This window comes from Fundulus heteroclitus, chromosome 3 (genome assembly GCF_011125445.2).
Source record: "Fundulus heteroclitus isolate FHET01 chromosome 3, MU-UCD_Fhet_4.1, whole genome shotgun sequence".
NCBI classification, from domain to species: Eukaryota; Metazoa; Chordata; class Actinopteri; order Cyprinodontiformes; family Fundulidae; genus Fundulus; species Fundulus heteroclitus.
In genome coordinates this window covers 30612222-30684310 of record NC_046363.1, presented here as the reverse complement: position 1 = coordinate 30684310, position 72089 = coordinate 30612222, and the positions used below count along the sequence as shown (strand labels likewise).

General features: G+C 38.9%; 3 protein-coding genes across 3 annotated transcripts; 2 read left to right on the top strand and 1 right to left on the bottom strand.

Moving 5' to 3' along the window:
• Positions 1 to 4150: 4150 nt before the first annotated feature.
• Positions 4151 to 9327, bottom strand: LOC118557581. The gene is made up of 5 exons (XM_036127801.1): positions 8940 to 9327; positions 8352 to 8591; positions 8013 to 8154; positions 6221 to 6817; positions 4151 to 4267 (listed from the first exon to the last, which is right to left on the bottom strand). The coding sequence occupies exons 1-5, from the start codon at positions 9230 to 9232 to the stop codon at positions 4151 to 4153; spliced, it is 1389 nt and encodes a 462-aa protein (XP_035983694.1). The 5' UTR covers positions 9233 to 9327.
• LOC118562643 lies at positions 5513 to 8231 on the top strand. The gene is made up of 3 exons (XM_036135211.1): positions 5513 to 5767; positions 5958 to 6025; positions 6901 to 8231. The coding sequence occupies exon 3, from the start codon at positions 6918 to 6920 to the stop codon at positions 7962 to 7964; it is 1047 nt and encodes a 348-aa protein (XP_035991104.1). The 5' UTR covers positions 5513 to 5767; positions 5958 to 6025; positions 6901 to 6917; the 3' UTR covers positions 7965 to 8231.
• A 12189-nt stretch (positions 9328 to 21516) lies between the features above and the next one.
• Positions 21517 to 61804, top strand: LOC105923742 (carcinoembryonic antigen-related cell adhesion molecule 5). Its single transcript, XM_036127799.1, has 11 exons — positions 21517 to 21622; positions 38973 to 39110; positions 39220 to 39330; positions 41087 to 41371; positions 41674 to 41940; positions 43917 to 44195; positions 44520 to 44786; positions 45226 to 45328; positions 45592 to 45629; positions 61014 to 61280; positions 61492 to 61804. The coding sequence occupies exons 1-11, from the start codon at positions 21517 to 21519 to the stop codon at positions 61524 to 61526; spliced, it is 1896 nt and encodes a 631-aa protein (XP_035983692.1). The 3' UTR covers positions 61527 to 61804.
• Positions 61805 to 72089: the final 10285 nt, after the last annotated feature.

The following is a 72089-nucleotide window of genomic DNA, read 5'->3' as shown; positions in this document are numbered from 1 at the left end:
AATAGTATATTTTGTTTGTGTCCATCCTGAGTCGTGTCTGTCTAAAAAAATAAATAATTACCATACAGTAACAATAAAATATTCTTGATTCTTGATATATTTAACCATGCAGTAACTTGTTTTAGTCCTATATAATGCAGAAAAGTATTATTAATTATTGAATTATAAGAGCAACCACATAATTTATGCATGAATAGGAAGTGAGAGTAAATAGGTTTGTCTTCTTCTCACTCGTTTTCAAGGTAGGTAATTTGACGTATTGTTTGTGTTTCAATATAGGGAGTAATTCATAAGTATGATGTATATGACTTCTTCATCTATACTGTCTGTATATTTTTGTATAGATTTCTATTTACATATTTCCTTGTCTTAGTTCATTTTACAAGGTTTGGGATACAATGTGCAAAGTACTGTATGTACAATATTTGTTTTTTTATACTTGTACAGCTCTCAAAAATCAAATCAAAATATAGAGAAAGCAAGTAATCAGTGTTAAAATTATATAATTCAGAGTTTCAATCTTATGCTTGCAATTGTTACAACATAGAACACATTACATACCATAAATGCAATAAAGATATTCAGTGTGCAGTGATTTGTATAGGTTTACACACCCTAACAAAATTCCAGGTGTTCTGTTGTAAAACATTATGTACAAGATATATAATTCAAAAGACTGTTTTTCACTTATATATCCATTACAATTCAACTAAAATAAATACTCTTTCAATAAATGAATAATGTGAAAAAATAAAAAGCTGCAAGAAACTGAGTGTTCAGTGGTCCTTTTTGCACCTGTCTTGCACCTGTTTTATTCAGTACATGAAAGGAACAGAATGAAAAATACCACTTTTGATTTAAAAGGAATTGTAGGTAAGATATTTACTGTAAAATCAACCTAAATTATTCTCATGTCTCACCCGGGATGGAAGTAACATTCCCTGTAAACAATCGGTCCTCTCCATCGACAACGTCTTAGTCAGGTTTTTCTCATTACAAACCTGGAGGTACGATCCGGAACTACTTCTGTTCATAGTGTAGCCTATATACATCATAAACGTAGACACCTCGTTGGGCGGGTTCTGCATATGCTGCGGATGCGTCAGAGCGTCCGCCATGTTAAATGTGGCAAATCTGTAGTTACTCAGTCACTTAAACAGTATCAGAGGGACTTTAATCACAGAATATACTTTATCTTCGTAATATTTTTATTTTTGTAATATTACAAGTTTATTTTCGTATCCATTTGGCTTCATTCTCTTGACTTTATTCTAGTAAAGAATAACAATAATTATAAAAATCTAACCTGGCCCTATTACTCCAGGACTAAGATAGTTCTGCAAACTGTGACTATTCTGGAAATGTTCCCCCTTAATTGTCATAATATGATGTTTTTCCCATAATATTACCACTTTTGTCTTCTTTTTTCCCCTCAGATTAGTAATCTCTTTAATCCTCCCCCCAAAAAGTCTGTTGCTAATCTGTGTCTATACCGGATCTTAAAAGGTTCACACGGTTTTATGAAATAATAAAGACCATAATTTTAAGATTTAACCAGTTGACAAATACACACACATATACATATATATATATATATACATATATATATATATATATATATATATATATATATATATATATATATATATATATATATATATATATATATATAAACACACATATTTATTTGAATAATTCAAAATCTATATATGCACAGCGATAAAAAGCCAATTTATCTAGCAATCTCTATCAGTTAATCTCTAGATATTTTTTTATACAAGTATATGTAAGCTCCATCTATATCGAGTTGCCTACAACTCCCTTCAGACATTCATCAATCACAAGTAGATATGGCGCTTCTCCACCACTGTTGGTCATCAGGGACCCTGTTGTTGGTGAGCACATGCTTCCTATTAAAATTATAAATCTCACCTTCATACATTTCTCGTCCTGTGGCCGGCTAGTCCCACAAACTGTACATCATCACCTTCGACCTGTAAAGCTTGGTCACCCCCTGTACAAGTTTAGCCGGTGTATGCCTCTGATTAACCTACCAGTTTCTATGTGCCCAGCTACAATTCAACTAAAATAAAAATACTAAATGAACAATGTGAAAAAATACAAAGCTGCAAGAAACTGGTTGCACAATTGTGCAACTGAGTGTCCAGTGGTCCTTTTTGCACCTGTTTTATTCAGTACATGAAAGGAACAGAATGGAAAATACTGGTTTTAAATTAAAATTAGCTATAACTAGGATATTTACTGTAAAATCAACCTAAATCATTCTCATGTCTCACCTGGGATGGAAGTAACATTCCCTGTAAACAATCGGTCCTCTCCATCGACAATGTCTTAGTCAGGTTTTTCTTATTTCAAACCTGGAGGTACGGTCTAAAATTACTTCTGGTCTACTCCAATACTGAGTGCTAAGAAATGCTGTAATCAGTTTTTTTGGAACCTGATTTAGACATATCTAAAATAAATTCTTCTTACAGTTAGGGAAGGTGCCATCTAAGAATGATTGAATTAAACTTTAGATCTAATAAAAAAAGACCTGAGTACTTTTAAAACTTTAATTTTGATAATGTTCTGTTCTTCACAGGTTTATCTGAAGGAGCTGGTTTGTTGGAAGATGGTCCTCTGAATGCATCTGTTGGAGGGACAGTGATGTTCAGGACAAATAGGCCTCCAACAGAAGAACCCTTTTTGATGATGGTTTGGAATTTCAATGATAGGAGATCAATTATAACCTCTCTGCCCACGCAAAACGATACTGGACCAGAATATGTAGGCAGGATCACCCTCTTCAGATCTACTGGATCTCTAGAGCTAAGGAACCTGGCACTCAGTGACAGTGGGGATTACGGAGTTACCATTTTACCAGTTGGAGAAAACACACAAGTAGGATCCACCAGACTAGACATATATGGTGAGCAGATGTTAAAATCTAACCAAAAGTATTTCCTTTTAATACTCACAGTCGTACATAAGGTATGTTTTGTGGACATGTTTTATTTGTAGAACAAAAGTAGCATGTCTTATATGAATTCATCATATTCTTATTCTGAAGTAAATTTGTGGTAAACATGGAATATTTGTAGATGTTATGTAACTCTTTGTATACATTTAGTTTTTTTGTAGTTTACATTAAGGATTTCTTTATTATTCAGTGACCTCTGATCCTTTTACATTCGCATCATTTAGAAAAATACAACATTTGGAGTTTCATTTGTGGCAGATAATTCTGCACTATGTTTGCTTTTCACTTATTAATAATGTAAGGTTAGCAGGGCCATCTAGATGTTCTCTTCCAGCCCATATGAAAACATCAAGATTGGTAGAGGTGAAGGTATAGAGAGTAATTATTAAGGTTTAAAATAGTTTACAATTAACAGGATATGTTGAACAATGGCTGGTTAAGTGCTGCTGTTTGCACAAATCACAATTTTATGAGGTGAACCGTTGGAAAAGACAAATTTTTCTTTCTCCAAGTAAGACTGCTTGCACTAAAGACAGAAATTCAGCATATTTTAGCTCATAGCAGGATACTTTTTTAAAAGTACATCTCTGGGTCAGTTCATTGAATAACAAGTATCAGAATATGAATATATATATATATATATATATATATATATATATATATATATATATATATATATATATATATATATATATATACTCCTGATCAAAATCTTAAGACCAGTCAAAAATTTGCAAGAATTAGCATTTTGCAACACTGAATCTTAAGAAGGTTCTAAGTACAGCTTCACAATGTTAAAAGGACAAATCAGTGCAAGAGACAAGAACATTTGAGCAGGGAATTGTCTGAAAACTGCATTTACACTCAAACATGATTTTTTCAGCTGATCAAAAGTTTAAGACCATAGTCTTTAAAAGCCAAAAGCTGTGCAAACATCTGGATTCCATGTCATTTTCTGTGAAGTCTTTACACTGTCAAGACCTCCTGATGGCAAAAGCAAAAAAGCTCACTGACTTTGAACGTGGTAGGATTGTTGAGCTGCATAAGCAAGGCCTCTCACAACGTGCCATCGCTGCTGAGGTTGGACGCAGTAAGACAGTCATTTTGCATTTTTTAAATGATCCTGAGGGTTATGGAACAAAAAAGTCAAGTGGTAGACCCCAAAAAATTTCACCAGCTCTGAGCCGCAGGATCCGATTGGCTGTCCGTCAAGACACGGGACGATCCTCTACCCAAATTAAGGCCATTACTGGTGCTGACTGCAGCCCAATAACCATCAGACGACATCTGCGAGAGAAGGGCTTCAGAAACAAAAAACGTCTTCAAAGGCCACGTCTTCTTCAACGCCACAGAATTGCCCGTTTGGACTTTGCAAGGATGCACCAAACATGGGACATTGAAAGGTGGAAGAAAGTTGTCTTCTCTGATGAGAAAAAATGTAACCTTGATGGTCCTGATGGCTTCCAACGTTACTGGCATGACAGGGAGATCCCACCTGAGATGTTTTCTACACGGCACAGTGGTGGGGGCACCATCATGATTTGGGGTGCGTTTTCCTTCAATGGAACAATGGAGCTTCAGGTTGTGCAGGGGCGTCAAACAGCAGCTGGCTATGTGGAGATGTTGCAGCGGGCATCCCTCATGACTGAGGGCCCTCGTCTGTGTGGTAATGATTGGGTTTTTCAACAGGACAATGCTGCAGTTCACAATGCCCACCTGACAAAGGAGTTCTTCCAAGAGAATAACATCACTCTTTTGGACCATCCTGCATGTTCCCCGGATCTAAACCCAATTGAGAACATTTGGGGATGGATGGCAAGGGAAGTTTACAAAAATGGACATCAGTTCCAGACAATGGATGCCCTTCGAGAAGCCATCTTCAACACTTGGAGCAACGTTCCCACTAGCCTCCTGGAAACACTGGCATCGAGCATGCCTAAACGATTGTTTGAAGTCATCAACAAGAATGGTGGAGCTACTCATTACTGAGTCCTTTTTTTTGACATTTTGATTTCTGTTTTGGGGGGGTTTCGGGTTTTTTTGAGCTATGGTCTTAAACTTTTGATCAGCTGAAAAAATCATGTTTGAGTATAAATGCAGTTTTCAGACAATTCCCTGCTCAAATGTTCTTGTCTCTTGCACTGATTTGTCCTTTTAACATTGTGAAGCTCTACTTAGAACCTTCATGGACCTTACCAGAGGGGCCGCTTTTCATTGGCTGATGCCCATTCTACGTCATAGAGTGGCTACAACGTTCGAAGAAGTCTCACAAACACAAGCTAATGTAGTGCTATACTACCGCTGTGCTAGCATACCGGCATAAAGTTTTCGAGTTAATAATCGAAAAATAATAAAAAAATAATGGTTCTCCATTGCCAGTGGGGTATCTGTACTGGTGATGTCAGATACCCTAATCGTATTTGTGGTGGGAAAATTCACCGATTTCCAAAATCAGGTGCAGAATGCCGGGCTTGGATCAAAGCTTGTGCGCGACCACACGAGCAGCTCAACCTTCGTAGGATCAATAAGAACAAGGGAGTGTGTGCTGGTGTAAGTATTATAAATTTGCTTTAATACTTAAAGCAAAGCAATAATACTTATTGCTTATTATTTATTTATTTATTAGCATTTTGTCGGCGGGGATGGGCCAACAGCGTCCCATCCTTATCCGACACCAGCAGACGGAGCGCGAGTGCATAAAGCTAGGCGCGCACGAAAAAGAGCATCGGAAAGTGCAAGTAGGCAGGACAGCAAAGACAAGAGACCATCGATTAGAGCAGAGAGCTTGTTAGTACACACAATTATATACACATCCATAACACAGTGCTGATTAAAAGTTATTTTATTATTTATCATGTGTCACAATTCACATTTTCCACAAACATGAACATCAAACAGAAACAGAATCACTTTTGTTGTTTCAATTGTTTACAGGGATACCATCTAGTTCACAGTGAATGTTCTGAATTATTTACAGGGATACCTACGATGCTGCAGAAAACAATGATGCAGACAAAGGGATAGAGGTGCAAACAGATGAACATTGTAAGTGAGGATAACCAGTTCCTACAGGTTTTGTAAATAAGGCACAGCATGATCTTGATAGAAAGCAGCTAAAACTTCTAACATGGATGACATAAATACTTTGTCTGGCCACACTCTTTCTACATGTAGATCCTTGTGGGTGAAAACAATAAAATCACAAAAATCACATCCTGTGATCATAAGTTGACCTTGAACCTGAGCATAGTACATGTGTGTCTTCTTCAGCTGAGCAGAGCCACTGGGTTGCATTTCTAGGCAAAAATTGGGTAGCATGCAGGCATCCAGAATGGTGGAATTTCGAGCGGTATACGGACACTTTATTTCTATTAGACCCGATCGGCCACCGTCACATACTTTGCCGTCGGGTGAAGCACCTATGAAGGGAAAGTGATTACTGACCACAAAGCCACACTCATGCAAGTGCCGGTCCTGATGAGTCTGTAAATATTTTGATTTTGCTAAGGGCTCGTTTCTTCGCCCGTAATCCAGTGAAGGGGCTGAAACAGAGTTAGCGTCAAAAATTGACTCTAAAAACTTGTGTGTGACCTTTGCTTTCCTGACCATAACTCGATGGAAATTTGAGGCTGTAAGCCTTTTTTTTCTTGCCTCAAACCACTCAGCACATTTACTCTGTTCTCTGGTTCGAGCTTCCAGTTCCACAGGATCTTCACAAATATTAAGGTCTTTCAACGCTTTATATCTTTCTGGAAGATCCACTGGTGGGTTATTTGTGACACAGGTGTTGCCACACTGTTGCATGACCGCTGTCGCATCTGCCTTCAAGTTCCTTGTCTGAAACAAAAGAGCAGTATCATCACATTATATACATTTGTCTATATATACATATTTAGTCCTTTTTTATTTTTTGTTTTCAGGGATTTCGCCGCTGGATATGCTTGCAGTGACTGCAGAGTTGGAAATGGCAAAAACTGAAATCAGTCGCTTACAAGCAAAAGTGGAAAATTTAGAAACAGAGCTACAGAAAGAACAGAAACGAAAACTGTTTGGTATTGATGCTGTTGTTGAATCTGAGAAGAACAGCAAAAAAAATCTGTGTGTATATTATACAGGACTTACACTAGTCCGTTTCATGTCACTATTTACATTTCTCTTGCCAAAGAGGGAGACTTTGACTTATGATGAAAACAGAAATGACATTAGAGAAATGTCAGCAGAAAATGGACTTTTCCTGACTATGTGCAGACTAAGACAAAACTTTGGTCTGTTCGATCTAGCAACACGGTTCGGCATTTCACAACAGTCAGCTGGTATAGTATTTAACACTTGGATTGACATTATTTATCTTAAGCTGTGCACTGTTTCTATCTGGCCACACAGACAAACTATAATAGACAACATGCCAAAAGACTTCAAAGCTAATTTCCCTACAACATTAATTATTATTGATGGAACAGAATTAAAAACAGAATCCCCCTGGGCCCATGGTGTGCAATGCCAACTATATAGCGATTATAAGTCTACCACAACATTCAAGGCACTCATAGGTTGTGACTCTCGGGGGTCTTTCATGTTCACATCAGAATTATTCACAGGATCAATATCAGACAAGGCCATTACAAAAGCAAGTGGTTTTTATGAAACCATACAACAACTGAAGGACATTGGTTACATTCAGAATGGTGACGGTGTCATGGCAGACAAAGGGTTTACAATCAAGGATGAGATAAATGCCCTTGGTCTGTCCTTAAACATACCACCTTTTGCCTCAGCAGACAAACAGTTGTCTCAGGCAGATCTTGCACTAACTGACAAAATAGCAAGACACAGAGTGCATGTTGAACGACTCATTTCTCGCATTAAAGATTTCAAAATAGTTGGTTGTACAATTCCTGCTATATTATTTCCTAAGTTAAACAGAATATGGGCTGTGTGTTGCTACTTGACACTTTTCCAGGGCTTTGTTTTGAAGAAAATGTAAGAACAGTAATACTAGTCTTGTTTTAGTACACATTTCATTAATTTTTACCTGATAGGAAACAGCTGACCCAATTTGCACTTCTCCCAGGGGTGTAGAGACAGTTGGTGCTGAAGGCGTCAGCATATATGTCAATGGAGTACCATGTAATAATTTCAGTGCAGCTATCTCCTCGGGTTCAACCTTTGTCACTCTGTAAATATAATGAAAATGAATTTTGAGAGTTGTCAAATTTGCAATATTAATTAAAATAAAGAACAGTTTTATGTGTTGGTTTTGTTTGCATTCATGCAGTTGTAGTTACACTCAGAATCATAAAACAACACCAGGGTACATATATTTATTTTGTTAAATTTTGTTTCAAATCTAAATCAGTAAAAAAGTACATACATTTTGTTCAAGTCCACACTGCATTCCTTCGGTCTGCGCTTGCGGTGAGTCACGTTTCGTGCTAGAGTGAGGTGGTTGATGGGCACGGGTTCAATCCTCAAACCCCGAGCTGATTGTGCTCCCCAAGCTTGTGGCATACTGGTGCAGCTCAATCGGTCAGGGATTGAGGAAAAACTTTGCAGTTTGAAATACTGCAAGGTCTTGAGGAGGCCTATAATATGTGAACAATGACCCCCAAGTCTGAAAAAAAGAAAATCAACAATAAACGCATGCATCATGAACAGCTTTTAGCTAATTGTAACATAACGGCAGTACTGATACAACTTTACAGCTTCAAGACCGTGAAGCATGTCTGCTACACAGTCTTACGTTAGCTAAACAGATCAATCTCAATCGTGTACTGTATCTGACATACACTAAATATTTTATTTTAGCAGAAGAGGCTTTGGACGAAACTGTTCCTCGTGTTAGCCACTCTAGCACCAAGTACAGCGTATCAAGCTAGCCACACAAACATTTGCCAACAAACCACAGGAATTATCCGCTGATTTCAAAAGTAACAGACAAAACGATGAATGCACAACTTACCCAGCCTTGCAAGAACAATAGGCATCAGTTATCTTGTCCACATCTATATTAATGCTGAGGGAGTGAGGGTCTGCCGTTTTCCTCATCGACCGATAGCATTTTGCGGTGACCTGCACAACTTTGGAGGCTTCGCGTGGCTCAAATACCCTTAACTCGTCCAAAAATGATGACATGAACTTGTTAACTCCTCTGTCCATTGTTGTCGATGATATTTTCTCAAAATCAGGCAGAAATGACGCACTAATCGAGTCAGGAATACTCCGCAAAGAATCCGTCCAAGTGGAAACCGCCATGTTTACATAGAAACTACCGTAGAATGAATGCGCCGCGAGGCTTTGTTTGTGAGACTTCAGAATTTTAGGTCAGTTGTGGGCGGAGCTTGGTAAGGTCCATAAGATCCAATAGTGCAAAATGCAAATTCTTGCAATTTTTTGACTGGTCTTAAGATTTTGATCAGGAGTGTATATATATATATATATATATATATATATATATATATATATATATATATATATATATGAATATATATTGCTAAATCAAGACTGTCCTCAAGTTCTCCACCTTTGTAAGCAGGCTTTGCACTGGGAAAAAAATAAAAGAGAGAATGCAAAATACTTGTCAGGTCATAGTTAAAACAAAGAAGAGTATTTAAAGAGTCTTTAGATATGGACCCAGTCATTTAGTCATGGAAATAAAAGCCAAAATTTAGTATAAAACAACATCAGACATGTTGTTACAACTTAAATTGAAATGATCAGACTGAGCATACAATCACGTAGGAAACCTTGCATGCATGTTTATTTTTTGTGAATAATTATTGTAATAAACCCACATGGAAATACTATTAGGAAGGCTAAATCTAATTATTCACACCAAGAAAACTGTGATCATGAAAATGTAAAACTGATGAGTTGTTCTTAAGCTGTGTTCATAATCTGTCAAAATACAATTGATACTGCTATGTTTTGTTTTCTTGTTCCTTTAATTTTTTTCAATTTTATTATCTTTCAGTTTGTCAAATACATTAAGGTAGACAAAGAGTCATGGTGCAAAAACAATATTCCACAACAATAGATCAACCAGGGTTTAAAAAGCCAACAAAAAGTTGTGTTAATAAATTACTCTAGTTTCTGACCTATATGTAACACTACATCTATTTCACTTTTTTTTATTGTATTACTCTGCAGTTTTTGATTCACAATCTGAAAGTGCTACACAATATATTAAAAAGTTCAAAGGTTACTAAAAGTAGTAGTGTTTGTATTGCTGTGTTTTTGAGATCTGCTTATCTGAGATCATGGTGCGGTTTTTCAACCAATTTGGTGGGTCTGCAAGCGCTAAACCTGCTGTTTGTTTCTGCAGTGCTGTGTCTCCGCTGGTGTTATCAGCTGCAGTTGGAGTCCTGTGCAGGGCTTGGCTTCTGCTGGTTTCTGACCAGCCTTCTCGTTCTACATCCATTTCTGAAAAGAAGCTCTGTTTATACGTTTCTTATTTTATAAGTGCATGCCTAAGGACAACTGCAATATATAAATAGCTTGCACTTGTAAAGTGCTTTATCAAGTCCATCAACCCCAAAGCACTTTACGAAGCTCTTTATAAGCCTCCTGCAGACAGTGCCAGACTACTGAAAGCCTTTGGTTAGTAGATGACCAGCGTTTCTTTCACACCTGATTACCAAGTCTCTCAATTTTTCTGTCTTGCCAATCCTTTGTCGGACTCTTACCAAAGCTTCTGTTTCTTGGACAATGGTCTGGATTGTAACACAAAAACTAGGCTTACCATGCCTGAGGATCTGTCAGAGCTGTCTCAGCTCTGACAGACCCAAGCCAGACCCAAGCCAGACCCAAGCCAGTCTCCTGGATTCAAACCAAGCCTCAGCCATCCTGCCTGTCACCTTTGCAGGGAGGAGCCAGGCCTCAGCATTTCTTTTCAAAGTTTTTAAAAATTTAGCTCCATCTTATGACAAGAATAATGTCTGTGCAGCAAAAGAAAACAAATATATAAATTGTAGCAGTTGAAGTTGCCACTGCAAAAGGGTGGATAGAATGTTAAATTAATGAAGCGTCATATGTATTATTTCAAATATTTTCACAAATTTGTGTAACAAGCCAAAATATTTCCTATGTGGTTTATCCCAACTATTAGGCAAATAAGTTATGTTATTAAATTGAATAATATGCTTTCTTTACTATTTAAGGAAAAGTCAGAACATTATCCTTAACTCCCATCAGGCCCATCTCATTCTACAATTTTTATTTCGCTTTTAAGACTTTATAAGCTTGATAAGCTTGCTAGATAAACTTTCTAGTAGTGGCATTGTGATGGCAAGCCACACAGGGTAAGATCACACCCCACAACAGTTTGCTTTCTCTTTAATTCACTTTATAGTTCTTACTTTAAATATTCCTTAATTATATTTCTTTGTTTGTTCCTTTATTACCTTACAATGTTTATATGGAGTGCACACATATTAACACTGCAAGGTCAATTCAGTTTATGTTAAATTAACACTCTTTTTCTTTGTTTGAGTTTCATGGGTGTTTGGTGTTTGGCTTCCCCTTCTGAATGGACAAAAGGCATGGCTAAGGGCCGGATCACTGGAGTGCAGCTGATGGCCTCATTGGACTGAACCAAATGCCTCATGCCAAGTGGGGGAATCTTAGGGGGTGTTTTAGGTTTATTTCATTGTTTGAGTTAGTAGTTGTGATATTTTATTATTGGCCTAATCCTGCTTCGCTACTAAAGGCCCATTTTTACCCCGGTTTAAGATTTGACAATAAAATGAGGAATCATTGATCAGAGGTAGAACGGTTCAAATACATATTTAATTCTTAGAAATTAAATATGGAGACAGAGTACATACCATTATAAGATGTTGTTCTCACCGGTGGATAAGTCTGTCTGTCTGAAGTAAGTTTTACCAAGACATTCCTTTTATCAACTTTAAAACTCCTCCTGCAAGCTCAGAGGGGGGATGACTGACCCCCTCTCCTGCTGACCACCCCCTCGGGGCAATAAAACTCCATGTTTATCTTACGCTGGAGCAGGAAGCACAGACCCAACTCTGCTTTCCTCAGTAACCCCAACTAAGATATATTTTTAATTCTCAACAACCCCTCTGTTTTGATCCCTCAAAGATCAAACCAATAACTAGGCTAAACTAAGTCTATGTCTTGAAACCCTTAAACAAAATGTAAATAGTAAGATGTAATATTGTAACCCACTGTCCCCTCTGTTGGCGACTTATGAAATCAAATGAAGTTCAAATGTTCCCCTTAAATGTAAAATAACCCAAGTATAAGCTAAAAAGCTACTAAACCTATCTGAATCTCTAACCTACTAGAATTAAGAAAAGTAAGCACCTTTATCCGAGAGGTGCAAAGCTAAGAAAAATGTGCAACTACCAGAAACTATTATATGATCTAAATATGACTTTAAGAGTCCTAACCTAGATTAACAAAATGTCTTCTTAGAAATAAAGATAACCCATGAAAGCACTACACTCAGATCAAACCACAGAATAAAAAACAGATTTTCATGCAATGCAAAACCAAGATTCTAACGATACTAATATTGAACACCTTATGAATATGGAACTTATAAGACATATGCAGTGGTTACAAAACTCTCATTTTCTTTTTTCTTTGTTACACAATGCATTCAATTGTTGTAATGATGTCTTGCGTCTCGAAGATGTCTTCTTCTCGCCTTCAAAGAAGATGGTTTAAAGAGTCAGTGTTCCAACCGCGGTCTCCACAGAACTGTATGTTAATCTTTATTAAAAATAAAAAACGAAAAAAAAATAAAATTCCAGCTGCCCCTCCGTGGGTGGCTCTGCGAGATAAGTTGTTCCGGTGATGTCTCCCTGGAACCCTCTGGTGGCTGGTACACATGGCTCCTGGAGTCTGATGGGCCCCTGACCTCTGGCCCACCACATCAGTCTGTGACTCCTTCGAGGTTGGGGTTGGTGCACTCCCTTCACGTTTCTCCTAATTATATGTCTCCTGAAACTTACACGACAACCGCTTAGATATCAAATGTTGTGTGCTACCTGTAATTCCGGAGGTTGACTTCTGGTCCCGAAAAGCTCCTTTCAGTCATATGGAATCATATCCTGTAATGAAATTAACTGAACACTCCCACAAGAAAACACACTTCACATCTTTTTCACCCCATTTCCAATTTCGTCTGTGCACAGAACTTTAACCAATTGTGTTTAGAATTCTCCCCATTAATCCTTACCACCTTCCCTTTGTTCCTTCTCCATCCTATGAGAAACCTATTATAGAAATGCAATAGTTAATGAGACACTTTATCGCAATTCCTCTTTCCTGACGCTGGGCCTCTGATTGTCCTGCAAGAGAATGCCTGCACAAAAACTTTATACCTCCGGTGGGAATCGCCATGTCTGTGGAATCCAAAATTAGTTAATTTAATTTGAAATCAAAGTACATTTTCCTGTAAGAATGTCAGAATGTTCTCTGGATTAAAGATTAAAGATTACCATTTAGCACACCACTCCACACAAAACCTTTCAGCAGTCACCACACCTCACTTCTGTACCATTTCCTCCATACTCAGATGTGTATGCTGCGAAAAAGTTCCCATTTTTAATCTGAGAGGAAAAGCAAACCCTCATTTTGTTTTATCCAGTTGTTACAAATCCTGATCCAGTTTACTGCAACAGATATACGTGGCTTTGAATCCTTAACAAACTACCTGACACACCAATGATTTTAAAGTAAACTAAATATGCATATAAGTTACCCTCTGTTTATCTCTGTTTTATCCATTTTTTGTAGTTTATGTAGTTTTTCTGTTTAATTTAACATTCACTTTATTGTCCTGCTTAAACTGTTTAAGCCTTTTTCCAAGAACCCCCTCATAGAATCTATCTGTAGCCGATACGTGGTGTCTGACACTCCGCTAATTAAATGTAATGTATGGTTCCGGTCTGTTTTGGGAGTCACTTAACAAACATTCCAGAGAGCCATGGGTAAGGTCTTTTGTGGGGGGTTTCTTTTTGTTTAAACAACCGTTATCTGATTTACAACGCAGTTACATACCTCCGTGGTGTCCTGCACAAGAATCCTTCCTCCGAATTACTTGTGCCAAGGGTTGATATAAAGTTTAAGATCTATATAACTTTACAATATAGTGTTATCATATAAATGTTTATGTCATATCCCTCTGCTTGGAACAAAATTAATTTTGTTACAAAACATTAACAAAGAATAGTATTAGTCACCACAGGGAATCAATTAACTGCAAATAATTATCTGAATTGAAGTATGAAAAACACTGCCTTATATCCTGGATTCAGATCAAAACTTAATGCAATTTCATAATCCCACAGATCTACAAGAAGTCCTCCAAAAAGATCAGTGTACCCATTGAAATAATGATTATTCTAATGTGCTCACAGCAAGTTGATGGTATGAGAATGCTGACTGTTCCAAGGTACTTACATACTGATAAAATATTGGGTTTTACCTGAATAAAACACCTGGTAACAGCAAAGTCTGGCAAAAATCTGATAAGTTGTAGCATGCAACAGTTATATTGTACAATAGAAAAATCTCAATACTTATGAGTTATCAAGAGATAGCCTAACAGATCCGTTTAACCTAAAAAGTGTATCTCTGCAATGAATAGGAAACAAGACGTCTCACCCAAATCACCCCTTTGCCTGCTAGTGAGAGGCCCCCTGCGTCATAGAAGCTGATAAGAACTTCCAGTCTGTAAATTTATGGCATGCAGCTGTGAGCTTGCAGCATCACAGAACCCTAAATGTGAAAAATATTCCCACCCCAGTGGATTTTCTGCTAATAATTGTGATGGTAAAATACACCTTCTGCTGTCAATTATGAGCAATACGGTCCTGGACATAATAGAATTAAAACTCATGTTTAAAAGGAACATATCAGTTATATAGTAAAAAATTTAAGAGACAGTAGTATATTTTTCAAAACCGCAAACCTGTAATGTTCGTATCTGCCCAATCGGCTGCCTTAAGAAGTTATTACCTGCACCTTTGCCTAGAAGCTCAACAAAAAGTTGGAGACACAGAAAAAATATTAGAAATCACATTCCATTAAATTTGGTCAAAAGTATATTGCTAGAAATAACAGTCTGAATTACCTTAACAAAAAGTCTGTTATCAGGCTGTGGTCCTTGAGATGGACTGGACTGACATGTACAGCAGATCAGGCAGAAAAGAGATTGGAGTTTAGACTACGCACTCACAGCTTCCATGTATGGACCTCCACATTTCGTCCCCCACGTGTTGCAGTGATTCGCTGTCGATGCACCTCAGTGACAAAGTTCTGGTCCACGACTCAGAAACTGGATGAGACATACGACTCCAGTGTATGCAGACAGTCATTTTTCCTTGACAGCTTAGGATCTGTGCTGTTCATAGGCGTTGGCCACTGTTCCAGGGTGAGGAAACCTTGTTCATGGGAGCGTTATCCCCTAGATGGGGCACTGACCTTCTTGAAGGTGAGGTGGTATTGGGACTTCTTGCCAGGATTTAGTGATGTGAAACAGTCCTTGGCCCAGTGTCCAGCATAAGCAACTGTCCCAGATGTGATGGGTGCCCCACGACACACATATCGGCTGTAAATGCTCAGTTTCATTCTTCCAACCCCAAATCGGCACCGATCTGCGTCTCATGTCAGACATGTCCATACTCCAGAACGAACAGACCTGTAACAAAATTAAGATAGAAAAAGAAAAACAGGGGGGAGGGAGCTCCCCCACCTTAAATTAAAATAGAGACAGTTCTCGATGGAATCAGCTGCTTACTCTCACTCTTTCCTATATTGTTTTCCAATAACTGTAATTTTACCAACTTTTAGTAATTAACAAACTCAAGCATTGTGTATCACCCTTCCTTTGAGTCACAGGCAAATGGTGTATCAAATATTGTCTGAGAGAACGTATCAAGATTGAAATTCATCGGCTGAGATATTGAAGAGGGCACGTTGTTTTTGTTGTTGTAACACTATTACTCTAAATAATTCCCCTAAATTGGACTGATTCATTTAGGATCCACACCTGTGTGTTAGATCCATCCTACTGATTTTTTTCAGAAGATATCAAGAGTCCCAGTCAAACTCAGGAACCTTCTGCTAAAGTGTATAAAGAAAATGCTGTATAACTCCATCTATCAAGGAAAAAAAAAATATAAAAAACACCAAAGGTACATTTTAAAACAGCTCTAAAATCAGTTATGCGCCTGTGTTTAGTAAATTTTGAAGTCAAATTCTGCCGGCCACAAACAATCACCAGCAACTGATGTTGAAAAGTTTATTCACCAGAATTTGCACATTACCAAATGAACAAAGAAAAAAGATTCCTCGGGCTCTAAATTACTGTGTAACAAGGGCATCTGCATTTTGTGGGACTATGAAAATGTGATTACATATAATGAATAATTTGGGGACCGTCCTGTGATGATCCCGTAATATTGTCTATTTCTGCTAGGTTTTGGCGCTCTGCAATATCAGTATCTATAATAAAATGATACACGCCATTAACATTTGTCACAGATTCCTCAATTTTAGCTGCTTCATTTGAGGATAACTTCAAAACTGACTCATGACTAAATGCAGTGTTAACAAAATCTGTCAAATTAACCGCAATATCCGTTTGCACACACTATTAAGGTACAGTTTAACCTTAACTTCTAACTCTGTGTAGTTCTGCTTACTTGTGTTTTTTTCCCAGGCCTGCAAGCGAGCAAAAGTTTATAGGGTGGCTATTTTCTGCTCCCTATTAATCAGCCAGATTTAAGTCTGATGAATTATATTTATTTATTTATCTATTATAACTAGGGCTATCAAACAATGAAAACCATTTAATCACTATTTAATCGCAAATTATATTTCATGTCTGAAAGTATATATATTCATTAGGCATTTTAAAACGCTATTTTGCAATAGATAATGCTAGTTAAAATTACACTCTATGAGAAGGCATTTTCCCTTTTGTGTGTTTTCCCAATTTATAATGCCTCAAACAGATATTCAATGTTCAGCCAAATTTTCAACAACTTTTCCAAACTTCTAACCACTTTCTAACTTTTAGGCTACAGTTCAAAATAAAAAGTTTTCTCCAGAACTCACCAAAATGCAGCTGTTCATGCTCTCCAATGCAACTCACCCATACAGCTTGCAGCCAATACCTCAAACGCTTTACTGCATTGAAATTCTCCTGCACTTCAACAAACATTATTAATGCATCAACCCTTTTTCCAATGATTTCCAAATTCCCCTTTAGTTTTTATTTTCACCCATATTTTTACTTATCACTTTTACTTAACAAAATTAAACTGCTCCCCAGTCATTGCTCTAATCTTGAGGCCCATGCACGCGGAGAAATTCACACCCTCATGAAGACACACACACACACATACACACCCCCACTCTCCGCTGAGTTGCAGGGTACAACCAATCTCTCCTTCTCTCAAAACCATGGATCCCATATTACCGAGACATTCAAAACATCAGACAAGACATAACAAATATAACATTTAAGACAGACAGCCTTGCGCGCGCAGAGGGTCTCCTTTTAATACCCTTCCACTCGACGAAACGTTTCCTTATGTTAAAATCTCCTCGTCTGATCGTCGTGTTCTCGAAAAACCCCGTTTTTCGAAAACTAGAAAACAAACTTCTATTGCTTCCCTGGGGCCCCTTTTTTAATCTCTTATCTTTCTATAACAGCTCACTCTTAAGGTCTTGCTGCTCTTAGCCTCAACTTTTAGATGGTTTTGTATTCTCGGCCGTCCTATCGCTACGTTTCTGTGGAGAGTCCCCTTTCTCCGAGGTAACGTTCCACCCCAGTCTTAAAATTCACCAGACTCGTCAGTCATGGGGGGGGGAGCGACCAACTTCCTGAGACTATTTTTATTCTTTAGATTTTTAACCTTTTTATTGTCTTTTTATTTTATTTTCCGACAGCCTCACCACTTGGCTTCTTGGCTTTTATCTCTTTTATCGTTTCTACCTTATTTTACGGTTTTCCGACGTGGACATACAGATAACTCTCATTCTCTCATTTCTCGGTTTCAACATAAATTCTATTTAAACCTATTTGTACTGTTCAGCCTCTGATATTTTGAGAAGAAAGCGTCTCATTTACAGCAACACTTGATTTAGCCTACATCTAATCTTTAGCCAATAGGAGAATCAAAATCTCCTTACTTTTTTTCGGGTCGACCCTGTTTTGCTGTAAGTGATTACTTCTTCGTGCCCAAATTCAAAATGTTCCTCCATTTTAATGTCAAAATCCGGGTCACGGCTGACCAAATTGTGATATTTTATTATTGGCCTAATCCTGCTTCGCTACTAAAGGCCCATTTTTACCCCGGTCTAAGATTTGACAATAAAATGAGGAATCATTGATCAGAGGTAGAACGGTTCAAATACATATTTAATTCTTAGAAATTAAATATGGAGACAGAGTACATACCATTATAAGATGTTGTTCTCACCGGTGGATAAGTCTGTCTGTCTGAAGTAAGTTTTACCAAGACATTCCTTTTATCAACTTTAAAACTCCTCCTGCAAGCTCAGAGGGGGGATGACTGACCCCCTCTCCTGCTGACCACCCCCTCGGGGCAATAAAACTCCATGTTTATCTTACGCTGGAGCAGGAAGCACAGACCCAACTCTGCTTTCCTCAGTAACCCCAACTAAGATATATTTTTAATTCTCAACATAGTTATGTGGCAGACATTTTGTTTCCCCCTATTGTGTGTGTTAATGGTTTAGCTAAACCAGTATTTAAGGGCCTTGTGTGTCATTTCATTAGGTCAGTTTGGTTTGTGTCTGTCTGAGTTCAGTATCTTTAGTTAACCTCTTTTATTGGAATGCCGGTTAGATTTCTAACTATTTTAAACATTTTTGGTTTTTTTTGGGTAAATAAAACCCCCTTTTTGAATCCAACACCTGTGTCCTCCACCATGTACTGCTTGGTCCCTCGAAAGGCATATCATTTGTAAATGTCAAGGAGAGTTCTTGATGTTGGACCCAAGTGTAGACAGAGGCTGATTAGTGAGTTGAGAAGTTTGATAGAAAACGTACACTGCATGAAGCAAAAAGCTGACATGGACAGGCTTCTAATCGCAAACAGTTGAAGACGTGACAGGGTTGGTAAGAAAACAGCTGTATACAGCACAGCTATAGCATGGCAACAGTGTTCACCCATGAGGAGTGAATGAAACTGACCAGTATATGCAGTATATGTCATATACAGGGGAAAGCAAAGATGCTAATTGACTTTCAACGGGGATTCCCAAAGTGTGGTGCGTGCGCGAGCTGAAAACTGTAATGGCGGGTCTGACGGTGTTTTTCCTCCACACCATAAAGACGTGTAAATAAAGATTTTACTTGTAAAGAATAAAATCAAAAACTGGAAATTTAATCAATAGACAAAATTATTGTAATGATCCGTATTAGATTTTATTGCTAAGTGCTTTTGCACACTTACTCTTCCTTTAAGTAGGTTGTTTTGGGTCATAGCGGAAGAAATGTGTGGCTTCCGGGGGGAGGAGTGGTTGTTCGGGGGACTGGCAGGGTGAAAGCTGTCCCGTTCTGTTCGTCCTAAAATAAAGTGTTAGTAGTAGTTTGGTGTCATAACGGAACGATACAGTATTCACACGAAAATGTATTTAGGAGAAATCTTCTACGCTACTTCATGACCTTCAGCCATTTTAATGCTCGATGGTCAGTCTCAAGAGTAAACTCTCAGCCCATAAGATCCATACGGGGTATTTTATTACCATTTAATGGCCAAGCACTCTAATTCCACCACCGAATATCTGGTCTCCCATGGAAACAACTTCCGACTGATGTAGGCAACTGGCTTCCTCTCCATTCCTTCTCCCTGCAGAAATACCCCAGCAATTCCCCTGGCAGATGCATCCGTCTGAACCGTGAAGGGTAAACTAAAGTTTGGACTCTGAAGCACTGGCTCTTGACACAGTCCTGTCAAATCCTGAAAAGCCCCTCCCCACACAATTTTTGTTGTTGATGTTCCAGTGAGGTCAGAAAGGGGGGCTGCTCTAGCAGAAAAGTTCCTAATAAACCTCCGATACCACCCTACCAGACCCAAAAAAGATTGGACCTTTTTCCTAATTTTTGGCCTCTCTGCTGCTTTGATTGCCTCTACCTTATCCTTCACTTGTTTTATGACCCCTCAAACAAGGATATGGCCTAAATACTGGAGCTCCCTCCTGGCCAATGAACATTTCTTAGGATGTATGGTCAGATCAGCCTTATTTATGGTCTGCAGCACCTGTCTCAAATTAATTAGGTGTTCTTGCCATGAGTTGCTATAAATAACAATGTTGTCAAGGTAAGCTGCAGTGAATGATTCCATACCTAAGAGCACCTTATTCATCAGTCTTTGAAACGTGGCCGGAGCCCCATGGAGTCCAAACAGCATCTTTGTGAACTGCCACAATCCCTGAGGAGTCCTGAAAGCAGTGAGTGGCTTGGCAGTATCGGTTAGGGGTACCTGCCAGTATCCTTTACAAAGATCCAACGTGCTTATATATTTAGCCTGACCAACACATTCAATAAGGTCATCCAACCTTGGTAACAGGTAGGCATCAAAGTCTGATTGAGCATTCACTTTCCTAAAATCAATGCAAAAGCGGATGCTCCCATCTTTCTTAATTACCAAAACCACAGGGTTGCTCCATTCACTGCTGGTTGGCTCTATCACACCAAGCTTTAACATGACCTCAATTTCTTCTTTTAGCACCGGCGACATCTTCTCTGGAATGCAATACATGCGCTGTTGAATGGGGGTACTGTTCTTTAGATGAATATCGTGCTCCACTAAATCTGTTGCTCTCGGCTGCTCTTTGAAAAGGTCCGGCGGAATAATGGCCTCCAACTCCTGTTGCTTGGTGAAAGAAAGATGAGCGAGATTAAGTGAAACAGTAGAGTCTTTGACAGTCACCAGAGAGTATAGTATATAATGTTCTGTCACTTTTTAATTGACGGGTGATTAATGACCCTAATCATTTCCGGTCTCCCTTGATTTCCGGTCCCCCCTTTGATTTCCGGTCCCCTCCCCCACTCCAGGAAGCCGTACCCCTCCCCCATTTCCGGTCCCCTCCCCCACTCCAGGAAGCCGTACCCCTCCCCCATTTCCGGCCCCCTCCCCCACTCTAGGAATTTGAAACTGACACAGATTCAACAAATAGGATCTTCTCACCAACATGACAATCAAAAACGGGGTTTACCGGTCGATGGTTTCTTCTGCGCAACTCCGAGACAGGCTCAAGATAAAACAACTCCGGTTATTTTTCTGCTTGACGCATGGCGTGACAAGATGATAGCAGACCGGATGTCAACGCTGTTCTGCAACTGTTGCAACTGGAGAGATGTTTTGAGGATCAAGAAAGTGGTAGCTTTTTAGACCCGCCCTCCTCACAACAGCCAATACCTCCCCCCTTCAACGTTAACCACACCCCTTCTCAGTATAAGAAAAAACAACCAGGCAGACCGATCGGGACCTCCATGCAACTTCACTGACCAGACTTCTAACATCTGAAACCATGAGGAACTACGCGGGCCGCGGTTTGACGGTCTATGGGCTGGATAGCGAACCTACTCCACCACCGTCTCCTTCAACCGCTCAGCCGCTAAACCGCAAGACTCTACGTAAGCTTTGCTGAATACGAATCCTACGTGAAAAAAACTCCATCCCGCATCTCTATACGGTGAAATAGAGGATCCTTAATCTTTAATCCTGATATAAAGATTAATTCAGTTTGGCGGGACAACATAAAGCGTCTTAATAGTGCAGCCGCTCACTCTCTTACTGATCACGACCCCAAGTTTCACGAGATCTGTTAAGGAGGGGAGGAGTTGTGTCAAACACATGTGTGGCACTGCAGGAAGGGGGACAATATCGATCTTTGCTGACTTGCAGTCAGCAAATTCGTGCAGGGCATTATCTTATCATTTCATACATCTAACAGCAAAACCGTCGCTTTCAACAAGCATGACATCCTTTCATTGTTAGTTAATAAACAAAAACACCGAGCCTCTCTGTTATCTTAATCAACAGACTGACTGGTCAGCGTAGACATCATACTTCCTGGTTAACTAGGGAGCCAAACAGGAAACCTCCCCCTTATCTCAATAAACCACTGACCACCGCAGCTCAGTAAAAATCAAAACGGTCAGTAAAAGTCATTACGCTGGTGGAAGTCACGCCTTTCTTATCCTACAACTCTCTTAGTTAAAATGTAGTTGTTGTTTTTGTTTTTTACCAACTCTGAAGGCAGCCATCTCTCTACAGATTGTACTAATATTTGTCCTGTCACCTGTACATGTCCTAACTATGGCTCTTATAAATTAAAGATTGTTCAGACAATTAATCGTGTAATCGTTAAAAATGTACAAATTCTGCTGATTCTTAACATAGTTACTTAAGCTAATTCTATGAGTAATAGAAATGAAAAAAAAGCTAAATCAGTGAATATTTCACTCTGAATAACAAGGCTAAATCTTCAACTAAAAAAGTTCTAGGATCAAAATGTTAAAAGTTCAGCCCTTTCTGGTGGACTTGCAAATGCAGTGCAAATGCATCTGTAGTGAAAATAGTCACAAAAAAGTATCAAGTTACACCTGTACATTACATTCTGGAGTTTTTCTTTTTTAGAATAGAATAGATTTTATTCTATTTATAGAAAACAGATCTTTCTAGTGTACTGCAGGGACAATGTTAAACTAGGGTTTTTTTAGTCGACAAATGATAATATAATGATAATGACACATTTATCAAATAAGGTACACATCTAGTTTAAATTAGGGTATGATAAATACTACCTTTTTCATATCATTCTGACACAGTTTTAACACAATAGAAATAGCTGTACTGTTCCAAAGTGGGGAGATTCAGGTGACAGCTGACTTTAGACAATACTGATTAAAATGGAACAAAGCTCAATTTAAAGTTAAGTTAGTACAGCAAAGGAAAAAGAAAACAAACTGCAATTATTAATACATAAGGCCTAGTCAGATAACAATTGAAAAATAAAAACAAGTTCATTTGCAGAATAATGTAATATTTTAAACATATTTTGTTACACAAATTAACAAAAACTGCAAAGACTTTCTCCACAGAACAGAACCAAAACCAAACTTTGCTCTCAATATATTGCTCTGATAAGACTCTGCAGGTTTTTCACTGGAACCTGCTCATTCTGCTCCACTTTATCGTCTCCATCTTTAAACTAAAAAACTAGATGCTTTGATTTCGCCTCTCCCCCCATGGTTCATTTTATAGAACTCAGGGTTTCCCCAGAACTTGGGCTAATCTTTGCAGTAGGTGTTTTGGTGGGTTGAGGGGTGTTTGCGGTTAACTGTGCCGGCGGGGATTCATGGAGAAGGACTCACTGGGTTTGTTTTTAATAGTGAAACATCTATGCGATAGGTAGGAAGAAAACCAGTTTGTTGCAGCTCCAGAAATACCAACAAGTTGTTAATGCCAATGACCAAAAACATTCTGGTCTACAATAACGAATGCCACATTTTAACATTTTTTTCTATGTAATTGATTACTGTAAGCAATGTTTCTGAGACAAATCTTTGAAACTGTAGTAACTACTGCACTATATCGAACATCTTTTTATCCTAAAGCTGGTTAAAATTGACTGTTATTGAACTGTGTTGCTAATAAAAGCCTCAACTCCATTAATTGTGCAAAGTAATGATTTCTATCTCTGCTTTAGTAAATGATGGATAATCATAATCTGGTATTTTAAATGTTACTTTTGGCAGTTTTACCAATCATGACAATCATGAAAAAGCAGAGTATTGGATAGTAGAATATTTCAAAACCGTCTTCATATCGTAATTAATAACATAAAAAAACTACAAATACTTTTTACGAGGATTGAAACATGAAATACAAGAAAAATAGGAGGGAATAGAGTTGAAATAGGCTTTATTCTGCCTCACAGAGAAATTCAAGTACCACAACTGCAAAGTCAAATGTAAATGTAAAGATTTACATTCGGCAAACTTGCAGAATAAAAGAAACAAAATATAGTTTTCATTATGAATTTAATAATTAGTGAGTATGTCAAATATCCACCATGTATCACCCCTCTCTTGAATCTGCTATGATTCTGAGAACTATGTTTTCCAGAGATTCTTACTCCTGGTAGGATCTCCCATGGCAAGTTGGCCTCAGTCCACCACCAGGTTTGATTGAGTATATAGTTCTTTTTCTGAATTGTTAGTTTTACGTGAAACCTACCAGGATGCACACCTTCCAAAAAATAACAATAAATCTACTTTTACTGAACTTAACTGAAACAAGTCAGGTGCAGTGCCTAAGATGTTCTGTGTTCTTTTGCGGCCTCCTGGATGAGCTGTTTGTGTACTTTTGGAAATAATATTGTCCTGGTCACTGGGTGTCTGAAGAGAAAGGATAAAATGGCACGATACCCTCATCAGACAGATAGATGCCGATGATAAATGTCAAATTCTGCTTTTGAATTTATTTAGATCCAGGCATAATATGTAGCCTTCTGAGAAATTGTAGCCTGAATCTATTTACCTGAATTCTTTGGGCTACAGGTCTGACATTAAATAGACCTTGGCGTGAGTAATAAAATTAGCCTCAGCTTACAAAAATTGTGAATAATAACATCTATTCATTCAATTACTTTTTCATAATAGGCTGGTTTGGATAGCTTTATACCCCTTAATAAATACAATAATTTAAAAAGCTTCTGGATACATTCAGCTCATTTGTCAGATCTTATACATTTGTTTCAGTTTTTGAAAAAAAAAAAAAATAGCCGAAACAGAAAAGCAGAAACAGGAAATAATCCTCTCACATAAAGGTGAGCTTTTAATTTCTTAGTTAAGACCGTCTTGAATGTCTGGGTAATATTGGTAACCTTACAAGCATATTTCCCCCTTTTTCCTCATTACCTAATATGTTATCCACTGTCATTAGATTTCTTGTGAACACATCTTTTTCTGTATATTTATTACCTTGCATTCTACCTTTATTCCGCTCTCAGCAAATTTTTCATGGGATTTAAAATGTGTACCTTTTCTTGTCTTTTTACAAGAAAAAACTGCCTTTGTGCCAAATAAGGAACGAGACGTTGTGTTTGAGTGATAGCGATAGATAAAAAGGTCTGACCAGTAACCAACGTGTGGATGGGGTGTGAAAACTTTCCAGTGCACCGTCAGGTTCTGACTTGATGTCAGAACTTTTGCTCTCTGGTTTTCTAACACACCTCAGTTAATTAAACATCAATTAAAGCTCACACAGATAAACAAACACTGCGCTCCAGTAGCATAGATTTTTTCTATGTAACTGATTACTGTAAGCAATGTTTCTGTGACAAAAAAGTTCTTTGAGTAATTTAATTGTAGATTTGATAATGTATTGATTATATTTTATGTAAAATTTCACGTAAAGTAAAAGCTATATAAAAAAGATGTGTAAAATAGTTTTTTGTCACTGTTGTAAAATCTCACTATACCAGATTCATTATGTGACTCAATTCTGATCTCAGTTTCAAATGAACAATCCTTTAGAATTTTAGCACATAGTCTCATGCAACTAGGTCCTCCAAATGCAAACAGTTAACACTATAAAATAAATAACTTGAGTGACAATCGTAAATGTTGCTCGTAAACAAAGCAGCATGTTTTTAACCATTGAAATTAGACACCTGATAAACTTCATACTATCCATCCTCTTTACCAAAGACAGATTCAAAAACTAGCAATAAACTATTTTTCTACAAGAGAACCCCCAAAGGAGTAATAACTGGTGGGTTTTTATAGCATATTTGCCATAAAGTGACACACACATATCTTAGGGCGTCAAATATAGTTACTATCCACACTCGTATTGTATTTTGGGTTCTTAATGCTAATTATGGACTTATTTTTCAGAGTGGACAGATAATACAATATCTGGAAAGTAAAAAAATAAATAAAAATAAAATAAGAAAGCACTACTACATAAATACAATTTTACTAACACTATCAATATGGCATAAGCAGAGATACAAAAGCATCACAGAAACACTGATCCACAAATAGTTTCTACGTTAAAGACGGTAATGGCGTCACAGCTAAACAGAATGCCAGGGTAGATGTACCTACTATGAAGAGAAAAAACAAAACAGAGAGAACGTAAAGTTGAAATAACAACAAATAACGTAAAAATAAAAAGGACCCAAAAGGGTGTAAGTGTTGATTTTGCAAAATAGGAGTAGAAGAGTTAATTAGTCAATTAAAACTGTTTACATATTTTTAAATAGTTGTTACGGTTTGGTTTCACCTATACAGGGACAACATATCCTGGTATTTTCCAGTCAGAAGTTTACATACACTGATCGTGGAGATGAATTTTGGAAGAAAAAAAATTAAGACAAGCAATTTGGTGAAAAGCTGTGAATTCATTGTGGGGGTTTGCCGCTCTAGACAGGGTCAAAACTTATACAGGCTAAACCTCTCCGCATGTTCAACTACATTTTTTAACCAATGGTGCTGGTTCTAGGTGTGTTTGGAAACTAAATGAAAAATATCACTGAAGAAAGTTTAGCATCTATCCACCACAAAACTCCCCCCTTAGTTCAGGGTTCACCTCATGTAGCTTTAGAGGATTTGTAGCACTGGTTTGGCTGTTAGAGAGTCTGTTGTTCTGCGGTTGCCACTGATTTCCAAACAAAATCCAACAATTTTGTGCTTGTCAGCAATTTTGTCAAATAAAAGAGAAAGTTTAGACAATTACTGGCATTATTCAACAAGAAAAAAGCCACTTCCAAACCGACTGATTTAACCTAAGTCTAGATCGGTCTGTTAGTACAAACAGACCGTGGTTTGTGTGAAGAAAAAAAAAATAAAAATCGGCAGTGCAAATGTTGGCTCTACTGATTACACGCCAACAGGTATTGCTGACAGCAACCTCTGCATTTTTACTGTGCTGCAGGCCGGCCTGTACCCTGCATGGATTTCTGTTGCTGCTTGCAGCCGGCTGATGATCAGCAGACTTTATATCCACCAAATAATGGATCAATGTTTATAACCGTAAAACCAAAAGCTACTGACTGGATATTTCTGCCATCACAATTAAAAATCATGTTCTTCTTACTTTGGTTACCTAACTTTTACTTGTCTGGTACAACGCTATACTGTTCTGCTGTTTTTAATGATGAAAATCAATATTTTGGTAAAAATCCCCGCCGGCACAGTTAACCGCAAACACCCCTCAACCCACCAAAACACCTACTGCAAAGATTAGCCCAAGTTCTGGGGAAACCCTGAGTTCTATAAAATGAACCATGGGGGGAGAGGCGAAATCAAAGCATCTAGTTTTTTAGTTTAAAGATGGAGACGATAAAGTGGAGCAGAATGAGCAGGTTCCAGTGAAAAACCTGCAGAGTCTTATCAGAGCAATATATTGAGAGCAAAGTTTGGTTTTGGTTCTGTTCTGTGGAGAAAGTCTTTGCAGTTTTTGTTAATTTGTGTAACAAAATATGTTTAAAATATTACATTATTCTGCAAATGAACTTGTTTTTATTTTTCAATTGTTATCTGACTAGGCCTTATGTATTAATAATTGCAGTTTGTTTTCTTTTTCCTTTGCTGTACTAACTTAACTTTAAATTGAGCTTTGTTCCATTTTAATCAGTATTGTCTAAAGTCAGCTGTCACCTGAATCTCCCCACTTTGGAACAGTACAGCTATTTCTATTGTGTTAAAACTGTGTCAGAATGATATGAAAAAGGTAGTATTTATCATACCTTAATTTAAACTAGATGTGTACCTTATTTGATAAATGTGTCATTATCATTATATTATCATTTGTCGACTAAAAAAACCCTAGTTTAACATTGTCCCTGCAGTACACTAGAAAGATCTGTTTTCTATAAATAGAATAAAATCTATTCTATTCTAAAAAAGAAAAACTCCAGAATGTAATGTACAGGTGTAACTTGATACTTTTTTGTGACTATTTTCACTACAGATGCATTTGCACTGCATTTGCAAGTCCACCAGAAAGGGCTGAACTTTTAACATTTTGATCCTAGAACTTTTTAGTTGAAGATTTAGCCTTGTTATTCAGAGTGAAATATTCACCGATTTAGCTTTTTTTCATTTCTATTACTCATAGAATTAGCTTAAGTAACTATGTTAAGAATCAGCAGAATTTGTACATTTTTAACGATTACACGATTAATTGTCTGAACAATCTTTAATTTATAAGAGCCATAGTTAGGACATGTACAGGTGACAGGACAAATATTAGTACAATCTGTAGAGAGATGGCTGCCTTCAGAGTTGGTAAAAAACAAAAACAACAACTACATTTTAACTAAGAGAGTTGTAGGATAAGAAAGGCGTGACTTCCACCAGCGTAATGACTTTTACTGACCGTTTTGATTTTTACTGAGCTGCGGTGGTCAGTGGTTTATTGAGATAAGGGGGAGGTTTCCTGTTTGGCTCCCTAGTTAACCAGGAAGTATGATGTCTACGCTGACCAGTCAGTCTGTTGATTAAGATAACAGAGAGGCTCGGTGTTTTTGTTTATTAACTAACAATGAAAGGATGTCATGCTTGTTGAAAGCGACGGTTTTGCTGTTAGATGTATGAAATGATAAGATAATGCCCTGCACGAATTTGCTGACTGCAAGTCAGCAAAGATCGATATTGTCCCCCTTCCTGCAGTGCCACACATGTGTTTGACACAACTCCTCCCCTCCTTAACAGATCTCGTGAAACTTGGGGTCGTGATCAGTAAGAGAGTGAGCGGCTGCACTATTAAGACGCTTTATGTTGTCCCGCCAAACTGAATTAATCTTTATATCAGGATTAAAGATTAAGGATCCTCTATTTCACCGTATAGAGATGCGGGATGGAGTTTTTTTCACGTAGGATTCGTATTCAGCAAAGCTTACGTAGAGTCTTGCGGTTTAGCGGCTGAGCGGTTGAAGGAGACGGTGGTGGAGTAGGTTCGCTATCCAGCCCATAGACCGTCAAACCGCGGCCCGCGTAGTTCCTCATGGTTTCAGATGTTAGAAGTCTGGTCAGTGAAGTTGCATGGAGGTCCCGATCGGTCTGCCTGGTTGTTTTTTCTTATACTGAGAAGGGGTGTGGTTAACGTTGAAGGGGGGAGGTATTGGCTGTTGTGAGGAGGGCGGGTCTAAAAAGCTACCACTTTCTTGATCCTCAAAACATCTCTCCAGTTGCAACAGTTGCAGAACAGCGTTGACATCCGGTCTGCTATCATCTTGTCACGCCATGCGTCAAGCAGAAAAATAACCGGAGTTGTTTTATCTTGAGCCTGTCTCGGAGTTGCGCGGAAGAAACCATCGACCGGTAAACCCCGTTTTTGATTGTCATGTTGGTGAGAAGATCCTATTTGTTGAATCTGTGTCAGTTTCAAATTCCTAGAGTGGGGGAGGGGGCCGGAAATGGGGGAGGGGTACGGCTTCCTGGAGTGGGGGAGGGGACCGGAAATGGGGGAGGGGTACGGCTTCCTGGAGTGGGGGAGGGGACCGGAAATCAAAGGGGGGACCGGAAATCAAGGGAGACCGGAAATGATTAGGGTCATTAATCACCCGTCAATTAAAAAGTGACAGAACATTATATACTATACTCTCTGTCAGCAACTCAACCTCATCATCTTCATCTTCCACTGCCCGAACAAAATACTGCTGACTAAGGGGTGGATCCCGTGATTTCCACTCCTTGAGCAGATTAATATGAAAAGTTTGTTTAGAGTTCCTTCTCTCAGGCATCTCAATCACAGAAGTAGTAGCACTTAGCTTCTTCATTACAGTATATGGCCCCTGCCATTTTGCCAGGGGTTTATTGTCAGTTCTTGCAAGTAATAAAAGAACCTTCTGACCTGGCTTGATCTGCACCTGGCGCTCTTGTCATACCAGGTCTGTTGCTGTTGCTGAACCTCCTCCAGGTGCCTCTTCACTAGGTTGGTTGTCTCCTCCATATTCTCTCTCATTTTTAAGACATAGCTAATGACGAACATCCAGAGGGTCCCTTAGCTGTCTGCCATAAAGAAGTTCAAATGGCGAAAAGCCTGTGGATGCCTGGGGAACTTCACGATACACAAACAAAAGATAAGGCAACCACTTATCCCAATCATCAATGACAGGCAATGACTGTAGTGGATATTTTGGAACATTCCTACCACCTGACAGCTGGCAGACTGAACATGATTAGCAGTAATCATTCACTTCTTTATAAAGACCTGGCCAATAGAACCTAGCAAAAATCCTATCATAAGTCTTTTTAAAACCCAAATGTCCCACCCAGGTAACGTCATGTGCCAATTTTAACACCTGTCCCCTTAAACCTTGAAGCTCAACGAGTTTCTCAGAACCTGTTTTCCCACACTGAAAATACAGAAACCCATCTCTAAGGATGTAACCCCGTCCTTCAGAATGTTTACAGATTTCTTTGTCAGAGACTGGAATCGCTTGGTAAAAAAAGAGTCACCAGGGATTCATCAGCTTGTTGTAGCTTTTTGAAATCAACATTTACACCCAAAATATCCCCATCAAGATCCCAATGATTTTTGTCTCACTCTACCTGGAATTTTATGAAGACTTCTTTGATGTTTGCTTTTCCTCATTTTGACTGAACTCTCTTCTGCAGCAATATTAGACTTGAAGAAGGGCAGTTCTTGGAGGGAATTTTTTTCACCCTCCATGTCAGAATCTATTTGCTGGTCTGTCTCTGCAGCATCAGCCATAAACTCATAACCATCTCCAGGTAGTTCTTTTGCCCGTCTTTGTGATCTGGTTACAACACACACTGGTTTACAAGACTGGATAAGATCTAGTAAAACCGGAATATCCTGACCTAAGATCACTGTGTGAACAATACCCTCTACTACGCCCACACTTAAAAGATACGTTTGGTCCGCCACCTCCAAATAGACTGCAGCAGTAGGGTAAGTTTTATGATCACCATGAACACAGGAAATATTAAGGCGTGGCCCTTCTAGATAGTACTCATCTCCCAAAATAGATGGATGAATTCAGGTCTGTTCGCTTCCTGTATCTAGGCGGGCAGTGACTAACTTCCCCTTAACCCTAACCTTCATGACCTGTTTTTTACCCTGAAATTGATCTTCTGCAACCACTGGCCTCGGCACAGTGCAAAAATATGCTGACTTGATGTTCCAGTGAGGTCAGAAAAGAGGGCTGCTCCAGCAGAAAAGTTCCTAATAAACCTTCGATACCACCCTACCAGACCCAAAAAAGATCGGACCTGTTTCCTAGTTTTTGGCCTCTCTGCTGCTTTGATTGCCTCTACCTTATCCTTCACTGGTTTTATGACCCTTCCACCAAGGATATAGCCTAAATACTGGAGCTCCCTCCTGGCCAATGAACATTTCTTAGGATGTATGGTCAGACCAGCCTTCTTTATGGTCTGCAGCACCTGTTCAACAAATCAAAGCTAAACAATACTCCAAATCCTAAACAAAACCCAGAACATCTCCCCTCCATCTCAATCAAAATGGATTTTCCCTCCTGAGGCTGATTGACAACACCAGGTCCTTATTAGCACTGCTCATGGGCGCGCTTCCATGGCAACACCTGACCAGGTGAACTCAAAGAAAAAAAGGGTGGTGAGAACAAAAAAGCAAGTTCATAAAGTTACATCAAATAAAGATAAACTTAAACCTTTCCCCAAATACTCAATTGCTTTAAAAACAGCAAATGCCTGTTTACAACATCTGTTAGTGGGGTAAATCCCTCACATCTACATTTTAAGATGAAATATCCACATTGTGCTATATATGTGCACATGGTTTGTAGTCTCTATCTTTCTGGCAAATATGCTGAGTTGGCTGATATCAGGGAAACTGTCATGCAGGTGAGACAAAGTTAAAATTAGCGATGCAGGAGGAGAGAGAGTGATGAATTGCAACGGATCAAAAAGAAGAAAACGAGCGAGAATCAGAAAATGTCTCTTTCTCTCTCACTTCACGTTGTTTACGTCAGCAGAGCGGAAATTTTAATTCGAAAGTTTTTCAAAAGTTTTTATTTATGAGATTAAATTGAGGGACTGTCTCTCTATCGATCGCGCAGCGCCTACAAACAGCGCTGCTCATGGGGCCGTGATTGTACCGGTGACAATCTCTGACTCGCACACACCGGTGTTATGGGGGGAGGGGTAGACGCAACTTTTGGCTATGCTCACGCACAGAGCTGTATTACTTTTTATTGTGATTCAGACAGGTGCAGTTAATTTTACATATGCGGTTTACGCGCATATTCAGACAGAAACAGGAAAACCAGAGGGGGTGCGGAGAGTTGAGGAGTGTTGGTATATTGTCGTATTTACCTGCTGGATGTAACCGCTGTGAAACAATCAGAAAATAACTTTTTATTTCTCTGATTAATAACATCTTTATAGAGCGCTCTGTTATCCACCTGCTTCAGAGATGTTTCAGGTTGTGGAAGTGTGACTGATCTTTCTCTGGCTTTATTGCAATTTAATTCAAATTATGTTGTAATTTTATTTACATAACGTTTGTCATGACGTTTGAGCTGCAATTGCAACTGTATATCCATCCATCCATCCATCCATTTTCCAAACCGCTTAATCCCTCATGGGGTCGCGGGGGTTGCTGGTGCCTATCTCCAGCGTTCACTGGGCGAGAGGCGGGGTACACCCTGGACAGGTCGCCAGTCTGTCGCAGGGCAACACAGAGAGACAAACAGGACAAACAACCATTGCAACTGTATATATATATATATATATATATATATATATATATATATATATATATATATACAAACATACTTTTTTATTTTTTTTTAAGACTGGGGGTGCGTCAACCCAGTTGGGACACGGAGGGGGTGCGCGGCTGAATATTTTTTGGGAACCCCTGACTTACACGATTAGACTGAATGACTGAATGACACTGATAAAGGTGCCAGAGTGGAAACAAAAAATGAAAGAGGGGAACAGAAATAATTACAGTAATCTAACACATAAAAACAAAACATGATAGGAGCTACACAGAAATAACTCCAAGTATATGGAAAATAGAATGATGTGGAAACTAAAAGGTAATCTAAACAGGAAAACCCTTAACAATAACAAACATAAAATTGAATTATGACACAACCTGTAGAACATTACAACAGAAATACAGAAAAACATAAACCCAAAATGAAAAACATAACCAAGCAACTCAATAATATGAGTGTAAATTACAATTACAATTGTTCATATCTGAGAACTTGTTTTCCATTGCATTAATTTGAGTGCTGTTCATGATCAGAAATTGGCTCAATTGCCCTTTTAGTAGAGTGAGACTCAATGTGGTAATTAGAAAATGCTGTCACTTAAGAAGCATGGTAGTCTTGCATATCTTTTAGACACTTAAAGAAATCTCTAAAACCAAAGGTTTTAGAAATGGTATTTTGTATCCATGGAACTTTGTAAACAGTCAAATGATTGGTTAATGATTTACAAAGGGTAGTGGATGAACCTTATACCATTCAGAGATGCAAAGTTACTTCCTTATTTTACCCTTAAATCCTGAAGCAAGCATTTATTAGCAAATCAAAAAGCACTGGACAAGGACAGAAAGCTTTCCTCTTTTTTTCCTTATACCTTTTATATGAGAATACAAGAATAGATGGACGCCTTCATTATAAGCTACATAATCTTTGGAGTTATTTCAGGTGAGCTATGACTACTAAAAAATAATGAAAATTCTGTAATTCATCTTAGATTATTGGATAGAAGGAGGGGGGGGGTTATAGATAGATAGATAGATAGATAGATAGATAGATAGATAGATAGATAGATAGATAGATAGATAGATAGATAGATAGATAGATAGATAGATAGATAGATAGATAGATAGATAGATAGATAGATAAACTTTATTCCGGACTCATATATATACTTACATGATCAAGCACTGAAAAATACAATACAAATGAATATATATATATATATATATATATATATATATATATATATATATATATATATATATATATATATATATATATATATATATATATATATATATATATATATAGTATATGGAGGTTTAAGAAAACTGACAGTCATTGCCTGTCAGGGATGAATGTATCATCAAAGCTGTGAGTGATTCATTTATGCAACAACACGGTAAATCATACAGTTTTAAAAGGACTGTCTTTCATAACTCGGTACAGACACTAAAGATTATTTGCATGCTTGGGTCTCTCAGGAAGTGTGTTTGCCAGTCTAGCCAACTGATTGATTTCATATTTAGACTTAAGAATAAATAAATAAATATGTCTTTCTGCTGTGTATACCTGTATATATCTTTTGTGTGCATCCTGAGCCGTGTCTGTCTTGAAAAAATATCACCACACCACCTTGATTCTTGATATATAGTATAATCATGCAATAATGTAGTTGCTGTTAGTCCTGTATAATGCGAGGAGGATTATTAATTATTAAGTTAGAAGAGCAACCGTATCATTTATTTATGACTAGGGAGTGAGAGTAAATAAGTTTGTCTTTTTCTCACTCTTTTTCAAGCTAATTTGATGTATTGTTCATGTTCCTTTTTGCACCTGCATCTTATGTCCTTTTTGCACCTGTTTTATTTAGTACGTTGAAGGAACGGAATGAGAAATACCGGTTTTGATTTAAAAGCTTAAATGAGCTATAAGTAAGATATTTACTTTAAAATTAACCTAAATCATTCTCATTCCCCAACCCGGGATGGAAGTAACATTCCCTGTAAACAATCGGTTCTCTCCATCAACAATGTCTTAGTCAAGTTTTTTTTCTTTTCAAACCTAGAGTTACAGTCTGGAACTACTTCTGTTCATAATGTGGCCTGTGTTCACTTCCTGGTTCCTCAGCCAATCATATGACATTTCCCAGAGTTCCCAAAACAGAGCGCAGCATTTGGTATTTTGTTTTGGTAAAAGAGCAGCACCCTGTAAACATGGAAGCCAGACAGAGAATACAACATCATATACCTATCCTGTGGAAGTAAAAATTCAGTTGAGTTTCACAGCAACAATGCACCATGGAATAGATGGCTGGTCTCCATCAAAGGCATTGTGTATGTCTTGTTTGGATTTTAACTACTAAGATATAGCTCCTTTAAGTCCAAAAACTTATTTACTGCCGGGCCACATTAGCAATACCCATCCATGAGAAAGATGTGAACTAATCAATGCCATTAATGTGGACAGGTATAGGGAGATGTGTGCAGTCAGCTACGCTGAAACCAAGTACTAAGAAATGCTGTGATCAGCTTTTTTGGAATCTGATTGGGACATCTCTAAAATAAATCTTTCTTATAATTAGGGAAGGTGCCATCTAAGAATGATTGCATAAGATACTTTTAACTTAAGAGCTAATAAAATGACCTGAGTACTTTAAAACTTTAATTTTGAAAATGTTCTGTTCTCCACAGGTTTATCTGAAGGATATGATTTGTTGGAAGATGGTCCTCTGAATGCATCTGTTGGAGGGACCGTGATGTTCAGAACAAATAGGCCTCCAACAGAAGAACCATTTATGATGGTGATTTGGAATTTTAATAATAATGAGAGATCAATTATAAGCTCTCTGCCTACTCAAAACACTACTGGACCAGAGTATGAAGGCAGGATCACCCTCTTCACATCTACTGGATCTCTAGAGCTAAGGAACCTGGCACTCAGTGACAGTGGGGTGTACGGAGTTAGCATTTTACCAGTTGGAGAAAACACACAAATAGGATACACCAGTCTGGACATATATGGTGAGCAGATGGTAAAATCTAACCAAAAGTATTTCCTTTTATCACTCACAATTTTACATATGGTATGTTTTGTGGACATGTTGTATTTTTAGAACAGAAGTAGCATAACGTTTATGCATTCTTTAAATTCTTATTCTGATGTAAATTTGTACTAAAATTGTAATATTTGTAGATTTTATGTAAGTCTTTGTATACATTTAGTTTTTTGTAGTTTACATCGAGGGTTTCTTTATTATTCAGTGACCTCTGATCCTTTGACATTCATATCATTTAAAAAACAAATAATTTAGTTGGCATTTGTGGCAGGTACTTCTACACCATGTCATAATTTAGGTTTTTGTTTATTTTGCCTTTGTACGGAGCAAGTCTGGTGACATAGACAGAAAAAAAAAGGTTTACAAGTTGTTGAAACACGTAATCACACGTATTAGTAATCTAATACGTGGAACGAGATAGATAAGTCGTGGCCACAAGTTATTTGTGAGGGAGCTCCTTTATGGTGGTGTAGCATACATCCAAGAAACAATGGGAACATAGACTTGATTTCATTTTATTTAAACCTTGGAATGAACTATAATGACATCCTGTGATTACTTGCAATTAAACACCAAGTGGTAATAAGCAGAGCTCTCAACTTTCCCGCATTGACCGCACGACACATGCATTTCACTGACTCCACACGCTCACACGCAACACATGGCATTTCTCACGCATAAAAATAACAAAGCCCATATGGGTTGCGGATGATCCATTCACAGCTCTGTCCATCCAGAGCTCAGAATAAACTCCGCCTTCTACGGAGCTGTTTCCAATCTTTCACAGCTTGTGGCCATTAGTAATCATTCCTGCTGCAGTTCATGTTAATAGAGGAGCAGGAAGAATGATCAGAGTTATAAATAATTTTGGTCTTAACCAGTGGGGAAAGTACGCCGGTACGGTCCGGTACTGTGTATGCAGGAGGCAAGGGAGGAGAGCGGCTGCCAGATAAATCCTTCATTCAGAAACAGTCTTGGCTGCACGCTGGATCAGAAAACCGTTCTGCTAACCAGATGCAGTTTAAAAAGCCACTTAGTCTGTTTATAAGTTTCGTTCCTATAAACAGGCGTGCTGCCTTGCGCTTGAATTCAGGTTTGCAAAATTACATTACATGTAATTTAGGTGTGCACCTTTAAGGGTCATTTTAAGGAACTTGTAACATGGGGGGCTTCAGCTCAGATCCGTCATTCCTCCTGTTCCCTCTAAAGGAGCCTGTTGTGCTCTTTATTTATGCATTTTATCCACTGTTTATTCCTCGTGCACAGCGCACTAATCGTGCCAGTCTGACAGTGTTTTTTCCCCACACCAAAGACGTTTAAATAAACATTTCCTTTGTAAAAATTAAAATAAAAAACTGTAAATTTAAATAAAAATATATTAACATGAAAATGTATTTATTTAGAAGAAATCTTATTCTGTACTTCATTTTAAGATGAAATATAGAAGAAAATTTCTCTCTCTCCTGAGTTTACGTCGTTTACACCAGCAGAGGGAAAATTTTATATGGGCTGAAAGTTTTATTTACAAGATTAAATTCAGTGACTTGGTCTCTCTAGAGATCACGTAGCGTCTACAAACGGCGATGCCCATGGTGCTGTGAATCTGAACCCGTGCCAAACACTGATGCGCATGTCACGCCCACACCGCTGCAGCTGGGGGGAAAATTGGTGGTAGACGCGGTTTCTTGACTATGGTCACTCACAGAGCTGTAGTACTTTTCATTGCGATTCAGTCAGGTGCAGTTCATTTAAAAGATGCAGTTTTAGTGTGTATTCAGACCCAAACAGGGAAACCAGCAACCGGTGGTGGGACTGCAGGGAGCTGAGGTGTGTTGCTTTGGGCGTGTTTACCTGCTGAAGGAAATCGCTGTGAAACAATCAGGAAATAACTTTATCTTCTTGATTAATAACAGCTTTATCGCGGCCGGTGCTCTGTTATTGTTCTGTGTGGCTCCACCAAAGTTCTCTCTCTCTCTCTTTTTCTCGTCATCGGACACAAATAAAATGAAACTTCCTCATGTTTTTATTTTCTGGTGTAAAACTGTGAGTCAGATTTAGAAGCTGGTACATTAAATAAATAAAGTGAGAACACACACACAGGTACATTATCAGAGTTTAGTCGGTGAATTCACCTGGATGGTCTCTGCTACAGACACAGGTTGTCTATGGAGGTTTGACCAATCTCAGCGTCTTCTTTCTCTGGCTCCAGGCTGAGCCACCGATGCGCCTGAAAATCCTCAGGATCCTTTTGTGGATGTTGTGTGCAATTTTATTGCAAATTAAATCAAATTGTGTTCTAATTTTATTTCTATAACCTTTGTTATGATTGTTGTACTATTGTACCTGCAACTTTTTTTTTGTTATGCGTGTTCTGGTCATTTGAGCATGATTAAACATGCCGCCTTTAATATGGCTATAAAATGCTTGTTGCATTTTTTTTGTATGAATACTGGTGTTGCGTCGACCCAGATGGGACACAGGATGGGGTGTGCGGCTAAAAAGTTTGGGAGCCGCTGGTGTAGAGTAATTATTAAGATTGAAAATAGTTTCCAATGAAAATGATATGAGGAACAAAGGCTGGTTAAGTCCTGCTGTTTGCACAAATCACAATTTTAGGAGGTGAGCTGATGGAAAAGGAATTTCATTTCTCCAAGTAAGACTGCTTACACAACTATTTTTGCTTTCATGAATGTTAAAGACAGAAATTCAGCATAAATAAATTAAATAAAAGAGATATATGCAAAATAATTGTCAGGTCATAGTTAAAACAAAGACAGTGTAATGGTTACTGCTGATGAACCCTATTCAGCCAGACAGTGAGTTATGTACTTTTAAAAGGTTTATTGAAAGAATGAATAACGGCAGGTGAGGCAGACAAGCAGAAACAGACTTGGCAGATGAGTTATGGCTGAAGGTAGGCAGGGATGAGCAGAGAATCAGAAGATGTAGGCAGTGACAGATCCAGTGACAGATCTGTTAGGCTCAGAACCGGTGGACCCAGAATTCAAGGCAGACAAACCGTTCAAGTTTAACAGTTTATTTAGATCAGGTGCGAAGCGGGAGGTGTCAGCGTCTACAGCGGGATCCTCTGCAGAAGGAGACGGCAGGTTAGTGACCACGCTTATCTGAAGGTGTTTGCACACAAACGTGTCGGTCACTAACCTGGTCTTAATGTTCAGTTCAGTCCCAGTGGGTCCCAGCAGGCGGGTCGTCAATTCCCTGCGGCGGTTGCCGCTCATGAAGTCCCAGCAGCGGGTGTTTCGGTGGTCGGAGGACAGGCAGAAGATCAGAACCGTGAGAGCAAACGTCAGCAGGATGAGCCGTAGAGCGAAGCCGAAGTCGGGGACGTGGTCGAAGGTCGGAGCCAGGAGATCAGAGAGCCAGTGAGGTACCGAAGGATAATCCAGGACGGAGTTTGGTCACGGTTCCAGATTCGGTACACGGGGCAGAGATCCAGCGGGTAGTCAGGACAGGCAGAGGTCAGATCGGGCAAACAGAAGCGGACAGGAGTAAGCAGGCTCGGAGGTCGAAAGGCAAAACAGGTCAGGATCAGGAGTCAGAATAATAAACGCTGGAATAAGTCTCACACTAGGATCGAAATAAACTGGCACTGTTGCCTGGTCTTAGAGCTGGTTAAATACTAGTGAGAGCAGGTGGAACAGATCTGAAGTGATGAGGAACGGGCGGAGCTAGAACAGGTGTGTGACATGAGAGATCAGACCAGGCAACAGTGCCGAAATCATGACAAGATCCAAACAAGGCAAAGCAAGCAGCTTGAACTCACAGAGAAACATGTGGAACTGCAGCATGCAGACACATGCAATCTTTACCAGAAAAGTCCAACTGGCTCAGCACACGGGATCTGTAGGAGACATCATCATCAAACTGGATGCGAAGAGAAGACATGAACCGTTCTGGTAGGGATGAGTTGGCTAAAGCATGTGTTGTAATGATCAGAGGCAGGGGACCCATAATTCAGCCAGACCAGCAGAGGTTTCTTTAAAAAGAAGGATTTTAATAACAGAAATCAAAAACAGAGACAAAATCCAAAAAAACCTGTTGTAACAAAAATGGCAGAAAAACAAACAGTCCAGTTGTGCAGGCAGGGCAGGAACAAACAGAACAGGATGGCTCAGGTTACTGGAGACAAATGGGGGTCAAAAATCCAAAAGCAAATCAAAAACAGAATCTTGCAGAAGGAGACTCACCCATAACTCAACAAGACGACCTGGCACTGATGTCTGGTCTCAACTATTTATATGGAGGAGGAAGCAGGTGGAACCGGTCAGAGATATTGCAACAGGGGTGGAGTAAGGCAGGTGTGCAGAGTGGGTAATTAGACCAGACATCAGTGTAGAAGATCATAACAAGAAATAAACCAGAAACCAAAGCTAAAAAGCTGACAGGACAAGTGGACAGAAACCACACCAAACTTACTGAGAAACAAAATCACTCTAAAGTAAAAACCTAAAACAGAAAATAAAGCTAAGACTAAGACAGATGACAAAACAAGATAAACTAACAGTAAATAAAAACCCAGACAGGACACAAACTCAAAGCAAGCAGAGAACCTAAAGCAGGAGAGGAAAATGACTCAAAAATAAAACCAGAACAGAAACCAGAATATTACATGTATATGAGCAGGTGAACAGGTGACCAAAGTTGAATGTAATTACTGGCAGCAGGTGGAGTGGATGTGGACTAATTGACTGGGGGCAGAGCTGATAGGATAGACTGGTGAGGTGCCGCCCTGCCGCTCCTACACATGTGATCTGTCCAGCTCCATCTTCAACTGCACAGCTACCTCTTTATTACCGGCTTCCCTGTTTGAACGCTGCTTAGCTAATGGAGAACACTTGTAATCTGCAGTGGGCATCTCCCGGTATGAGTTGTAACGTCACTTCAAAACCAAAACAAAATCAGAAAAACATGCAACACAACAAACCAAGAATTTAACCCAATCCAAATCTCATAAAAAAAGCAAATAACTTAAAAATATAACAAGCAAATCCAAATCAACAAAGTAAGAGACATGAAATTAACTCAAAGGAAAAGGAGGCCACATTAGTACAATTACAAACCCACATGGAAATACTATTAGGAAGGCTAAATCTAATTATTCACACTAAGAAAACTGTGAGCATGAAAATGTAAAACTGATGAGTTGTACTTAAGCTGAGTTCATAATCATTTAAAATACAATTGATGCTGCTATGTTTTGTTTTCTTGTTCTTTTTATTTTTGGTTGGGGGTGGGGGTGTAATTATAAACTTATAAACTTGTTTTTTCTACCCTCAGAATCAGTTTCCGGTGTGACAGTAACTCCACAAAGTGCAGACTTGGTTGAGTTCAGTGGTTCTGTCAGTCTGTCTTGCTCCTCCTCTGGATCGTCTCTCTCCTTCCTCTGGATGAACAGCAGCTCTGAGGTTACAGCCAGCGACAGAGTTCAGATCAAAACCACTGAGGGAGGATCAACTCTGATGATAATCAATGTGACGCGCTATGACCACGGTCTATATTACTGCCATGTGCAAAATCCTGTCTCTGCTGCTAGAAGTGATCCAGTGAACATCTTCATCAGTTGTGAGTTGTCAACGTAGATGCTCATCAGAGTTTAGTTCATTGCCACATCTGATTGAGAAGATATTTACAGAATGATTTATGGATAATTTTATAAACAATCAATCCAGCAAATTAATATGCATACTTCTAGATTCCATTAGAAAAATAAATTGATCCAATGTATTTCTTCTAAAATTTGCATTTACTGTATAGTTTTGTATACTTATAAATAGAAATGAATCATAATAAGATTGTTCAACTTAAATTATTTTATTGTGTCAGTTGGTGTTACATGACTTATTCCTGGTTTCTTGTACTCTCAGATGGTCCAGAAAATACAACGCTAAACGTTTCTCCATCAAAGGAACATTTTGTAGAAGGGTCAGACATTACTCTGGGATGTTCAGCTGAGTCGAGACCTTCTGCTGAATTTACATGGTTTCTAAATGGAGACCCGCTGCCTGATACTGGACCAGAACTAAACCTGAAGAACATTCAGGTCAGCCAGAGTGGAAACTACAGCTGCCGGGCCTTTAACAACAAAACTGGGAGATATCAAACATCCCAGCCTTCAATTATCTCTGTACTTGGTAGGTGTACATTTTGTGTCCTTTATCATCTATGATATAAAACGCTAATACCCTATAATAAATGGAAATATTTTGTGAGGAAACTAAGCAATACACAAACATAAAATATTTCTATAAATTTACAAGTTTATTGCTCAATAATACAAAGGATCTATTTTGTTCTCATTAACTCATTCTGCCACTATTATCATAATCATGCTGTTATTGGGGCTCCTTAGTCAAAATCATGCAGCAATTTATACCCATACATTTAATGCCTCTATTTTAAAACAGGCCATCAATTATTCTAGACTTTAATTAAGTAACCATGATTTTTTTTTGGTTGTGGGTTAATAGTCTATAGGCTTTTTCACAAAATATTTCAGTCATAAACCGCCAAAGACGAGTCGCCTACAACTCCCTTCAGACATTCATCAACCACAAGTAGATATGGCGCTTCTCCACCGCTGTTCGTTTTCAGGGATGCTGTTGATGGTGAGCACATGCTTCCAATTTAAATTATAAATCTCACCTTCTTGCTGGTGAAGATTGTCAGTCATCCAGGTCATGGTTATTCCAAAGAAAAAAAAGCGTCTGGACTTGTTTTCCGTAGTTTGAAGACGTTTCACTTCCTATCCAGGAGGCTTTCTCAATTCAAAAAGTTTGGAGTAATGTGGCGTATCAAGCTTTGTTGGGCAGTAATATATATCTTGATACTCCATAGCTGCAAAAGACCAACCTCTTTTGGTCTTTTGGTAACAGACCAAAAGAGGTGATGGCAGGACAGGCTGGTGTTGGCTGATGGGAGGAGCTGACTGAGACGGCCCGACCAGATAATAGTGACTGAGGCAGGTTTGACCAGGAATCCAGAAACTGAAGTCAGTCCAGGTCATGACCAGAATAGCACCCGATGAATCCCCAGAGAGGCCAGAGCGAACAGAGGAATGAAGACAAGAAGGTGATGCATGTAGGCACTGGAGAGACAATCCAGTGAGGGTGGGCTGCATACAGGAACACGGGTTTAGAAAGCTGAGCACGAAAGCACAGGGGAAAATTCTTGCAGTCAGAAAGACCATCTGGCAGAGACTGGGGCCGTTTCTCAATATGCGTTCTTGAGCGGTCTCGTGTGCTCGTGACACGTCATCAGCCTCAGCCCGAGTACTGTTCCGATTGCCGAGAAAGCCAAACCGAGAACGCGCCAAATTCCCCAGGTGTTGTTCTCGCCCCGCCCTCTTTATCGAGCATGCATCAGAGCAGACTTGTGCGTTCTTCAGACTGACTACTTGCCCAGAATGCACTGCGGCAAGATAATTTTTAGGCTTTTTAGAAATTAAAAATGTTGTTTTAAAAAAAAAATTCAATAAGATTTATTGTGGTGTAGTATATAAATAGTTTTGAATGTTAAAGAAATGCTAAAGAACTGTGCGTCTCATGACGTCACAAGTACGCTTCTGTTCCAATACACCATATGTGCTGCGTGCTCGCGTTCTTGTCAAGTCCGATCTTCCTGTGTTCTCGCCAAGACCGGACTTGACGAGAACGCGAGTCCGTACTCGCGTTCTCGTGAATTGAGAAACGGCCTGGTTGTGGACGGCAGGTATAAATAGGTGGAGTCTCAGGTGAAACAACGTGAAGCTGATTACTGAGCAGCAGGTGTTGCAGATTGTGATGAGTGGAGCAGAGTGAGAGGAGGTAACAGCTACCACCCCAAAAAATCTAAACAAAAGCAGATAGCGTGACACCATGAGGCCAGAAGTTAATAAAAGTGGCTTCATGACACTTTGAATTTGGCTCATATAGATTTGATTTCTAACGTGCTTTATTCTTTTGTTCTTTTCAATTTCTGTACAATAAAGCAATTGCTCAATAGATTAATAGCGCTATATAAAATATTGCCCACATTCTGTCCCATTTTTGACATTAAGGGGAGTACCGACACTTATTCTTTCTTCAATTTACAATTATAAACTGTGTAACATTTTGTTTTCCACCCTCAGAACCAGTTTCCAGTGTGACAGTAACTCCACAAAGTGCAGACTTGGTTGAGTTCAGCAGTTCCATCAGTCTCTTCTGCTCGGCCTCTGGATCATCGCTCTCCTTCCTATGGATGAAAAGCAGCTATGAAGCTAAAGCCAGCAACAGAATTCAGATCAGTGATGGAGGATCAACTCTGACTATATTCAAAGTGACCCGCTATGACCACGGTCTATACAGCTGCCATGTGCAAAATGCTGTCTCTAATGGTAGAAGTTCTCCAGTGAACATCTTCATCAGCTGTGAGTTGTCAACATAGATGCTCATCAGAGTTTGGCTCATTGTCACATCTTACTGAGAGATTATTATTTGTTTTAAAATGATTAAAGGATAGTTTTATAAAAATATCCACAGTCAGTTGCACTACTAGTACATTTAATATGCATTATTCTATATTTCATTAAAAATTGTAATTACATGGAACCAATGTATAGTTTTCTTCTAAACTTCACTTTAATTTGTGTATATTTAAGATATTATTCAGATATCATTGTTCAGCTAAAAAGAAAGTTTAATTTTATCAGTTGGTGTTACGCGTCTTTTTTTGTGGTGTCTTCTACTCACAGATGGTCCAGAAAATACAACGCTAAAAGTTTCTCCATCAAAGGAACATCATGAAGAAGGATCAGACATTACTCTGGGTTGTTTAGCTGAGTCGAGACCTTCTGCTGAATTTACATGGTCTCTAAATGGAGACCCGCTGCCTGATACTGGACCAGAACTAAACCTGAAGAACATTCAGATCAGCCAGAGGGGAAACTACAGCTGTCGGGCCTTTAACAACAAAACTCGGAAATTTCAAACATCCCAGGCCTCAGCTGTCTCTGTACTCGGTAGGTGTAAGAATTTATATGTTATGCCCTCTGTGCAAAATTATTATAAATACTAAATCATAATACAAAAGACAGAAAGAACCCATTTTTACCCTTACTATCATGTTTTGCATTTTGTATTTGTGCCACTGCACAAATAGCTGCAAGAAAGAACTATGTATTAACACAAACATAAAATAAAAGAAAATTCCCTTTTTGGACTGATAGAAAATAAAATAAAACTACAAGATATGAACCAAATATAGAGAACCCTTGTAAAGCCCCTACAGCAGAGGGCCTTTATGTATTTATATGCTTCCTATGTTGTTTTGATATATTGCTAAAATTTAAGTAACAAGAAATAACTAAATACCTAAAATACACATGTATTAGTTGAAAAACATAAACTGCATTTGTTTACATATAAACTGCTTTTGTGCATCTTCTGTTTTTATTTCAGAAAATAATAAACTCTCAGGAGGTGTCATTGCTGGAATAGTAATCGCATGTTTATTAGTTATTGCTGCAGGAGCTGCTGGAGTCTACTTTGTCTATAAAAGAAGGTACGTTTCTTCATGTGATGATCTACAAATTCCTCTTTACAAGGCATGCTGAACCCTGATGGAAATCACAGAAGTTTTTTTTCAGTTAATCATATGTAATAAAAGTTAATTTGATATATTTCTCTTTTACATAAAATTAATCCAACCTGGTAATAATTTTGTGATGTATACTTTAAGCTTTCAAAACTCTTTAACATGAAAATAATCATAAAGTGCAGGTTGTTTAACATGTTTCAACATTGTTGATTTCCTCCAACTTTTAGAAGAAATCTGAAGGATACACCACATTCAGCCAAAACAGGTTAGTATGTTTATACTTCAACCTAAACATCTCTGAGTTTTTCTTCATTTCCTAGTAACTAATAACATTTGAAAAATAATATACATCAGGGAATTTGTATAATTTACAAAAGAACAAAATCATTTTAAGAAAATTATGCTTTCAGACCTATCCTGAATATTAAAAAATATTTTTAAATATTTTCCTTCCTAGAAAAAGAAAAGGTGTCAGTAAACATGTCGGGAAAGAAGAGGAATAATGAAGAGGATAATAGTTATGACACAGTTATAGGTGTAGAGAGGAATAAAGAACAAGAACCTATGTATGAGGACATAGACAGGGAATAAAAGCAACCATGTTTTGCCATTTAAAGGTGAGTTCTGATCTCATGATTAGGATTCTGTTAAAAAAGAAATAGTTAATTTTAATACATCTTTGTTACTTCACATTCTAAAGACTCAAAAGTTAAACAGCATCTTATAAGACATGATGGTATGCAGTTGAGCAGATTGCAATAATGTTTTTTGTTTTTTCCTTGTCACGCAGATGATCGGCTGGGTTCTTTTATGATACATGAGACAAAAGGAAGAAAGCGTGAACATGGCTCTGTTGCTGAATTCATGCTTTTGGAGTTTACCCCTATTTGTTTCCTTTGGTCAAGGTTTTAAGTTTTACAAAAGCACTTTGAGTGTACGTATATGTGGAAATAGATAGGTAAGTGTAATAATGCACAAGTCAATACGTAAATATCTGCTAAGTTGTTCTTCCTCTGCAAATAATTATGTTTTTTCTTGTTTGTCTTATATCGTTCTTAAACATCTTGTATTTGTTGTTTATTCCATATTATATATTTCCACATTTACAATGTCAACTGTATGCTTGTTTATGTGAGACACCTTATCACCAAAGTAAATTCCTCAGACGTGTTGAATACTACTTGATAATAAGGGTCATTGGGATTCTGACCATCTGTGGACAAGTGAGATAAGAAAATACAACAGAGAGGATTAGATGGAAACAGATGATTCGCTGTGGCGACCCCTAAAAGGAAAAACGCAACAGAAGAAAACAAATACAATGGACATATAGATAAGAGTCTAATGGCAAGACTTCCTGCAGAGTTGTAAAATAATCAGTCTTAGTAATCTTGGTTAAATTTAATTTATAATATTGTTTTAAATGTAAGATTTAAATGTAAGGTTAATAGATTTTGAGTTTTAGAACTTTTAAAAGATTTGCACACTTCAAGGCATGCTGTGATACATTCCAGCTGTTTCTAGACCCCTTCTTAGCTAATATGCAGAAAGTGTCCAGTTGAGATGCAGTGCAGCAATGAACTGAAAACTAAATTCAGAGAGGCACAGGAACAAGCAGACAAGACTTGGACATTTCTGTCATTCCCTGAGCCAGTGTTTAGATATTCTGCACAAAACCGAAGCTTCACTAGGAAATCTAAATTTCTTTCTTGTAAAACAGGTACATAAAACAGACAAGAGGTTTAGTTTGCAATTTTGCTTTTATCACATTGAATTAAACTCAACCTTTCATGATCCAGGAAATGGCAATAAATTCATGGCACTAGTGTAACTCCTGTTTCCTGAGGGTATTTTATTTTTTGGGCCAACTTCCTTCTGAGGTTGCTTCCTATATGTCATGGGGCTACAACGTGTCACTTCCTCTTCCTCCACTGTGGCTGTGGCAAGGATCTGTTGGAGACCAAACAGTTCAACCATTTGGATAATCTCTGCAGTTTAAAAAGTATTTCAGCGGTGAGTCTTTGGCTTTATACATTTGTTTATTTGTGGGTTGCAAGCGACTGTTTATTTTTTTTAGTGGTTTTAAATTGCACTCCATACCTCTAATTGCTAATTTCAGCTGGTTGCTTGTGTTTGGACTCTGACCAAACAATTAATTTTTTGGTTTTGCACTTGACTCATTTGGCTCATTTCATGAGCCAAAAAGTAGTTATTAATCGAAAGAATAAAGCTATTGAGCTATTTTCTATGCTTTATTTTTGAAACCTTTCTTAGGTGTTAAAACAATGGTTTATTTTATGCATGATAACTAATTTGAAACAGATACATATGATTGTTGCGCAACATTTTTCAACTTTTAGTTTGTCAAAGTATTTGGAAAGGTACTTTAATATGTTAAGTACTGGCTTGAACCTAAGTGCACTTAATGATTTTGTTTTGTAAGATATATATATATATATATATATATATATATATATATATATATATATATATATATATATATATATATATATATATATATATATATATTGTCATGGTTTTCAGGTGATGAGTCCACATGCAGATACGAACGGGAGGCAATGCACAGTTTTCAGATATTTTATTTGGAAAACAGGCAGGTCTACGGACGGAACTACAGGTGAATCGGCTGGGTCAGAACGTCACGGCTGGAAAGTCTGCAAGAGAGAGTGAGTGAGTACTCTGAAGGAAGAACCCGGAGAATTGCTAGAAGTAGCGCTGCTTACCATTAGGCTGGGCGGACCTAACCGGGAAGAAGTAGCGTCAGGAGAACTCTATGATACTACTCTGCTGGAGATAGGCGGCTAGTGGCTGAGGGCGGCTGATGTAGCTGGCGAGGAATCCTGAGCGAGCCTCATCGGCAACGGTTGACAGATGGATTGACCAGAGTGAACACAGAACCAACAGAACCCGGGAGAGGGGATCTCAGGCCTCGCTGGGTAACTTCCAGGAAGTATGAGGGGAGCGCCAGAGCAAAATCTGAGCAGGCAGGTTCCGCTGGTCTGTTTCTTCGGACGAGACGTCAAGACAGGTGAGTGCATCCAAGCACCAAAATCTGAAGCAACAGAGAGGTTCAAAAATTAATCCAAAAATGAAGAGTAACAAAAAACTCACAAGCTGGTCTCCGAGAGTTGGGACTGAGGCCACGTCGTACCACGACTGGGTAAGGCTCCGGCGTCTTCCATCTGTCAGCGCTCTGCTTAAGACGCCAGAGGAAGCCGCCTGCAACGAGCTGCAGGTGTGGACCACGCCTCCTCAGCCAACTAGACACACCTGAGGAGTAGAGTTAGAGCAGCCAAAACACAGAGAACCCTGACACTACCCCCCCCCCCCCTCAACGGCCGCCTCCTGGCGGCCCAGACGAAGAAGTGCTGGGCTGAGTAGACCAGAAATCCAAAATCAAATCCTTATTCGCGATGGTAGCTGCAGACACCCATGAGCGATCCCCAGAGCTGCGACCCTCCCAATCGACGAGGTATTGGTGACCCCTACCTCGTCGACGGGCATCCACAACCCTGACGACGCGAGGGTTCTGACTGTCCTGGGAGGGTGGAGGGGGTCCGGAAGGAGGGTACGAATCACAGTCCAAAACAGGCTTAATCTGGGATACATGGAATGTAGGATGTACTCGAGAGTGAGGAGGTAGACGTAGGCGGACGGTGGTCGGGTTAAGAACTGTCTCTATTTCATAAGGGCCAGTGAACCGGGGAGCAAGCTTCTTGGCGGATGGGTTAGACAAAACATCTCTGGAAGATAGCCAAACCCTCTGACCGGGGCGATAATGGGGAGCTGGTCTGCGGTGCTGGTCGGCAAACCTCTTGCTCCGCTCTGCGGTGCGAGTGAGTGCTGTAACCGTTGCTTTCCATACATTCTGGCAGCGAGCAATGTAGTCATTGACGGAGGCGAAGGGAATCCTGAGTTCGTCTGTGGGTAGGAGTGGAGGTTGATATCCTAAGGCTACTTCAAAAGGTGAACGTCCCGTGGCTGAGGTGATGTGTGAGTTCAAGGCATACTCTACCCAAGGCAAAAACTTGTTCCAGTCTGTAGGTGAAGATGACGTGAGGCAGCGGAGGGTGGTCTCTAATTGTTGGTTCATTCGTTCCGTTTGGCCATTGGTTTGAGGATGGTATCCGGAGGTGAGTGTGTAACGAGCACCCAGAGCAGAGCAAAAGTGCCGCCAGACCTGTGAGATAAACTGGGGACCCCGGTCAGAAAGAATGTCAACAGGAATACCGTGGAGCTTAAAAACATGTTTTATGAGGAGTTGGGCTGTCTGGAAGGCGTTAGGGAGCTTACGGATGGGAATAAGATGACATGACTTTGAAAAACGGTCAACTACTGTCAAAATAGTTGACATCCCTTGGGATACAGGGAGTCCAGTAACGAAATCGATGGCAATGTGGGACCATGGACGTTTGGGTATAGGAAGAGGATTCAGCAACCCAGAAGGTGGCTGGTTAGAAGACTTATTCTGGGCGCAGACAGGACAGGCTAGAACATAGTCTCTGACATCTCTGGTCCATGACGGCCACCAGAATCGCCGGGACACCTGAGACTGGGTTCTATAAATACCCGGATGGGCAGAAAACTTAGCATCGTGACACCAGCGTAAAACCTCAGGGCGAACAGACTGGGGAACATACTTTAGTCCAGGTGGACCCGTTCCAGGATCCGGATCTAATAGTTGGGCCTGGTTGATCCTGTCCTCCAGATCCCAATGCAGACCACCAACAGTACATGTGGGAGGAAGAATAAGTTCCGGCTCCTTCTCTTGTTCGAACGGGGCAAATTGACGAGATAGAGCATCTGGCTTGACGTTTCTGGAGCCCGGTCTGTAGGTTATGGTGAGGTTAAAACGAGAGAAAAACAAAGACCAACGGGCTTGTCTTGAGTTGAGTCTACGGGCTGACTGCAGATAGGAGAGGTTTTTGTGATCTGTCCATATTATGATGGGCTGCTCGGATCCCTCAAGCCAGTGCCGCCACTCTTCCAATGCTAACTTAATGGCTAGAAGTTCACGATCGCCTACATCATAGTTCTGCTCAGCAGGGGACAAACGACGGGAGAAGAAGGCACAAGGGTGTAACTTATTATCTACCTCAGACTGTTGAGACAAGACCGCTCCCACACCTGTATTGGAAGCGTCTATCTCAAGGGTGAACTGCTTGGCAGGATCAGGGTGAACGAGTATGGGAGCCTGGGAAAAACGGGACTTAAGTTGATTAAATGCCTCATCTGCCTCAGGACTCCAGATGAATGGGACCTTGGTGGAGGTAAGAGCATGTAACGGGGAGGCTATCTGGCTATAGTTCCTGATAAAACGCCTATAGAAATTAGCGAAACCTAGGAAACGTTGGAGCTGTTTACGTGACTCAGGAACCGGCCACTCCGTTACCGCCCTTATCTTCTCTGGGTCTGACCTCACTTGACCGCCTTCTAAAACAAGACCTAGGAACGAAACTGAAGTCTGGTGGAAGTCACACTTCTCGGCTTTTACAAACAAGCGATTCTCTAGTAATCGCTGGAGAACAAGTCGCACATGTTGCTTGTGTTGTTCTAGGTCACGAGAGTAAATCAGGATGTCATCTAAATAGACAAAAACAAAAACATTCAGAAAGTCCCGCAGGACATCATTAACCAATGCCTGAAAAACTGCCGGGGCATTACACAAACCAAAGGGCATGACTAGGTACTCGAAGTGACCTAACGGAGTCTTAAAAGCCGTCTTCCACTCATCCCCCTGTCTCACCCGAACCAAATGATAAGCGTTGCGCAGATCAAGCTTAGTAAAGATCTTGGCATTCTGGACTGGCTCGAGGGCTGAAGATAATAGAGGAAGCGGGTACTTATTCTTCACGGTTATTTGGTTTAGCCCTCGATAATCAATACAGGGTCGAAGGGTCCCGTCCTTCTTGCCAACAAAAAAGAATCCGGCGCCTAATGGGGAGGAAGAAGGACGAATTAACCCTGTGGCCAAAGACTCACTTATGTACTTCTCGAGCGATTGACGTTCTGACCTAGAGATGTTATAGAGCCGACTCACCGGTAGTGGGGCCCCAGGCAACAAGTCAATCGCGCAGTCGTAAGGTCGATGTGGGGGAAGTGAACAAGCCTGAGTCTTACTAAACACCTGCCGTAAGTCATGATATTCCTCTGGAACGCGAGAGAGGTCAATCATGTCTCCGGAATCTGTCAAGGAAGTAGAGGAAACGGCTACGGGCCGAGCGGACTGTAAGCAACGGGAATGACAAGTTGGAGACCATGATTCCAGTCGGGACTCAGCCCAGTTAAACTGCGGGTTATGGACCTTTAACCAGGCTAACCCCAAAACCACGGGTGAACGCTTAACCGGGAAGACAAAGAATGAAAGCTGTTCCCGATGGTTACCGGAAACTATCACTACGAGTGGTCGGGTGCGATGGGTGATCAGAGTCAACCTCTGTCCATCTAAAGACGAGACCTGGAGAGGCTCGGGTAAAGGATCGACAGGCACTCGAAGCTGGTCCACTACAGCTTGGTCTATGAGATTAAAATCAGAGCCTGAATCTACTAGAGCCGAAACATCAAAACTATCCTGGTCGAACATTAAAGTAACTGGCAAACATAAACGAGAAACAGATGACGCCTTAACAGCTACCCGGGGAATAGATCCCAACCTGTCCACCGTTCCCCCCGTTATGAGCGGCGGACTCGGTCTTTTGGCCGAACAGGACAATCTCTGAGGTAATGACCCTCACCTCCACAATAAAGACACAAGTTTCCCGAGAAACGCTGCTGACGTTCCTTATTGGAAAGACCAACCTGCCCCAACTGCATGGGTTCAGGAGGCGGTGTACTGGAACGGGATTCCCTTTGAATAAGTGTCGAAGAGGTGGATGATTGCAAAGCCTGGTTTGATCTAAAGCGGGTTCGGCTGCGTAATCGAGAATCCAAACGGATAGCTAATGCTACAAACTCCTCAAAATCCTCAGGTTCCTCAACCCGGGCTAACTCATCCTTTAACGACTCATCAAGAGCCTGAAAAAATACTGCCTTTAACGGCCTCGGCTGCCAACCCGCAGCAGCGGCAAACGTGCGAAACTCCACAGAAAAATCAGATACGCGTCGACCGCGCTGTTTCAAAGTGAGGAGATGACGAGACTGTTGTGCCGAATCTAACTCAGGTGAGAAGATTGTTTTAAATTCAGCAACGAAGTCCTGAAAAGTAATTCCAAACGACTGACAATCAGGGAATCGAGCCTCGGCCCACCTAAGAGCCTTGCCCGTTAGTAGACGTAAGACGTAAGATATTCTTACCTCATCAGAGGCGAATGTCTGAGGGGAACGGTTAAACACCAGTTTACACTGGAAAAGAAAACCACCGCAACTCCCACTGTCACCGGAGAATTTCTCCGGACAAGGTGACGCGCCCTCAAGTGGTGGAGTCCAAATCTGATTCTCCATGCTCTGAGCGTGGAAAGGCGGGGTCACGAGATCTTGAGTGACAGGCGACGTCATCGCGGAAGTGACAGTGTCCACAAGCTGGGTAACCTGAGCGGCTAATCTCTGAAGCTGTTCCTGAGTAGAGTTGACGGCAAAACCTAACGACTGCATCTGTTCCTGCTGTGCGGCTATCTGCCGCCCGAACGTATCCGCTGGACTTTGGTGGCCGGAGCCTTCTTCTGTCATGGTTTTCAGGTGACGAGTCCACATGCAGATACGAACGGGAGGCAATGCACAGTTTTAAGATATTTTATTTGGAAAACAGGCAGGTCTACGGACGGAACTACAGGTGAATCGGCTGGGTCAGAACGTCACGGCTGGAAAGTCTGCAAGAGAGAGTGAGTGAGTACTCTGTAAGGAAGAACCCGGAGAATTGCTAGAAGTAGCGCTGCTTACCATTAGGCTGGGCGGACCTAACCGGGAAGAAGTAGCGTCAGGAGAACTCTATGATACTACTCTGCTGGAGATAGGCGGCTAGTGGCTGAGGGCGGCTGATGTAGCTGGCGAGGAATCCTGAGCGAGCCTCATCGGCAACGGTTGACAGATGGATTGACCAGAGTGAACACAGAACCAACAGAACCCGGGAGAGGGGATCTCAGGCCTCGCTGGGTAACTTCCAGGAAGTATGAGGGGAGCGCCAGAGCAAAATCTGAGCAGGCAGGTTCCGCTGGTCTGTTTCTTCGGACGAGACGTCAAGACAGGTGAGTGCATCCAAGCACCAAAATCTGAAGCAACAGAGAGGTTCAAAAATTAATCCAAAAATGAAGAGTAACAAAAAACTCACAAGCTGGTCTCCGAGAGTTGGGACTGAGGCCACGTCGTACCACGACTGGGTAAGGCTCCGGCGTCTTCCATCTGTCAGCGCTCTGCTTAAGACGCCAGAGGAAGCCGCCTGCAACGAGCTGCAGGTGTGGACCACGCCTCCTCAGCCAACTAGACACACCTGAGGAGTAGAGTTAGAGCAGCCAAAACACAGAGAACCCTGACATATATATATATATATATATATATATATATATATATATATATATATATATATATATTTGAGGTTACTGAGCCTAATTAAGTGAAATTGATTGGATTAATTATTCAATTATCATGTTTTATGTTGCATCAATAATTGTGCATTCATTTGAATTGCTTTAATTTGTCATTTAACATGCCTGTTTAGTTGGTAAACGTTCATAATAGTGGTAAATGAAATGCTCATTTGTCGTTTTCCCCCTCCATTTTCATTTGTTTTAGGTCAGGTTTTTTATGGACTGAATAAATTCAAGATGGCGAGCTACCCTGAACTACCTGTGTGGTAGTTACGACCCCTGCCTGTATTTTCCTCTGGAATCTTGGAGGGGACCTTGCATTTTTTTGGACTGTTATTTTTCCTTTCCATCATGTGGATCCTGGACAGTTCCCTTTTTCCTTTCTCCTGTTTAAAAAGACTGCATTATTTTTCCCTTTTCTGTTTTTTTTTTCTTTGGGGAAAGGAGATTTAGAAAATTTAATTGAATTAATTTCATTAACAATGGAATACAAGTCTACAATGACCCTGTAAATTTGTGGTTATTTTGTATGTTTTTCCCTTATGTTTATTGTTAATATTTAATATAATTTCAATTGAAATCTTATACTTTCGTCCTGGTTTTCATTTACACATCAGGCTCCTCAAAGAACCTTTTTCTGATGTTGCTAAATGGTTATCTTGAGTAACATAAAGGAAGCCGTAGTTTGTAGTTCAAGAAGCGTTACACTAGCAAGAAACCCATGATCGTATACTGTCAAAGATCTTCTCTCAGTGGTGAAAGAGCGTTGTTACAGAACAAAACTGGGAGACATTTCACTGTTATAAGTCAATTAGATGAAAATTGCACCAAGGATTTGATATCTGAATGCAATGTTAAAGTACTGATAATGTGCTGCCCTCTTCTTTACATTACCTAAAGGAAAAGTGAATTGTTTTTCTTAATGTGCTTTTTGACCTGTTTATTAGCGGCATCCACATGCAGCTTTTATGATTTTATTTGTCTGACTTTTTATGATTGATGGTATTTTAGCCCTATAGGAACTGACAGCTGAGTCCAAAGTTTACACAAACTAAATGACTGCGGCCCTAGATATGCTCAGTAAATGTCATATGACCAGACATACTTTGGTGACAATGATTAAAATTTAATGTTGAAATGACATCATTATTTCTAATCTTAACCAGATTATCTTTTTGATTTCTTTACTTAAATTTCTTGTTAATGCAGATACACATCTCTAAACATTTAAAAAGATTTCTTCAAGTGACATCGCAGAAACACATCTCTAACCATTTAAAAAGATTTCTACCATCGACATCGCAGCACCTGAGTAACAAACCATGTATTTCATAAAGAGAGAAAATATTTGTTTTTGATTTGAAAATTCATCAATACAAATGGCACCTTTAGAGGGTCCTATTCTCAGGTTTGATCCATCATCATATTCATATTTGATAATAATTTTAAGCAAAATCTGTGCTTGTATTAAACTTAAGAAGCATGATAGTCTTGTGTGTTTTTTAGACGCTTAAAGAATTGTCTAAAATCAAAGATTTTAGAAATGGTGTTTTGTATCTATGGAACTCTGTAAACAGTCAAAGGATTGGTTAATGATCTGCAAAGTGAAATGGATGAACCTTATACCACTCAGACGCAAAATTACTTCCTTATTTTACCCTTAGCAACCATTTACTAGCAAATCAAAAAGCGCTGGACAAAGACAGATAGCTTTCTTTTTTTCCCCTTTAGACTTTTATATGAGAATATAAGAATAGATGGACGCATTCATTATAAGCTACATGATCTTTGGAGTTATTTCAGGTGAGCTTTGACTGCTTTAAAATCTTTAAATGTTTAACTTTAAAAATTATTGAATATTCTGTCATTTATCTTAGATTATTCAATAGAATGAGGGTGGTTATATGATATATGAAATATACAATACAATTGATCAAACTTACTGAAATGTCAAATTTAGATTTTTATATATTTCAATTTTGATTCAATTAAATTAAATTATGAAGTATGATTATTTTTATTGTATATATTATATAGATTGATAGATACAGTATCTATCTATCTATCTATCTATCTATCTATCTATCTATCTATCTATCTATCTATCTATCTATCTATCTATCTATCTATCTATCTATCTATCTATCTATATATATATATATATATATATATATATATATATATATATATAAGCCAGTGGCCTTCTCTTTTCCGGTGTTCTTTAAAATTCATCTGCAGTTGCTGCTTCCTGCCAGCTGTCTCCAATGTGGGATCTTGATGCAGACCTTCTCTTGGATTATTTCTTGTATTTCCTCCTGCATCACTTCCTGTAAATGTTCTCTCCGATTGGATACTCTTATTGATTGCTCAACAATCCTGAAAGAGACCTCTTTATTTAAACTGGCACTTCTTTACAGCAGCTGTGTTTTGCTGTGCAGCTTGCCTTGTATAAACGGTTTGTCTACCTTTTTTGTTATATGTAACATACACGCATCCATGTATGTATGTATGTATGTATGTTCAAAGCTTTGGGTGAATAATTCATGCAGCAACACATGGTTTTAAACGGACTGACTTTCAAAGCTCGGTAGCAGACCCTAGAGACTATTTGCTTGCTTTGGCTTCTCAGGAAATGTGTTTGGCCAGTGTAGCCAACTGACTGACGTCATATATAGACTTAAGATAAAATGAATAATAATAATAATCTGTCTGTCTGTTGGGCATACCTGTAAATATTTTTTGTGTCCATCCTGAGTTATGTCTGTCTCAAAAAATAAAATAAATTAACCACACGGTAACAATAAAAGATTCTTGATATACATATAATTTTGCAGTAATGTAAGTGGCTTTAGTCCTATATAATACAGAGAAGGTTTGTTAATTATTTAGTTATATAAGAGCAACCATATAATTTAATAATATATATAATATTATTATATTATATAATATATATAATATAATAATAATGTTCTGTTCTCCCCAGGTTTATCTGAAGGAGCTGGTTTGTTGGAAGATGGTCCTCTGAATGCATCTGTTGGAGGGACTGTGATGTTCAGAACCAACAGGCCTCCAACAGAAGAACCATTTTTGATGATGGTTTGGAATTTCAATAATGAGAGACCAATTATAACCTCTCTGCCCACGCAAAACGATACTGGACCAGAGTATGTAGGTAGGATCACCCTCTTCAGATCTACTGGATCTCTAGAGCTAAGGAACCTGGCACTCAGAGACAGTGGGACGTACGGAGTTACCATTTTACCAGTTGGAGAAAACACACAAGTAGGAAAGACCAGACTAGACATATATGGTGAGCAGATGTTAAAATCTAACCAAAAGTATTTCCTTTTAATACTCACAATCTTACATAAGGTATGTTTTGTGGACATGTTATATTTGTAGAACAAAAGTAGCATGTCTGATATGAATTCATCATATTCTTATTCTGAAGTAAATTTGTGGTAAACATGGAATATTTGTAGATGTTATGTAACTCTTTGTATACATTTTTTTTGTAGTTTACATTAAGGATTTCTTTATTATTCAGTGACCTCTGATCCTTTTACATTCACATCATTTAGAAAAATACAACATTTGGAGTTTAATTTGAGGCAGATACTTCTGCACTATGTTTGCTCTTCATTTATTAATACTGTAAGGTTAGCAGGGCCATCTAGATGTTCTCTTCCAACCCATATGAAAACATCAAGATTGGTAGAGGTGAAGGTATAGAGAGTAATTATTGAGGTTTAAAATAGTTTACAATTAACAGGATATGAGGAACAAAGGCTGGTTAAGTGCTGCTGTTTGCACTAATCACAATTTTATGAGGTGAACCGATGGAAAAGACATTTCCTTTCTCCAAGTAAGACTGCTTGCACAACTATGTTTGCTTTCATGAATGGTAAAGACAGAAATTCAGCATATTTTTGCTCATAGCAGGATACTTTTTTAAAAGTACATCTCTGGGTCAGTTCATTGAATGACAAGTATCAGAACATGGAAATGTTTGCTAAATCAAGACTGTCCTCAAGTTCTCGACCTTTGTAAGCAGGCTTTGCACTGGGAAAAAAATAAAAGAGAGAATGCAAAATACTTGTCAGGTCATAGTTAAAACAAAGAAGAGTATTTAAAGAGTCTTTAGATATGGACCTAGACATTTAGTCATGGAAATAAAAGCCAAAATGTAGTATAAAACTACATCAGACATGTTGCTAGAACTTAAATTGTAATGATCAGACTGAGCATACAATCACATAGGAAACCATGCATGCATGTTTATTTTTTGTGAATAATTATTATAACAAACCCACATGGAAAGACTATTAGGAAGGCTAAATCTAATTATTCACACCAAGAAAACTGTGAGCATGAAAATGTAAAACTGATGAGTTGTTCTTAAGCTGTGTTCATAATCTGTCAAAATACAATTGATACTGCTATGTTTTGTTTTCTTGTTCCTTTAATTTTTAAAATTTTATTATTGTTCCATTTGTCAAATACATTAAGGTAGACAAAGAGTCATGGTGCAAAAACAATATTCCACAACAATAGATCAACCAGGGTTTAAAATGCCAACAAAAAGTTGTGTTAATAAATTACTCTAGTTTCTGACCTACTTTATATGTAACACTACATCTATTTCACTTTTTTTATTTCATTACTCTGCAGTTTTTGATTTTGCAATCTGAAAGTGCTACACAATATATGAAAAAGTTCAAAGGTTGCTAAAAGTAGTAGTGTAGGCTAATTATGTTTTGAAAATGTTGATTTTAAAATAATCCATTTAAGTTCTAGTTATTTATAATTCTATTCAATTCAGTTTTATTTATATACATGTCATCTCAAGGCACTTTACAAATCCAATGAGATTATACAGATTGGTCAAAAAGTTTCCTATTTAAGGAAACCCAGTAGATTGCATCAAGTCTTGACAAGCAGCATTCACTCCTGAAGAAGCGTAGAGCTACAGGGAGAGTTGTCTGCATTGTCCATGGCTTTGCAGCAATCCCTCATATTGACCAAGCATGAAGCGACAGTGGAAAGAAAAACTCCCCATTAACGGGAAGGAAAAACCTCCAGCAGAACCAGGCGCAGATAACAGACATCTGCCTTGACCGACTGGGGGTTACAGAAGACAGAGCAGAGACAAAAAGAGAGACAAAAAAAGGACAGAAGCACACATTGATCCAGGAATCTTTTCTACGTTATATGGTAATAGTGGGGGAACTGTCTTCCTTGGATGATGTCACAGCTAACAGAACGCCAGACCAGGTGTACCTACTATAAAGAAAAGAAATGACAGATTACAAAAAGGTTATCCTACTGGAGAACAGTAGGAGAACTCAGCGGAGTGAGAGAAATAGACTCTGATGTCCTGCAATGCTGGCTTTTAAATAATGTGATAAATAAATATTTTTCACATTATTTTAAATTGTCATGTTCTAACAAAATATTGCAGCAGTTCTTCCGAACGCAGAGATCAAGAGTATGCAGTCAAACCAGCCATAGCTTTATATTTTATATTTTAAGGTGTCTTAAGAAAAAAATCATATAATTAATGAATAAGTTCACATATGAAATATGGTCAACATTTACAGCTTTAAGATCATCAGTTCTCCTAAACAAAGGTTTTCCACGAGGCTTTGGAATGTTAATAAAATTTTTCAACTATTCTTCTAGAAGTGCATTTTTGATATCAGAAACTGATGTAAGACAAGGACAGGCTTTACATCATTTAATCATGTTCACATAATGAAGTTAAGTCTTATACAGTTATAAAAATTAATTATTTGTTGTTATTATAATGACCTGATATTACTCATTTATTTTTTGGTAAAAGCTGATGTTTTTTTTTATAGATCAGCCTGCTCATTACTTTGTAGATATTACTGGCTGTACTGTTTATTTTAGTTAATGTTTACTGTGAAAATTAATGTCTGAGATTGTTTCTGCATTTCGTTCTTTGGTTGGCTTTACAGTTAAATATTCTGTGTTCCCTAGAGAAGTTTGCCTTCTTTATAAGATTAACCTGATGGGACAGTGCATTAAAACACAAAATATAAAGACATATCTGTTGAGAACAGTAGATTTAAAAGCTGAACTCCTAAAGTTAGGTGCTTAAAAAAGATAATGATTCAATAGAAAATGTATCTTTTGATATACAGTTATTTTTCATTTTGCACACAGTTAATTTTATATGCAACTTATTTAAATAGTGGATCCCCATGTTTATAAGGAACACCTTTAAACTTATGAAACTTTCTTTCATACTATTTAGTGACAAAAGTATATAAATGCCATTAACTACAAATTAATTTTGTCTTTCACCCACAGAACCAGTAGACAATGTAATAGTTACTCCATCGACTGCAGATGTGGTTGAGTTCAGCTCTGTCAGTGTCTTCTGTTCCTCCTCTGGATCTTCTCTCACCTTTCTCTGGATAAAAAGCAGCTCTGAGATTACAGCCAATGACAGAATCCAGCTCAGCAGAACTGATGGAGGATCATACCTAACTATACTCAGTGTGACCCAGTATGATCAAGGAACATACACCTGCCAAGTTTCCAATCCTGTCAGTTCTAAAAGGGATTCAATAACTCTCCTTGTAAGATGTAAGTAATGAATCTATATTTATGGATATTAGTTGTAGTTATTGTACCCTCACTGTAAATTAGGGTTACATTATTACATACAACCAATGTTATTATTGCATAGATTTCATCTAAATTCAACACTATTCCTTTCCTACAACTTCAAAATATATTTGAATTTGTTATAAGAACAGACATTTTCAAATCACGTGTGATCTCAGGCACACCTGATGCAGCCAGTCAGAGGTTTCGTTATTTGCATCAGTTGTGTTCAAGATAGAGAACCTCAAATATATGGAACATTGACAGTAATGTTTTGTTGTATTTTAAAAACAAAGGTAAGTCGGTCCATGAAGTTGTCATTGAAGTGTTAGAAAGATATTACCGTGAACAAAGAAGGAAAAGCACACAGAGATAGAAAGGCCCTGACTGTTCTTAGAGAAAACAATTGGAAGCATGGTTTCCAAGTTTAAAGTTAAAACTGAAATTGTTTTTTCATTACCTTCTACACTTAGATGGACCAGAAAATACCCGGCTAAGCGTGTCTCCATCAAAACAACACTATGAGGAAGGTTCAGACATAACCCTGAGCTGCTCCTCTGAGTCCAGGCCTCCTGCTGAGTTTATGTGGTTTGTGAATGGAGAGCAGCTGCCTCATTCTGGTCCAGAGCTGGAACTGATGAAGGTTCAGATGAGCCAGAGGGGGAGCTACACATGCCGGGCCTTTAATCACATAACTGGAAGAGATCAAACATCTCGGCCAACAGAAATAGTTGTCAATGGTATGTAAAAAAGAAAGTTATGCCACAATTATTATTATTATTATTACATAGAATTCAATTCAGACATGTATTTTTCTACTTAATGGAATGCTATATTATTACCGTGTTGATATAATGTAAAAAACGTTTTTAGTAGCAATATTTTTTTTAGTAGCAATATTAACATTATTATAATTTTTTTGGACTTAAAAAAGTTTGCCTTTTTTTCTAGGGTATATGTCATCACAAAGAGTTTCTGCACGTTAGCATCGCTGGAATTTTGGTGGCATCCTTTGTATTTTTTCATCCATATGTGGTGTAAAACACATGAGAAAAAAATATGTGTCTTCTTTCTTCTTTCTCTCCAATGTAGGTCTGTCATTACCTTGTTGAAAGCATAGATTTAGAATAACTAAATAAATAGTAATAAAATCTGATGCACTTTGACTAAAGTATATCTCACAGATCATCAACAAAGCAAATTCATAATTTCTTCTTTGCAAGTTAGTTTCTGAACTCAATGCTCCCAATGGTAAAAAAAAAAATAAGTCATGGTAGAGGAGGTGATTTGTTTATGTTAAAAATGAACTGTATTATATTTATTATAACATGGGAACATTGTCTGTGCCACTGCTCTTTTAGTGCCTTGATTTGTTTTTCTCTAATAAAATTTCTATGGTGCCATAGAATGCTGGAAAACCCTAAAATCTACATTTGTCTGATCACTTTCAATTAGCCTATATTTCTTCCTTTATTGTCTTGCTTCTGTCTGTTTGCCATCTATAGCAAGTTGGACAAAGAGGCATGGTGAAAAAACAACATTCCACGACAACAGATATACCAAGGTTTAAAATGCACACAAAGTTAATGTTATTTATAATATACTCTAGTTTCTGACACAGTTTACATTAAATGTAAGACTTTTGTCTATATGTTTTTAAAGCCATTAGTGCAACATTTATTCAGCATTAATGATTTGATTGCTGTGCTTTTTGAAAATTTTACAACCTGAAAGTGCAATAAAAACGTTGGGCACAATACAAAGGTTGGTAATAAAATACCCCGTATGTCAAGGTTGTGGTTGGACCGGAAGAGCTACGGAGGCGCATGATGAATGGAGAATGATTTATTAAATAAAGAATGCTTACAAAATAAAATGGATGACAGGAACCAGAAACATAGCATGGATGAAACCAATCAGGTTAGGTTCACGAATGAAGACGAAGAACCTGACAATGTTTTAGACAGAGTGGGCTGAAGAGATGGAGGTAAACAACAGGCAGATAGTTAGCCACAGGTAAACTGAGTAATAAAATTAGGCTGTAGGAAAAGATAAATAGGGTCCTAACAGAATAGCAAAATAATAGGAAGATAATCTAACAGAAACCAGCTCTAGCAGATACCAGAATGTAATTAACCTAAACCTCGAACAGAAATTATACAATAAGGATCTAGGGATGGACAATACAAAAGTGCACAAGAACAGACAGCAGGATCCCCATGGAGCTAATATAAGTAATAACACCCCTGGGGATCCTGACACCATTTAAATTTAAGTTATTTATAAGAGAACTTGTCATGCAAGGTTATGGATAAAGTCAGAAAAAATCTTTTTAACGTTATCTTATGTTTTGATGTTCTTTCAATCAATTTATTATGTTTTGAGAACATATTGTAGCAGTTCACTTTAATGCAGAGATCAGGAAAAAGCAAACTGATCACAGTTTTATTGACAGCAGTAAAAGGACTCGCCACACGTTTAACAAGAAAACATTACAAAAACCTATTTTATTATCTGTATGCTTCATTTTACTGGAGCTTAGGGGTGAGCCATACTAGTGAAAAGCAGCCCCACATTTCACACCACTGAGTCCAGTGGTTTGGTTTGCACTGGGATATTTAAGGCTTGGATGCAGCCGCTCAGTGCGCAACCATGGACGCCACTGTTCCGTCGAAGCTGAGCGTACAGTAAATTTATGCTGCACAGAAAATAAAATCCAAGCTGAACTGTAAACAAAACAATAATAAACCAAGTTATTTTGTTCCATTTTGCAATTCTGGTGAGATGGTGTTCCACAGTTCTACTCTGTGTGCGCCAGGTTCTGATCGGACCACACCACTGATTGATGGATGGGGCAGACGTCTATCTAGTTGGGCAGGAGGCAGTGTGCGCCTTTGTAACTCCTGCTGCATGTCTGCTGTTTGTATTGCTGTGTTTTTGAGATCTGCTTATCTGAGATCATGGTGCGGTTTTTCAACCAATTTGGTGGGTCTGCAAGCGCTAAACCTGCTGTTTGTTTCTGCAGTGCTGTGTCTCCGCTGGTGTTATCAGCTGCAGTTGGAGTCCTGTGCAGGGCTTGGCTTCTGCTGGTTTTTTGACCAGCCTTCTTGTTCTACATCCACTGTTGAGAAGAAGCTCTGTTTATACGTTTCTTATTTTATAAGTGCATGCCTAAGGACAACAGCAATATATAAATGGCTTGCACTTGTATAGTGCTTTATCAAGTCCAACGACCCCAAAGCACTTTACGAAGCTCTTTATAAGCCTCCTGCAGACAGTGCCAGACTACTGAAAAGGCTTTGGTTTGTAGATGACCAGCATTTCTTTCACACCTGATTACCAAGTCTCTCAATTTTTCTGTCTTGCCTATCCCTTGTCGGACTCTTACCAAAGCTTCTGTTTTTTGGACAATGGTCTGGATTGTAACACAAAAACTAGGCTTACCATGCCTGAGGATCTGTCTGCCCTTTTCAGCTCTGACCACCTGTGCATGACCCAAGCCAGTCTCCTGGATTCAAACCAAGCCTCAGCCATCCTGCCTGTCACCTTTGCAGGGAGCAGCCAGGCCTCAGCATTTCTTTTCAAAGTTTTTGAAAATTTAGCTCCATCTTATGACAAGAATAATGTCTGTGCAGCAAAAGAAAACAAATATGTAAATTGTAGCAGTTGAAGTTGCCACTGCAAAAGGGTGGATAGAATGTTAAATTAATAAAGCATCATATTTATTATTTCAAACATTTTCACAAATTTGAGTAACAAGCCAAAATATTTCCTACGTGGTGTATCCCAACTATTAGGCAAATAAGTTATGTTATTAAATAGAATATTATGCTTTCTTTACTATTTAAGGAAAACTCAGAACATTATCCCTAACTTCCATCAGGCCCATGTCATTCTACAATTTTCATTTCGTTTTTAAGACTTTATAAGCTTGATAAGCTTGCTAGATGAGCTTTCTGAAAGTAGCATTGTGATGGCAAGCCACACAGGGTAAGAGCACACCCCACAACAGTTTGCTTTCTCTTTAATTCACTTTAATTCAGTTTATATTTATTACTTTAAATAATCCTTAATTATATTTCTTAGTTTGTTCCTCTGTCACCTTACAATGTTTATATGGAGTGCACACATATTAACACTGCAAGGTCAATTCAGTTTGTGTTCTATTAACACTCTTTTTCTTTGTTTGAGTTACATGGGTGTTTGGTGTTTGGCTTCCCCTTCCGGATGGACAAAAGGTATGGCTAAGGGCCGGATCACTGGAGTGCAGCTGATGGCCCCATTGGACTGAACCAAATGCCTCATGCCAAGTGGGGGAGTCTTAGGGGGTGTTTTAGGTTTATTTCATTGTTTGAGTTAGTAGTTATGTGGCAGACATTTTGTTTTCCCCTATTGTGTGTCTATGGTTTAGCTAAACCAGTATATAAGGGCCCTTGTGTGTCATTTCATTAGGTCAGTTTGGTTTGTGTCTGTCTGAGTTCAGTATTTTGAGTTAACCTCTTTTATTGGAATGCTGGTTAGATTTCTAACTTTGTTAAACATTTTTGGTGTTTTTGGGTAAATAAAACCCACTTTTTTAATCCAACACCTGTGTCCTCCACGGTGTACTGCTTGGTCCCTCGACAGGCATATCATTTGTAAATGTCAAGGAGAGTTCTGGATCTTGGACTAGTGATGGTGAGATGAAGCCTCATGAGGCATTGAACCACTTGAGCCAACTGGTTCGAGAAAGGGTTCATTTCTTGGAGCTTCATGTGCACACGGAACCACCCACTGGCCAGGTGTATAATCACAGCCAGCTGTATTTTAACAGGTGTGATGCATTGATTTTTTGTCAATTATGGCTCTTGGGAATGTTTTCACAAAAGGTGTAGGACGAAATCATTTGTCTACATAAATTGTGTATACACATATGTGTATAATGAAATATTGTTTGAATGTATTCTCTGTGTGTAATTATTCCCAAAACAGTAGTGTCATGTGATATGGAATGGAGTGTAATAATCAGACTGTGTAATAAACAGTTTGTTTTTATTTGTTTGCAATTAGGAAAGGTTAGACTCCAGTACCACACTCCAGACCTCCTATTTGCTTGGAGCAATATCTGCAAGTCCAGATTTACACGATGTTGATAAAGACGAAATTGTGTGTAAGAGATTTGTTTTTACTGTTTCTCCTTCCTTGTTTAATGTTACTGTGACTTGCGTTTGATTTTTATTCATACCACTCTCATTTAATTGGTTTCCAGCCTGACGAAGAAGATGGCGTTGTTGGCGTGGTCTCTGGATGGATTGTACGGCCGCCGCCATTTCGTAGGCCAGTGTTGTGCGCAATTCTGTTCCCCCGTGAAAATCTGTTTCCCCCGTGTCGGGGACGAGCTTTGCAGCCGTTTTCCCAGCGCTTCTAGTTGATTTCTCGGTAAAACAAGTCCTATAATCATGTCGAGGTTGTAACATTCAGTTTAATCGGCAGCTGTTTACAAAATTGTAAAATAATAATAAATAAACGAGGTCTTTCAGACATCTCCCGAAAACTTTAGGAAATAAAGAGCAAATGTTTCTAAATTCTCAAAAATTATGTGTGATAGCATGTAGTATACTAGAAATTTCCTTAATCCAGTAAACTGTCATATTTTACATTACATAGGGATGTACTGGGAAGGCTACACTCTTGTGTTTTCAGGAAGTCTTAGGCTGTTTCTCAATTCATTAGAACGCGCTCACGTTCTCGTGAATTGAGAAACAGCCATAATGTTTGTGTCCTGCTATCAGCCATCCCGACCTCCTGTATGAGCAATGTAAAATCATAAATACACACTACGTGCTGGAATAGTGTTTTATGGCTTACTTTTATTTGTCAGGTTAAAGTGACAAAAGTTGGAAAAAGACCGTTTATCTTGCCATTTAAAATAACACAAAACAGCGTAAGAAGACCTCGTTTATTTATTTTTATTTTACAATTTTGTAAACAGCTGCCGATTAAACTGACTGTTACAACCTTGACATGATTATTTGAGTTGTTTTACCGAGAAATCAATTAGAAGCGCCGGGAAAACGGCTGCAAAGCGCATTCCTGACACAGGGGAAGCAGATTTTCACAGGGGAACAGAATTGTGCACAACACCTGTTAAATAAATAAATAAATAAACTATCAACTATATATATATATATATATATATATATATATATATATATATATATATATATATATATATATATTAGTGCTGTCAGTTAAACGCGTTATTAACGGCGTTAACGTAAACCTATTTTAACGCCGACAATTTTTTTGTCGCCGTTAATCGCGCGTCAAAACACACACACCGTTCCCTAATGTTTTTCCCCCCGCCGTGCTCTCCGGACTGTGTTTCTTTTACCCTCGGCGCTTTCCGTAGTTTCAAGAGTGCTAGAAAACTGTAGCAAAACAGACCCACGCTGCGTGAGCGCGAAGTTTCTTTTACCCTCGGACACATGCAACTATGGGCTTCTTTTTTCTAAAAGCGCTTGTAAATTTCATGAGTCACGTGTTGCGTTTTTTTTGGGCAGGTTTCTGAAAGTGAAATCGCTTATTTGGGCTCTAAAATAAGTGCCGTATAGGGGTTATTATGAGGCCTGCCTGCACTACATTTGAGTGTATCCAGCTGAAATATCCCTCCGCCATAGGAGCCGACGTTAGTAAAGGCAGACAGAGCAACTCTGCACGTATTTTCTGCAGTTTACGGTGCAATAACCGGTGATAACTGCTGAAAGTAGATTACTTGGTGCAGATCACCATTTCGAGCAGACATTGGTTCTGAAGATGAGTTTTTACACGTTGATAACATTGCAGAAACCCCAACCCATAAACCGCACTTTAATGCTTATTAATTTATTGTCTCTGTATTTGACAAACTAAGGCTGAATCACGTTGCCAAACGAAGGACCTGGAGTTACTAATCAGTTGCTAAACAGTCTCTTTCAAGGGTACTAAGCTCCTGTCCCAGTTGCAAGCAAAGTGTAAGACTGGAATGACCTGGAAATTTAAAACCTTTTTCCAGGGTAAAACTCTATGAATATGGATAGAAACAGCAAGCAAAAATATTCAAAGAAATTATTGTTGTTGGTGTAAAAGCTCAGAATTAGATGTGTGTGTGTGTGAGAGAGAGAGAGAGAGAGAGGGAGGGAGAGAGAGAGGGAGGGAGAGAGAGAAGAAATGAACAAAACGTATGACTTTATTGAAATGTACAATTTTTATTAATTTATATATTTATGCATAATACCATGTCTCTCTTTGTTTAAGAGGCAAAAAAAATATATCGGCATGAAAACAGGTATTTATTTACACATTTGTTTACACACTGTGTAAACATCAGGGCGTCATGATTAGTCATGTAGCCATTATAGTCCAGAGTTTAACATTTGGCACCAGGATGTTTTCATTCCAATTCTGAAAAGTGCTTGAAAAATAACAAAATAAATTTTTTTTTTGTACAAGCATGTATTTTATTAGTGTCATTTATTGCAAAATTGTATATTAAAATGCCCAAACAGGCTATTACACTGTCAGAAATAAAAGGATAAAATATGCGATTAATTTGCGATTAATCTCGAGTTAACTATCGACATTATGCGATTAATCGCGATTAAAATTACTAATCGTTTGACAGCACATATATATATATATATATATATATATATATATATATATATATATATATATGTTACGGTGGCAGCTCAGCGGGGGTGAGTGTTCTGCTTTCCTTCAGTTCGTTCTAATATTATTCGCTTTGGTCTTGTGTTCCCCCTCGTGTCTCTTCCCTCCCTACGGCTCTCTATCTCCCTGCGTTCTGGAACCATCGCTCCTCCTACACCACCCTCTGCCACCTGCACACCTGGTCTTCATCTTCATCAAGCTCAAGATAAAAACCCGGCCTTTCTCAACACGCTTCACCGGATCGTCTGCTGCATTAGTCCTGGTGCCGCTAAATCTCCTAAGACTCCTCGCGATCAAGCAAAATACTTCCCTGGTGCTTTTTCCCCTTGTGCTAACCCGTTCTCTGTGTTTGCCTTTCTATCCAGAGTTGCTCACTTTGCTGATCTTCAGCCAGCTGGGTCCGCGACCGATCCTTCCCTCCCGGACGCTGCCACTGCGGCTCATCCTCAACTCCGCGGCTGGGTGTTCGCCGGTCGGTGCCTTCCTCCTCTGGGCCTCTTTAGTCAGTCGCTCCCTGGTCACCTGGGTTAATCCTCCCGCTCCGCGTCCCCGTCCACGTTCCAGCGCTCCCTATCCCGGATTACCGCATTGCCCGTTGTGTTTAACCCTTTTCCTGAAACCTATTTCAGAGTGGTTGCGTGTGGGTCCGTTCTGTCTAACCCCTAACATATATATATATATATATATATATATATATATATATATATATATATATATATATATATATATATATATATTGGGGATCTGCCAACCAATCATGAGTGATTTTACTTGTTTGAAAGTACTGTTTTTATCCAATACTCAGTAAGAACAGTCAAGCCTGGCCTGGCCACGTGTGGTTTTGCTGCCAATCAGGAGCGATTTTACTTGTTTGAAATAGTGGTTTCACTCCATACTGAGTAGGTTATTCAAGCCAGACCTGGCCAGCCGCGTGGGTTCGCTGCATTCATATGCTAATTAGGGCCATTAGTACAGCTGATCGCTCTCCACATACGTCAGAGTCCGGTTCCGACAATTTGTGGCACTGACAAACGGCGACAAGCGCGGGTTGCAAATTGTCGTTAACTGCCGAAAATGAGGGAGATCTGCGGTAGTTTACGGGGACAAAAATTTCACTTTTCATGCAGTGGCAGGGATTACACTTTTTCCAACAGTGCAGAAGGACAAACAAAAAAACAGACACTCCCATATTGAAACAACCCAGCTTTTAAAGCACCAGCCTGTACCAACTAATAAAAAAACAGAGGTGAAAACCTTTACAACATTTACAATTTCTATTTAGGGAACAATCAAACTAAATCAAACCTCTAGAGGAAAAACAAAAACCCATTTACATTCAACAAATCAAAGCTAAACAATACTCCAAATCCTAAACAAAACCCAAAACATCTCTCCTCCATCTCAATCAAAATGGATTTTCCCTCATGAGGCTGACTGACAACACCAGGTCCTTATTAGCACTGCTCATGGGCGCGCTTCCATGGCAATACCTGACCTTGGGCCCGTTCTTCGTACGTCGTTTACTCAGTTAGCTGGATTTGATTGTTGACGATTTGACATGATCTTGGATCGTTTGGTTCTTCGAAACTCATCCTGGACTTGTTGTCATAGCAACATGTGCGCCAGCTTCAACCTGCTCGCGAGCAGGCTTATTTCACGTAAACAAGATTAGATCACGGCTGTATAAGCGGAGGAGATGGAGAAGTCTGCCGTAGCCATGTCCATTTTTACGACAGCAACCTGTTGCGGAAGGTGCAAGAATAATTTGCAGAGTTTTTCGAATTAATCGTGTATTGTGCAATAGACAGGATCCTTTAGCGCAGCGCGACAGTGTAATTGTAGAGAGATTTTTCTTGGTGGCTGTTATAAACAGACAAGCACATCATTTAACAGTGGCTTTTAAAGAGGAAAAAGTGGTGTGAGAGCCATGAATAGAAAATATTTAAGTTATTTGATGATGGTTTGCTTTTTATTTTTATCATATTCAGTAAGAAGATTTGTTCAGGCCATTTTATTGTGAAGTTTAGTTTTACTTTGAAAGGCTTGCTTCCTGTCGAGCCGTATATTGTATTAGAAAAACTATGGATGGATTATCTAGCCACGGAGCAATACAGTCTTACCGTGTAAACTGTGGATGACTTGGACAAGGAAGAACTTCATTTTTTCTAGATACAGAATTTTTTTGTTAAAATTCCCAGTTTGCACGCGTCCTTTACTTCCCGTGTCTAAGGAATGACACCGAAATACGGATCTCTTGACATAACAAGTGCCTTTTTAAAATAAAGTATATTAATTAAATGCTACCATTTTGTAGAATATTCTTGTATTTCACTTGTACTTGTCCCCATGTTCTAGTGGGTCCCGTGGAGGCTCTGATATAAAAGAACAAAGTAAAAGTGAAATTATTAAAATGCAAAAATTCATACTGTAGAAAGTGATAGAAACATCTACCATGGCCAGTATTTACGCATTAATTTGTCTGCTACTTTTTGCTAGCCCTCTCTCCTGGCTTTAAGAGATTTTGAGGTGTTCCCTGTCGTTTTAATTAATGACTCAAATTCGGCATAACCTTCCATTAAAAGCTCGTGTTCTGCTTGGAAGAAAAACTGTGGGCGTTCTTTGGCCATGCTGAACAGCCAATAGCAGCGTTGCTGATCAATGTTTCTACTATCGATACATTTCCCCTTTTAAACAAACGCATGAACGCGCAGTTATCTCAGATAACTCAATCCAGCCATACTAATCATAAACAACAGATGTGTTCGAAGAACCCAGTTAGCCGGATCATGATTAGCCAGATATAATTATCTTGGATGTGTCATTTGATCTCGGATGTTTTAAGCAACGTACGAAGAACGGGCCCCAGTTCATTGTTATTGTTTTGATTTGGGTTTTTCACGCATGCGCGCTTGACTGGTAGGCAAAAGGAGAACACAGTGGCGGACAGAAACAAAGGAAACGACGAGTTCTCAAAGTATTTTTGTTCTTTAGATAACGTATCACAAGATCGTTTTAAGAGTAAGTTGATGGTTGATGGTATCAGATTGCAAGATCCATACAGCAAAAGCCTGAAGGGACGGAGCGAGTTTCTGAAATGCTGGCCAAGTGTTCCGTACCGCGACATATACAGCTGCCTTATAAACACGCAGGCCAGTACACACGAGAGGGCATGAAAGCCCCTGAAACCACTGGATGGCTACAATTATTTCATATCGGGACATGTTTAGACATGTTTGTGTAACATACAAAAGCGGAGTCGGACAGAGACAGCGCCTCAGCAAAGAGGAAGACTCGCCACTGGTAGGTTAAAAAAAACATTGTTCACAAAGGATTATTTTTGGTGTTTTTGTCTTATTAATCCTTTGCACAGACTCATGCCAGAGGGTTTGCATACATTGTACATGTACGTGTATTATTACGAAACGAACGTTTACGTCTTGACTTAAGTATATATCCTATTTTTTATTCATATAATTATTTAAGTAGAACAATGACTAGTGCAAAATTAAGTTGTATTTACCGGAGATGAAGTGTAGACTGCGAATTCTGTCCTGGTATGATGGCTCCCACAGTCGATTGGGATTGTCTGCCTGCATCCTTTTCATTGAAAGTATCCATTTCTTTCCTCTTTCTTCGTCCTTCCTCCTTCGGTAAACGACAGAAACCTACATCCAACGAATTGGAATGCCTCTGTGTGCAACCGGGAGCACAACAAGTCGTAGGCATTGTTTAGATTCCAAAAATAAACTAACTAAAAGTACACTCTAATTCACCCTGTTTTTGCCTACCAGCGTGACCCAGATGTAGCGCGGCTGTAGCTCGTGACGTCACGCGTGAACCGGTCTATACATTTTTTAAAA

Bases quoted from the DNA above. Each gene is read 5' to 3' on its own strand.
- LOC118557581 (XM_036127801.1), bottom strand. From the start codon at position 9,232: ATGGCGGTTTCCACTTGGACGGATTCTTTGCGGAGTATTCCTGACTCG. The intron at 8,592-8,939 runs GTAAGTTGTGCA...TCTTTTTTTCAG, and splicing joins TATTGTTCTTGCAAGGCTGG to ACTTGGGGGTCATTGTTCAC. The intron at 6,818-8,012 runs GTAAAAATTAAT...CTTTTGTTTCAG, and splicing joins GGTCAGCTGTTTCCTATCAG to ACAAGGAACTTGAAGGCAGA.
- LOC118562643 (XM_036135211.1), top strand. From the start codon at position 6,918: ATGCTTGCAGTGACTGCAGAGTTGGAAATGGCAAAAACTGAAATCAGT.
- LOC105923742 (XM_036127799.1), top strand. From the start codon at position 21,517: ATGAGGAACTACGCGGGCCGCGGTTTGACGGTCTATGGGCTGGATAGC. The intron at 45,329-45,591 runs GTACGTTTCTTC...TCCAACTTTTAG, and splicing joins TACTTTGTCTATAAAAGAAG to AAGAAATCTGAAGGATACAC. The intron at 45,630-61,013 runs GTTAGTATGTTT...TTCTACACTTAG, and splicing joins ACCACATTCAGCCAAAACAG to ATGGACCAGAAAATACCCGG.